The following is a 67,227-nucleotide window of genomic DNA, read 5'->3' as shown; positions in this document are numbered from 1 at the left end:
AATTCTGGTCCCTGTAGAAAGGCATTTCCTACGGGCCCCTCCCTGCATCCACAGCTATTCAAACCAGCATCTTTTTGGGCCCTCCTCACATGAGGGCCTTGATACTCAGTCTCCTTTTATCCCCCAGTCCGACGCCCCTGGGTATGATTCAGAAACAGCCCTGCAGTTACATCATGAGGTTCAGAAATCAGTTAGAGTTTTGTCTTAAATACCATCAAATCTCTATCTGACTCTTCCACATGTGTTGAGATTTTGATGTAACACACTGCCATTTTTCAAGTATTTTGCTGCTCTCTACTGGGCGAAAAAATTCAACTGAAACTAAGGAGGCAGCTCTTTGGATAAAAATGCAGAGAAGAAAAAAAAATCATGTATTGTATAACAGGATAATAAATACAGACCTACACATGTCTTTTTGTAACTATTGAGTCCAAAAAAAGATTCTTGATTCTCCAGCAATAATTAAAATCCGAGAAAAAAATAGGCGCTGCACCAATACCAACAAAAAAATGCAGAGACACCTGACCAGTTGAAAAAGCATCTCCAACGCTTATAGGTTTATTCAGTCTTTAGAGTACAACATGACCTACATTTTCCATAGAAGCTACAGTTCTTGCCTCCCACTGGCAAACCAGTGTGATAATCAGCCTGTGACTGTGATGTACCACTGCATGATGTAGCCTACAATGCATGCATAAATAAGGAAGAAGAAAGCCAACAAATGGCTCCGGGAGCTTTTGTTTTACCTGCCGTTTGACAAAGCTGGATGTTGTGTCAGAAGATGTGCTGCCATCTGAGCGTTTGAAGCGGCTCTTGCGTTTAGGCAACTTCCTGGGCAGCTGCGATGAAAGAGACACACAAGGGGGAAAGAATAAGGAAAAATACATAAAAAGATAGCATGATAACAGCTTGCATTATGCTGATTTGAAATGCTTTTCTTGTAATATTAACAAAATAAAAGCCTACATTTTGGAGGACACTGTGTGAAATCAGCTGTTGCTTTGCCAAAATAACATATAATTCAGGACCAGATTAATCTAGCTGCACAGAGGGGACCGGTTTTTCCCAGGCCTCTGGTGACACAAACCATTAATAAGACAGCGTGGATGTTGCAGTGAGAGTGTTGACAGGCCCTGTAGATTTAGGCTACAGGTGAGTCAGAGTCATGGTCTGCCTGTACCTTTACACCAATACATTAAAGCATACAGGCTATTCATGTTACTGATATGTGCTGGCTTCCTATATTAGTGTGAATACATTTATTGAAATAAATAATAATAATAAAAAATTAAAAGGCCTGATCAGACTTAACCATCAAATGTATCAACATGTAGCCCAAGGATATTTTATCCTGTGTGTGTTTATGTGTGAGAGCCATAATAACCATATGCGAGCCTACTTGATGATCGTACCCACTGGCTTTTCACCGATCAAGCATCAATCTGCAGTTTCAGTGAAGGCGGAGGTAAAACAAATAAATAAATATATTTCAAAAAGTAGCTCGCTGCCAAATCGCGACGCATCAATTTCAACAACAAGTAGCAAGACATTAGCTTAACATTCCCCCCACCCGCACTTCACTCGTTAGATGTGTAAATAAAAGAGTAAAACGTGTGGTGGATTTACCTGAAAATAGTGCGATTGAGATCCTGTTTCCACAGCAGACAGTGGGTCTACGGGCGATTTGGACATTTTGAGTTGCACCATCTATTGAGAGCGCAGGGAGGCGGGATGCACACAGACATGGGTTACTGGAGGAAACAAGGGACACAAAATACATCTAAGGAACGGGAAAATATGGAGATGGGGAAAAAAGCATCCGAGATCAGCTGGTATAAAAAGGTAGCTAGGGTAAAAAAAAAAACACAATGTGTGTTATAATCTACATCGGGGGGTTAAAATGTAAAAGGAGCAGGAAAAATGCCGGAGCTAAAATAAACCATTTGACTGGAGCGTCATCGCTCGAACAACCGTACAGGTCCGTACTATGTGTGTGTGTCTGCCGGGGGTGTCAAGGTTGGCTTAGCTGGCACAAAAATCATTTAAGAGGGGACAGGTATTCAATTTTAATCTTTGTTTTTCTTTTTAGATACGTGTTGGTCCATATAATCACCGTGTTCCATGTCATTTGTGTGTAATATGTGTTTGTTACAGTTAAATATGTATGGGATCTTCAAAGAGTGGATATTGGAATTTATAATACAGGAGATATTTTTTTGGTAACACAGTACACTTGAACAATAGGCCTAATCATTAAAACAATTTTCTTTTGACATTTAAGAGGGGTGGAAGGAAAGGTATTAAGATATTTTATGTATATTTATGTTAAAGTAGCAATACCACAGTCACATTATAAAGATACTCCCTTACAAATTGCCTACAAGTCCTGCGTATAATCAGGAACATATACTTAAAGTATTAAAAGTAAAAGTACTGCTGTAATGCAGAACAATACCACCTGTGACAATTGTAGGCTAGTTGGTTGAGATGGAGCAATTATTTGTGACTTTTGTAACTTTTGAATAGGTCTGCAACATGGTCTGCAACTACGATTATTTACATTATTGGACTAATCTTTTGATGATTTTCTAGTTCACAAGTTATCATAGCCCAAAATGTAAGAAATCTTGCTTCATTAAAAGTAGGCTACATACATTCAAAAAGTAAAAAAAATTAATACATATATTATTGGATTATAATTAGTGATGCATTAATGTGTGCATCACTAATATTGCAGAAAGTAAAGATGGAGTTAGTTTAAGCTCTTAAAAATACTGCTGGGGTAGCTTATAATATATAATACTTAATCGTAACTTAGTTGATTTAAGTTTTGTACGGTCTGAATGAGTAGAACTATAAAGTAAAATAAAATGAATTTACTCAAGTGAAGTATCTACCAATTGTAGCCTACACTTGGGAATGTAGTAGCTTGTCCATAATAAAGACTTAAATATTTAAGGAAAAAACAGCACATACTGCTAGAAAGTAATTACACTGATAAGGTTGTAAATAGTCAGTAACAGGTGCAAAAAAACTACCAGGAGAGTGAGCTGATCTGCACAAACCTCCACCTTGGTCCTGAGAGGCCTAATCAGACATTTGTGACAACACCTGTGTGAGCTAAAGCTAGGAACTAGCAAGCTGCTAAAGAAACAGACCCATGTATTTTCTCAGGTGTTTTTGGAGTTGAAAGGATTGTGAATTTTAGACTTCACTAACGTTACATTCATCAGGTGCCTAGAAACATGATGGGAATGTTGCTCTAGCTGGGTCTACGGTTGGCTATAATAACGTTATAGGCAGTTCGCTGTGTGCTGACCATAGACTGTTAATATTCATTTTAAAGTTAGTTGTGCTGACGCGTTAGCATAGGCCTACCAACTTTTAAGGTAAACGTAATTTTATTTTTTGGATAATTTTTGGGCATTTTAGCCTAATCCGTTCTAATAGACGAGAAAGGGGGAGAGAAAGGGGGAAGACATGCAGCAATTGACCGCAGGTTGGACTTGAACCCTGAGTAACCCAGGTGCCCAAGGCTAACGTAAATATGCCAGGAAGGTGTCTCTGACACTTCTAGTGGTCAAACGTGTTAGGTTCATTCAGCTTTATCCTAAGGCAGTGATATTATAGCAGTTAGGCTGTGGAACGTTATAAATTGAAAAATACAACTCCCAACTCCAAAATAGACTCGTACACTTACTTGTTTGTTAGCTAGCAAACACTAGCAGCCGTAACGTTAACTTACCTAGCTAGCTAGCCAATTGGTCAGGAAATAGCTCCAGTGGGTAAGCTTACTAACATGAACTGTTCTTCAAACTAATTTACAAGGTTTTCCATTTCTACACCTAAAAATACATATATAAATTAGCTAGAGTTGTCGTTGTTGCTGTTGCTGCTGTAGCTAGTTTTGACAATGCTAAAGTTAGCTATCCCTCCACTGTTACAGTATTGATACTACGCCAACATTGCTATGCTAAGCTATATGGATTAACGTTACACATTACAGACCTTTTGGACAATGTTAATAATCAGTGTGTTAAAGAGAGTATTACGCTTGTTGTGTAGGGTCAGCTGTTAATATTTACCCAGTGGTGGAAGAAGTATCAATACAACATTGTCGAAACATTGTTTCAACTAAGTCATGCATTAAAAATAAGTCTTAACTTACTTACTTTTCAAGTAAAAAGTATTAGCATCAAAATTTCCTTAAAGTAACAAAATTGAAGGAATGAATCTGTAAACTAACTCGAGTTATTAAATGTGGAGTTAAAAAATACAATATTTGCCACTAAATTGTAGTGGAGTAGAAGTATAAATTGTGCTTAAGTACAGTACTTGAGTAAGTGTACTTAGTTACATTCCACCACTGAATTTACCCTTCCTCAAAACCTGCAAGCATGTTGTCTATAGGTAAACCTGAAACTTTAAGACGGACTACAGTAGTACATTATCCGATTGCCTTTCACAATATGTTTTAAAGATTTATTATATTATTTTTTGTCATTTTTGCTTTATTGGACAGATAAAGAGTGTAGTGGCACACTGGAAATGGGAGAAAGGGGCATGACATGCAGCACAGCTCGGATTTGGTTCTGTTGGTCCAGCACCATCCACTTTTTCATCTCTACCGCTTTATAGTCTTGTGAGCCTCAATTACTCAACAAATTGGAGATGTGGCCAACGATTCAGAGGTCTCGAACCAGGTTACCTTTGTGCTAGTCTCACATTGCCACAACCCTTCTGGGCAGCGTCAAGACACGGATGCAGTAGGCTTGCTAAATAGATAGCGGAGATAGCAGAAAGAGAGGGACATCCAGGGTGTGAGAGACGCGCCGATGTCAGGCTATATCGCAGCAATGTACATTGAGTCAGACTACCTTTGTGCCATCTTCATGAGCAACCTCACCTGTTGCTTCAGCATCTGGGCAGACCCCCGAAAGGACCTGCCTCCAGTTCCCAAATTGTTTTTCATGAGCAGTCCAGCCTGTGTCACCGGTCCCCTGGCCCTCTCAAGCAGACTGGTTATTCACCTTTGACCTGCCTCACAGGTTGTGAAATTCCTTATTGCTAATGTTGACCACCCTGCCTTCTGCTGATGATCAACTGATTACTATTATCTATTTTTGTCCATTGTAACCTTTTCACTGTTTTCTGTTAATTTCTGTTTTTTTAACACATTTTTTAACTCCCCCATCCCTTGTCACCTTCTGTAAACATGCTGACTTTTCTTATAAACCAGATTCTGTAATAAGCCTGGTTAAATTTAACAAATTTACTGCAGTTATTATTATAATCATTATGATTATTTGTAGTAGTAGTAGGATTTGTATTATTTTAGACTTTTAATATTTAGATTTTTACAAAAAATTGAATTAAGTTAATCACTGATCTGGCTAGAGAAATGGGCAAAACTAAGCAACTGAGCCCACTAGGCTTGAGGCACATGTCATCTTTTGAGACCTTAAATGTAACACTCTGGGGCCATTTTACATATTGAGTGTCTACGCTGTTGTTACTTATATACTTAAGTAAAGGATCTGAGTACTTAGTTTACTGCTGTTGTATGCCAGCTTAACAAGGTAAAGTATGAAGGTGTCAGCTGACTTTTCCCTCCTCCACATGACTTTTTTTCTTTCTAGGACAATGCTGGTGATGTTTGACCGGCGCGGGCTCGCTGCAGACACGGCTTCACCTCTAGAGGGAGTGCTGATCAAAAGTGGGAATGAGAGTGGTGTGACTGAGCAACAGCGCGCCTGGGCTGAGGGAGGTGAGCTGCGTCAATTTACCCAAAGTAAAATAGCATGACACCGGAGCCAAGGGGAATGTTATTTCAAACTAAAAGCCGAAACATGATGGCTAATTTGGAGAGCACCACCACAAACAACAAAACATGGTCGATGCAATTGTTTGAGTACATGCTGAGGGAAAGCCCTGCTGTAACACGAAAATATTAAGATTTTGAAATGATATGGCTGTGTGGAGTAGACCTGCACACTTTTATTTCTTATCAGAATCAGCTTTATTGGAAATTGTCTCAGAATGATACTAAAACAATAAATAGAAACAGACATATAGCGAGGGGCGCCTGGTTAGCTCACCAGTCCTTGTTGCAGCAGCCGTGGGTTCGGCACTTTGCTGCATGTCATCTCCAGTTCTCTTTCACTTTTCTGAATTAATCTGTCCTATCAATAAAGGCAATACAAGTAAAAAAAGTATCTTTAATCTTTGGTCAAGAGGTTGTGTGGCTCAGGCTCCCGTTGTTTGACATCCTCCTGGATCCAATTAATTTTCATATTCAGTATGTTCAAAGCGTATGCATCATTTTGTCCAATGGATTGTCTATATTGTATATTGTTTTTCCTTATCCAAATCGAGGGTCGTATGCTGTACAGATTGTAAAAACTCCTGAGGCAAATTTCCGATATTGGGCTATGAATTTAACCTTGACTTGTACTTGATCTCGACTTTTGTCAAACACTTGATTTTATGCATTCTGGTTCATTTTTCTCAAACTAAAGACTCCTTTGTCCCTCATGCCATCAGACTATACAACTCCTCACTCGGGGAGAGGAGGAAATAGGGCAGAGAGGACAAAACATACATACACACACACATACATACATACATACATACATACATACACTTACACACCTGGACTTACATTAATACTTGGTCATTTTAACACCTGACCCCTTTGACTGATAATTTATGGTTAATGTCTTTTTATGGCCAAAGGTTCTTATTATTGTTATTGTTATTGTTATTATTATTATTGTTATTATTATTATTATTATTATTATTATTATTATTATTATTATTATTATTAATACTGTTATTATTGTCTTTATACTGTCTTCTATACTGTATTCTTGCTAAAATGGATGCTGTAAATTTCAATTTCCTTGCAGGAGTCATCCCAAAAGGATCAATACAGAGAAGTCTAGTCTCTAAGTCTTTTCTGCATCAATTTATGGTGCAAATCTCGTTATTTATATAAAGAAAATTATACTAGTTGTACTTTTGGGAGGGGGGCAGACATAGAAGTATTGATCTTTTCTTTATGTGATTTCTTTAAGTGATTGCTTGTTGGGCTGCAAATAGCCCACTTCCGACACATCTGCTCGTTAGAAAGATTTTAATTTGAAAAGCAATAACCGGAAGTGTGATGTTCGTATTTCCCCCGTGTTGACAGTGGTGCTTGGAGCCGAGAGGGTCAGGGGGAGGAGAGGAAAGGGAGTGGAGCGAGAAGACGACAGGAGGAGATCCACCACAGGGTGACCAATTTAACCGGACCATCCTTGGACAGCTAACGGTAGGCTATGGTCCTCCACCCTGACCGCTCCGACCGAGAACCACGCCGACTCGGATCAACGTCTGCGGTCCTGTCGGGGAATAGAAAAAGAAGATGAACACGGTGAGTCCGTCTTTCTGACTGCAACTGCTGCTGCACACTGCAGGCCGACATATAATATAATATATGTTCTCCTGTCACACTAATGTCTCAGACGCTGTTGCAATGAACCGTAGACGCATCTGCCACTCTGTCAACCCTGTCTGTCGGAGTGAATGACATAGCTGGCAACAGTTGCTGTAAGGCCTCTGCCTCACGCTGGTGCTGGTGGCATAGGATACACGGCCAGTACGTGTTTTCCACTTGCGGCCAATTACAACATATCTTTTTGGGGGTGGCATCATTATGTTTCTTATTACAACTGACAGTCCTGAGGGGGGGTAATTGGCTACATTAGGAGACCGCAATTTGCATGATGCTCATGATGATTTGCATCACCCGCAGATAATCTGTCATAACATCACTTTAAACTTAAACATCTCCATGTGATTACCGCTATACGAACCCACTGTCTTTGTAAATGATGGGGTTTAGAGCATTTATTCACCGCTAGCCCTCCATCTATTGATGCAGAGGAATGTGCAGCAGCAGCAACGTGTTTATTTCTGTTTATTTACCCAAGACTCATGTTTGTCAATACACGTAAACTGCGAGCTTTGGTTTGCTGCAGGCTGAAGGACATTTGCACAAAATAGGTTACATCACTGACATAGGCGTGTTTGTGTCTTAATTTGTACTATCGAAATCAACGGAATGGTTTTATGGTCCCCGCTATGGTTGTCACATAGGCCATGGTATTATGTAACAAGAAGCCTGCGCTGTTTGAATGCGGGCCCTTACACACGGCCCGCCTGTGCATTTATACACCGGATCGCAAACATATCATCCGCAAGCTGAAATGAAATGAAAAAATGGCCATACAGCGCGTTGCATACCTATTTTCTAATCTGTATCATCTGGATGACAACTGAGCCACAGAGAGAGATTGATGCAAACACAGCTTCGGACTTGTCTAACATCAAACCCACTATGAATTACTTTATGTCCGCTGTCTGTGGCTGTAACGCCAGTTATAGCGGCTGTCCGGTTGAAAATGTCCCCTATGAATAGTAACCTCCGCCTTCCCTTCTCCGCTTCCCCTCCCTTCTCCCAACGCTAGTGGGGGAAACTGGAGAGTAGGCTACAGCCAAGCACCATGCAGACACACACACACACACACACACACACACACTAAGCGAGCGGCAACACCGCGACGATTGCAAATGGGTACAAGCTGGTCGACCTTGTGCAGGGGAGTCAGGGACAAGGAGAAAGAGGGGAAGTGTGTGTGTGTGTGTGCGCGCGGGGGGCGGTACGGCTTGGACTGATATGTGCCAGAGAAGGCGCATGCAGGCAAGATATGGCGAGGAAATGCTATTTTTGCTTCAACAGAAGCGGCTGCAGCGGCTGCGTTGCGTCTGTGTCTGCACTTTGTGGAGCTCAGGGTGTGTGGAGGCCTGGTAAGATCAGCTGGTAGCAGTTGCTCAGGCATATGTGGATGATTAATTCAATCAGGACGCAAAAGACCACACCACGTTACTATTATTAAATTAACTACTATTATAAAAATGCTGAATGGTCGTTATAGTAGCCTACTATTGGTGACATAAATGCGACCAGGTCACCCTACACCTTTTCCTTTGGATATAAAAAAGTAAGTCCTTATACCTACAGGGGACTATTTTAAGGGGTATGGTAATGGTATAAAACATACCATTGGACATAAACTTTCATGCATTGATGGTACACTTAAAAAAAAAAACTAAACTAAGTCAAACAACGTCTACAATATCAAACTGACAGGAATGTCCAGCAGACTTTTTTAGGAAAAGTTTAATTAAAGATTATGATAAAATGGAGAGTAGAATTTAAAACGCTATTCATTCACATGCTGTTACCACTCTCTGTCCTTCTTTTGTGCTCATAGGGCATCTTTACACACAGATTTCATCCAGCAACAATACAATTACACGGATCTCTGTGATATTCAATTCAATTCAATTCAATTTTATTTATAGTATCAATTCATAACAAGAGTTATCTCAAGACACTATACAGATAGACCACACTCCAGAATTTACAAGGACCCAACAGTTCTAGTAGTTTCCTCCAGATCAAGCAACAGTGCGACAGTGGCATATGGCAACATATAGATGTTATATAATGCTAAAAGGGAAGGAATTAGATTTTCTAGTAATTTTTACAACAACTTTTAGTTTAACCCTGCAGGCCTACAGATCCTGTCATGCTGTGTTTCCCATGACTGTCTTGATATTTGTCTTGACAGTGTTCTGTTGTCTAGTGGCATTTATCTGTATTTATTACTGGTCCTTTATCACTGATTGTGATAATAAACAGAGCTTGAAGGAGTCACTCTTTATCTTCAGCCCAGCTGACTCCAAAATGTCATTAAAAGGGCCTACCCATGTGAAGCGATTCCTTCCTAGTGAACACAGTGAATCTGACTGCAGTAGACGTCAAAGTAATGCATGAAAGTTCTGCTAATTCAGTAGAGTTTAGTTCCGGTGTTAGAGAGTTAAGGGGCCGCCTAGAAACTACAACACAGAAACGAGATAAAACAAAAATATGTAGGCTATCAATTAAATGATTAAATAAGCTATTGTCTCCAAACGTGCTGTATACCTCAATTATAACTTGTCTCCTGCTAGTTGTACTACAGCACTTACTTTTAAAAAAAAGAAGCAAATGCTAATATGAAAATATGTTTGTATCTCTTTTTGGTTTGCAGATGGTCCAAAATCACTCCTTGCAGTATCAACACTCGATCTTAACAGAGCTGAATTAACACAACTTTAATGCATTTGTGTGTTCAATTGAAAGAAATCACTTCACTTTGGTAGGCACTTGTAATGACACATTAAACATGTTTAGAGGCTAAAAACAAGTTTAAAAGTTGCCCTGTTGGGTGCTAATGTTAGCAGGAGGATAACACAGTGTAGACAGCACCCTTTGTTTTTTGTTTTTCTCTCCACTGACAGTACTCCAAATTTACAAACAATAGAGCTATGTGTTGGAATTGACTGGAATTCTCCTTTAAAGAAACCCAAGCTATTTTGGGCCATATCCTCCCCCATAGTTTTGGAAGTAGCTTGTTCTTCTTCTATTAATCTGTCTGTCGTTATAAGATGAAATCTCAAGTGTGTCCGGTTGTCCAGGAAATGGGAGTTTTGTACATTTAGTGGACAATGATGCATTTTAATTCCTGTCAGATTTGGGATAGCAGATCTATGTCAACAAGCCATTTTGATGTGTCAGGCCTGTTGTGAAAAATCTATTTTAATGTGTCTCACACCTGTAGGGATTAATGATAGACTGCACAAGACATCCACATTACTATCATGATCTGACGTTTCTCACCTTAAACATCTGCTTCTGCCCACGTTTGAGCCATGACACCATTCCAGATCTATTTGTGCATTTGCTTTTAAACAGTCTACTGTATGTGTTTTATTTTTCCTCTAGACCCAGCAGAAGCGGTGGAGATAGACCTGGCCGCAGAGAGTGGTCTTCTACCTAACCTTGGTCTCTGTTCACTGACCCTGGCCAAGACATTTGAAGCATTGTGAAGCAACTGGTACGCCTTTTGACCCCATCTAGTTAGGCCACCCTGTGGCCCTGCAGTGTGGCCTCTACAAACCCCTCCTCACTACTTCAAAATTGTGTCCACGGGGATAAATGAGTGAACCGGCTGCAAGGGAAAGGGCTGGGACATGTACCAGAACCCCAACAGGTAAATTAATAACACCTGCAAGTAGTCAAAGGAGGACATGTTCCTCTCAAGTTTTATAGCTGTTATATGTCTTTCGTCTGATGCTCTACTAAACATTCTTCTCTCTGCTCACACAGAATGTCCTGGTTCAGTGGTTTCCTAGTTGCAAGAGTGGATGACCGCAAGACTGCGTGGGGGGAGCGCAATGGCAAGAAGTCCAAACGGAAAGGAGGCTCATCTCTCTGCAACCCACGTTACATGAGCTGTCTGCGGGACCCAGATGCTATGGAGCCCCCCTCTGGAGCACCCCTCCATCAGCACCACCGCGGAGGGGTGACTGGTGCCCTGGGAGGCGGGGGCAACTTTGGCGTCCGTTGTGGATGGCAGGAGGACCACTACGGCAAAAGAGGAGGGGCTCCCGGGGAAGGGGTGGGGCTGAAATCTGTCAACTTGGGCTTTGAAGATGGTGCGTTGAAAGAGAGGAAAGGGGGATGTAACGGAGGAAGCGGTGACATGGGCGACGATGGTCCCAATGGGGCAGCAGGGGTGGTGACGGCTGCAGACTGCTGGCTCAGGGTAGTGCAAGTGTTCCAGTCAAAAAAATTCCAGTCCCGCAAACTGGAGCGCCTATACCAGCGTTACTTCTTCAGGCTGAACCAGAGCTCCTTGACCATGCTCATGGGGGTACTTGTGATCGTGTGCGGCATCATGCTGACCTTCCACTGTGTTCATGCCGCCCCTCACGTGGCTTATTCGTCAGCCCTCTCGGTCGCGATGGCACTCTTCATGGCCCTCATGATAGTGTGCAACCGCAATGGCTTCCACCAGGACTACATGTGGATGGTCAGTTATCTGGTGATTGGAGTCTTGCTGTCTGTACAGGTGTTTGGGGTGCTCATGGTGGCACCTAGGAGCGCCTCAGAAGGCATCTGGTGGTCCGTGTTTTTCATCTACATCATCTACACTCTGCTACCTGTGAGGATGAGAGCAGCAGTGCTAAGTGGAGCAGTGCTGTCCATCATACACGTGGTCACCACCTGGCAGATCAATCAGGAAGACAAGTTCCTCTGGAAACAGGTAAGAGAAGGTTGATGTCTGAATGTTTGACTGAAAGTTTGACTCTGGTTGACCTCAACTGACAGTAACAGTGAACAGGGTGGAAACGACAGTTCTGCAATCAGTTTTCCTTTTGGTTATGTTATGTATCTCTTGGACAGTATATATAAGCATTTTGTTTTATACTTTAAGTTAATGAATGAAGTTTAGTTTACTCTGATCAAGTTATATGTTTCACCTCCTAACTCACAGACCCTTTGGTGAGTCCATTATCTGCACAATTGCATCTTGTATAGCTAAGCGTTGTTCAAATGCAGATAACTTGAGGTGATGAGGTCCGGAGCAAACTGTAATAGTGGAAGCTTTTTGATTAGCTATAGCAACTAATCTTTCAACATAAAGCATGTTTTTGAGTTTTCATGAGTAAGAAGAGGCATGGACATGTTTAAATTCCCTGTGTCTAGCTAATAGTTGTCATTCATGGGATGAACAGGCTCTGTGTGTTTTGCAAATCTAGCTTATTGCAAATATACATGATAGAAAAAAGGTTCTCTCCATTTGGTCCATAGGATTCAGTCATTAAACATCAAGCAGACAAACTACATGAGCATTCATCTGTTGTCTTTGTGGCCACACGCTCTCCTTATAGCTTGATTTTGGACTCCGCCAACTCCTGAGGGAAATATATGGCTCTTTTGCTGTTAAATCCTTCACTGTGTTCATCTTGTCAGTCATATTTTAAGCAAAAATACTAAACACTGCTAACTGTAAGCTCCTCAGTTGTGCATGGTCAGACAAAACAAGTAATTCAAGACCTTATGTTGGATTTAATTAAATTATGTCGGGCATTTGTTATTACCATTTTCTGACATTTTACAGATCAAACGATTCTTAACACGAAACACGAAATTAATCAACAGATTTATATAATTGTTAGATGCAGGCCTAAAAAAATATTTCATCAAAATATGAAACTACTTTAAGTAAAAAATTGAAAACATTGAGGTTTCAGAAGTAATTAAATCAGAAAACTAGAAATCGTGATATAGTGATAAATATTACAGTATTCTGACTGAAGTGGACACACTGTTATGTCGCAATTTAAGACGAAATATGTCATGTTAAAATATCTCCTATGTCACAATGTTTATGCCACATGAACTGGCAACACAGCAGATGCAGAGTAAAGGTTGCTGTAGAGCTGCAAAGAGCAATCGATTAGGACTAGCTGTCAACTATTAAATCAATTGGCAGCTATCTTGATAATCGATAAATCAGTTTGAGTTTTATTTTATTAAAAAAAGGTAAAAAGTTGCTGATTCCAGCTCCTTAAATGTGATCATTTCTAGTCATTCACTCCTTTATGACAGTTAACTTTAAAATCTTTGAGTTGTGGACAAAACGGCACATTTGAGGAAGTCATCTTGGTCTTTGGAAAACACTGATCAACATTTTTGACCATCTTCTGACATTTTATAGACCTACAACAACTAATCGATTGATCGAGAAAATAATCAAAATTAAAGTGACGTAACCGTCATTTGCAGCCCTAGCTTGCTATACTGTGTTTTCATCACCTTGTTTTATTTGTGTATTTACATGGATCCTGCAACTTTTAGGTCTTTTGCACAGTGTGTTGTTTGTGCGTTTATGCCAAAGACCTGGGGTCTTGCTGAAGGTCGGCTGGCTGAATTAACCGCCCCGGCTCGAAGGCTGTTTGTGTGTACAAGTGTGTGCCGTTGTGTGACAGTGGGAGAATGCCATGATATAAAGCAGTATCACTCAGGTCTCTGTGCTCTCACACAGGGGACGCATTGTACTTTTCTCCAAGGGTGGGGTGATATGGATGAGGCAGACTGATGGTGGGGGGAAAGACAGCTATATAGCCATAGCGGTTTCACAACTGCCATCTCTCTAGGGGAAAGTTATGAAAACATAATAGAAAAGCCATTACATGAAAACAACAGGGGGATATGGGACTTAATGATGAATCACTGATTGTCACTGTAAAGTTTTAATCCATAAATGTAAGGTTCAGTAACATATCCTCTCACATGTTAGCCGGACTAAAACAACCCAAACAAGTGACTTAAAGACATATCACTTTGTTATAGTATTGTCATCTTTATTATAAATTAAGGACAGAAGTGCAGGACTAGGTTAGGCATTCGTGGGAACTCAGTAACTGCTGTGTGCTCTGTAACATCATGCATGATATACCATAGTATAATCCATCACAGGCTCCAACGTCGTTTGCCCTCATTAACTGAATGAATGCCATGACATAGCTGCGGCCCTGCAATGCTGCTTATTCCTAAGGTCGCCTGTGTACTCTATGTGACACAGTAAAACAATGTCATCAATCACTGCTTCACGGTTGTGTGCAAGTATTTCCTCTTTTTCCAATAACTCATTAACCTCACAGATAATGATGAAGTTGTGTATGAGGACTTATGTAAATACAGATCCTCTTTTATGTCTTTTCGTTGCCAACTTCTGTTTGCTGGCACTGCAGATTTAAACGGGGAATTGAGAAGAAATCTATGCCATTTCTCCTCTATCATGAGTGCAAGTTGATTTCTGAAAAAGTAGGAGTCACTTCTTAATCTATCATCCGTGCAGTGAATGAATGTTGTCCCATTTGTATATCCGACTGTAGTTTCATGACTCAAGGGGATTGCCGAGTGAAATCAGTGACCAGCAATGTGTGGTTTTTAAATGCCCCTTCCCAGAATCATGTATTTTCCTATTTATTTTAAACACATATATATATTAAATAAATATATATGACTTTGAAATACATCATAAAATAAATAAATGAGGCAATAAATAATTCAATAAATGTTAATATTAATTTACAATTTAATTAATTAAATATAATATATTAAAAGGTTTAACTTTTATTTATTTCATGGTACTTTTATTTCATAAGTCCACGTTTATTTCGAGAGACTTTTCACACATTTCCACATATATTTATATCCCTGAACTTTTATTTCCCTCTCCATTTCCGTTCTGATGTGCAAATCAGGGTATGTGGCTATCTCTCTCATTCAGAACAGAGCTGTGGGCAGAAATTGCTGACAACGTGAGAGTGCGGCCATAATGGAAGACATCGGTGGGCTTCAAGATAGCATGCTATCATTAGCAGATCAAATTGATCAACATGATTTAATAAAGGGCCGGGCGGTATGGAGTACGTCAAATATCACATTATTTTTGAGCAAATACCTCAATATTGACTATTGGTGCTTTCACAAAATATTTACACAATAGAATTTTTGATAAATAATCATCAGTAAAGTGGATATAATGACTAAGTGGGTAAAAGTAAATAATACTTACAGTTTGAAAAGTTCAGAAAATGACATAACTTTACTGTAATTCAGACTTTAAAACCAGGAAAAGACAACACGATATTACGATCTAAAAAATCTAAACTAATAACTAGAGTCAATATAATTTTGATATAGTATCTTTGTTTCCAATCCTTCATTTTGATTGTTGCTTATGTAGTAGGGCTGCACAATTATTCAAATTTTAATCCCAAACACAATTTTTGTTTCCTACGATCAAATTTGCGAAATCAAGCAATATTTTAAATCTGTCATTCCGTTCATAGAATGCTCTGGTTTTCTTTGCAAAGCCAATCTACCGCTCTGTAATCCACTGTCTGATCATGAGCACGTCAGAGTTGTTCCCTGCACCGTGCAGCTTAGTTTCTAGATGGAGACAGTCACAGAGGACAGAGTAACGTGAGGAAAATTCCACAACAGATAGCAGTCGGTTATACGTTGATCACAAGGTTTACCAGTAAACGCAATATTTTGTCCCGTCTGTGTTGTTTTTTAGACAACAGCACTGACCAGTGCTAGTTAGTGTCTGTTAGCTCACAGGGCTCTAGGGTGCTAGTTAGTGTCTGTTAGCTCACAGGGCTCTAGGATGCTAGTTAGTGTCTGTTAGCTCACAGGGCTCTAGGATGCTAGTTAGTGTCTGTTAGCTCACAGGGCTCTAGGATGCTAGTTAGTGTCTGTTAGCTCACAGGGCTCTAGGGTGCTAGTTAGTGTCTGTTAGCTCACAGGGCTCTAGGGTGCTAGTTAGTGTCTGTTAGCTCACAGGGCTCTAGGGTGCTAGTTAGTGTCTGTTAGCTCTATGGTTTAATTTCGCGTTTCATGACCCATTTCTTCTGTAAAGCCGTGCCTGTGTTTGGATCTCTCCTCTTACTGTCCACCTAGCCCCGCCCCCATTCACTCACACATGGCTCCCTAGCAACACGAAAAGACACAGTTGAGACAGCGCCGGTCCACACTGCTGTCATTTGTCCACTGTTTTAATTGCTATTTACACAGCTGTTTGCTGTTAAGCATAAGAGGCAAACCTGGTAACTCTGTTATTGCTGCGGCCACAGCGAAAAACACGGAAGAAATTATTGAATGCCACTAACTTCAGTTTGAGTATTAGCGTGTGAGACGGAGCCTGACGGACCTGGGCGAGAGATGTGACCCATGGCCAGAATATCATAGTTCATGACGATACAGACATTTCGTACATGTGTACACGACATGCGTAACTCTGCTGACCTGCCATTCCACCCGTGCCGGACCCATTCACCATCCCGCGTGCTGGACCCATTCATAATGAGTCAGCCATCACTGTGTGAGTAGCAGACGTCCATTGCACTCCCCCTCTCTCCCTCCCTTTTAATCAGTTATTATAGAAAACAAGTGAAGGAGCTTTTTCAGAGAAACTTTTATTTTTTAAATATCCTAGGCTATTTATTGAAGGTAATTTTAATTTACATTTATCGAAGCTGTATTTTATGTAACTTATTTTGAAGTTATATGTTTCACATACAACTTCAAAATAAGGGGAATTTAGCACAATATGGATGTGTAAGCAGTTATAAATAGCCTATGTTATAATAAAATTTGTTTTGGTTAAAATCAACAAATACACGTGATAATTGATCGTGATCTCAATACTGATCAAAATAATCGTGATTATCATTTTGGCCATAATCATGCACTCCTATTATGTAGTCCTAAATATTTAATCTTGCACAGAAAAGATACAAGATTCATAACCAAGTTCTCAGGAGGTATAAAGATTAAAAATACTTTCGTGTGATCTAGTTTTTTTGTGAACAATTGGGTTCTCATTGTTTTGTAACATAGCATTCAATTGATATAGTGTGTATTTACTTTGTAACCAAATTGTTTTAAATTCTGTTCAAAACATTACAACTTGCTTGAGGAGTGAAGCCATATCCACTTACTGCGTGACATTTTGACAGGAAAGCTGCACTATGAAAGGTAATCTATTAAATTACATTGTCAGGGACTCCCAGGTTGCAGTCCTAAACAAGTGCTCCAAATCAGAGACAAGTAAGACAATCAGTCTTTACAGAATGACATAACAGGACATTTATTAATTTATTACCATACAGTCTTTCAAAACACTAAAGAAAGTACAAACTTAATTCAAGACATCCACAAAGAATGTAGTAGTCAAAATACCATTATCATATTTCTTTGGCCAAAATATACCATAGTGAATAAATAGATATAAAATAAATATATCAAAAAATTTTGAATTTGATTTGTACAAGAAAAATGGGCATTAGTATGAGGAATTGATTCGTTTTCAGGGTTGTTGTACTGTTTTTATTCATATTGTGTAAGACCAGAGTAATCTGAGGCTCTAACAAACGTCTCGATGGTGTGTGCCGGCTAAATGAGAAGTATTTCATGTTCATCTCTTAAATATATGGCCCGTTAATCCCTTCAAAACTTTCCAAACACATGCAGTCCATCTGGATGTTTCCTGTATTGCTCTTGGGGTTGTTTGGGATGTGTTTTTTTACACCTGCTTACGGTAGAATTGAAGTGTGTCTGTTCTCAGCTTCACTTTGAGCATCTTATTGTACACGCTCACACCATGAACTACAGTATATTTGAATCTTGTTATACACAGATCTGTTTTCAGAACAAACAATCAATCTACCAAAGCTCGAACGTTGTGGGAACAAGTGGTTTTGTAAGGGAGACGTCCTGTTACATGTGAGTTTCACTCTGCTGTAACTGCTCACGTTTCTTTGTGTCTGTGACTTCTTAACTAAAATCAATTAGCCATAGCAGAACGGATCATACACTTTAGCATGTCCCACCCATCAATAGACACACACACACACACACACACACACACACACACACACACACACACACACACACACACACACACACACACATACACACACCCTCCAATGTTTTGTTATGGTTGTCACCTTCCTTTCTAGTCTCTGTTGAATGTTTGTCAGAATTGCTGCTGTTTGTGTTTCTTTGGGGAAGCAACATCACAAAACTATTGTCCTGCCTGTATGTGTGGGTGCCTATTTGGGGTGGCAGTAGCTCAGTCCATAGGGAGTTGGGTTGGGAACCGGAGGGTCACTGGTTCAAATCCCCGTATGGACCCAAAAAGTTGGGAGCGTGGATTGGTGGCTGGAGAGATGCCAGTTCACCTCCTGGGCACTGCCAGGTGCTCTTGAGCAAGGCACCGTACCCCCCGACCGCTCAGGGCGCTGGTTCAGCTGGCAGCCCACTCACTCTGACATCTCTCCATGTATAGTGCATGTATAGGTCCTGAGCATGTGTGTCTATTTCAGGCCTGTGTGTGAGTACTAACAAAAAGTGTGTACACAGAGTGTAGTGCAGTAATTTCCCCATTGGGGACTAATAAACAAATTATCTATCTATTATCTTATCTTATTTGAGTGTGAACACTGACATAAATAGTGCCTGCTTCTATCCAGGATTAAATCAGAAAAATGCACCGGTAAAGCCCAATCACATTTTATACACGCCACTCTGCTTACATTGTTATTTTCATTTTGTCATTGAAACTCCTCAATATTGTACATTCGTCACCCCGGCATTATTTGCTTTTTGGTCCCCGGCAATCTCTTGAATTGTTGTTTGGATGTTGCTAACACAAATGCTGTGAGAGGTCAAAGACCAAGTCCTAAAAATACACAGCCTTTAGCGTTTCTGCTAACTGTTGCGTCACATGGAACAGTCTTATCAGAGCCTGCGTCATAGCAGCAGGCATGTCACTCTAACCCCCTTTTCTCTGCATACACATGGGCCAGCATTTACACATACACTGAAGGCTGATACTGTATATTCATAGATACTAATTGTGTATTAATAAAGCCTAGGAGAATGCATTTTGGAATAGATCTTTGACCACTGCAGATTTGGAGGGTTAAGAGGGTTAAGGGTTAAGGTTAAAAGCTCATTAAATACCACAGAGGGCGAATCAAGTGCCTAGTCAATATGTTTCACAGGTCTCTTTGTCAAGCTCCCACTAAGTGTTTTTATTCAGTAAATAAGATAAGGGACTATAGTTAAAATAATAATGTGCTACTACGTGTAGTAATGTGCTTATCCACTTTGTTCTCACGTCAAACTTTCCAAATGGCTGTTTACTCAATTTTGAAATTTCCAGGATGTTAAACAGAGAGAAGAAACAACAACATTTTAATCAGAGCAAATCTCACACCCTATCGGCTGTTCACAGTTTAACATCAGCTCCCGGTGCCTGAATGACCTTGTACTTGGATCCCATTAAAGGGAGTGTCAGCGTGTGGCAATCACCTGTGCAAAGGTGCAGCTATAGAACAAGACACCCAGTATAAGTGAAGGAGGAGGCAGCAAGGCGGTGTGATCGGAGGAGAATCCGATATTCTCCCCACGCAGTCCTGTTCACAGCCTCCTTGATAAATAATTTGTGTGTTTAACGCGGCAGCAGCATTTTAACAAGGATACCTGTCACATGTACACTTTGCTCACAACCAGGATGGTTGCTGACCAATGGGATCACACACACACACACGCACACAAACACACAAACACACACCACAAGGCTCCACAGAGGTTGCAGTGTATCAAAATGTAAGCATTAATACTCCTGAATGTGATATGATCCCACATTGCGTAATTGTTTCTCCATATAAATACATTTCACTTGTTTGTATTTACGTGTATGAGGATTACACGGGTACAGATTTAATCTGTAGACCAATGAGAGCACTGGAAAATGAGTAATTAGTTTACCATCACTTCTGAGAATGATGGGGAATAAACAGCATTGCTAAGTGTCTCCCTCAGTGCTTGTATTCAGTTGGTCCAGTCGTTGCCATGGAAACAACTACGACTCAAGCAGCAAGCAGACCCAGTTCAGCCTGCTGGTGTACAGTTTGGTAACCGTTGCTTCAAGTAAAAATCAGGTCAGAATTGATTTCTGCTCTTCACTTTCTCCTTAGAATCTGAAAGCTGGCCGACCTTGATGACGGAGGGTTCCGAGCTTTATATACACGCTACTGTTTGGCTGCTTCTATAGATGCTTGGATAGATTTGCGCTTTGTCCCCCCCCCCCCGCTGTCAAAATGAGACAGTCCATAATTTAACATGCCAATGACAGAGGAGTAGTCATATGTGTAGAGGTGGGGGGAGTTGAGAGGGAAGGATACACAGGATGTTGTTTGCCAGTTGTGTGGTTCAGGGAAGCTTATCTCTGGTCAGCTGGCGATGACTGTGCATGTCACTAGCTTCTATTCAGGATGTGTTTTTAGGCCTCGATACACACTTTTTAAAGAAAGCTCTCTGGCTTGAATGGTTCTGTTTGTTATAAGTTTCTTTTTCTGGCACACATAATTGTTTTTATTGCTAATTACAACCCCTTTACAGTTTTGTCATGGTGACATAACTCCTCTAAGAGTTTTTTTGGTTTCATTTTTTTTTGACACCTAGCAGGTGTCCAATGCGTTTCCAGAAAAAACTTCTTAAAAACCCTTCTTTTTTTGAGCAGATTTTTTTGTTCTTTAATAAAAACACTTTTGCAACTCCACCGCCAAAATACTTAATAGTCACACTCTCTCCATAGAAGTCACACCCGCCTGGTTGCCAGCAGAACTGTGTGGTGTGTAGTTTTCCAGTGTTAGGACCCCCAGCATGTCCCCGTCCATGTTTACAGAAACAGGACAAGGAGTCTAAACATGGCCAATGAAATTCAAATAACTGGATTTATATTACATGCAATTGTTACAGACATGGCTGTCTAAGACAGAGGAAGAAATGCAGTAAAGCCAACAAGTTGAACTATTTATGGAAATCTTTGGGTCATCAGTTATACTTTTATGTTGATAGAAACATGTATTTCTTGACAAATGCAAGTGATGACAGGGGGAGTTCCAATGGCAGTATAATCAGTGGATTTTTTTAGGTAATAAAATATATTGTGACTGGCTTTCTGAATTAATTACTCTTTGGGGAACATTTGTACCATTTACTGTTTTAAAGGAGCATAGATATAATATCAGCTACCCACATCCTGCTCTTTTGTGATTTATCTTATGCATCCATCCCATACTTAAATACAGAAAATACACTACTTCCTTACCAGATTGCCCAATTAAACTGCATCCAGTATATGAGTTGACAAGAAAAAATCCAGATCTAGTACCTTTTTACTGTTGGAACCTCTGTATAAATTATTCCTGAATATTACTAACTATGTGGGACTACTAACATCTAACACTGTGGGATCTAACAATCCCACAATGCAAAGTCTCAATTTACCGCTCAGTAAAGAGTAAACATCAATAGAACAAACAAATCATACAGATTGAACTATTGAGTATTTATTACAGAAAATCGTGAATGAGGGGCGGATTTTGGACACAGATCTGAGCAATGTAATGAAAGGTTTTCATGTTAACCTTCTTCTTTTGTTGTTTTATCAGAACTAAATAAAAACAGGTGTGTGGAGTGGATCTGTCACAATCTTTCAATGTGACATATATTGATATATTTGTGATATTTACAGGTCAAGTCAACATTTTTCTTGTACAGAAAAAGATTCACTGCAATGGAAACTAATAAAAGGTGAAATTGAAGAACTAAAGAACTACTAAATAATAAAAAAAAAGATTCCACTTTGTGTCCTCCCACATCACAGTGTTTCAGTTTTGTTTAAATGACACTGCTTCATGTCAGTCCCAATGATGACAGATTTAAGAAACTAAGAATAGCTTTAAATAGATTGGTGTTGTCCTGAAAATGATTTCCTGAGAAAGGAAAAAACTCTTCCCTGCTGTTCATCACAAATTGCAGAAATAACAACACTGTACAGATGATTGTGCTCCAAAATATATTTTTATCTGTAGCTTAAAAGAGTCTTTTTTTTTAAAAGTTTTACCACTGTAAAACATGTTTAATTTTAGTGCGTCTCAGTTAGCTGCAGCTGGGCGACGCTCACCTCCAGGCAGTGTGTAGACCACCCGGCAGAGTGAGCAGGCGGGGCTTGACTCTTTATCTGTTGATGTGGTTCTGGTCATTTCAGATAAGGGCAGTGCGAGCTGTGTGTAGACATGAGGTTCAGGCTGACTACACAAACCCAGCAGCTGCCTGGCACCACATACACACGCACACACTCTTTGACAAAGGCTAAAAGTGACAGTCAGAGCGCTAGTCAGAGTGGGAGGAAGTTGGGGAAAAAATTTAAATGAAAGAATATGGAAATAAATAATCAATGCTCTCAAGGAAAGATAACGTGCAACCTACGGGGGAGACTCTTGTGTTTTGTCATGAGTAAAGCATCGTCATTATGTTTGGGGTGCTGGAGTGGGTTTTACAGAGCCTGATCTAACACAGATGTTGTAAAGAGTTCCAGACACTCCTCAAAGGTCGATGAGCTCTGACTTGCACTCTTGTTGGCCCTGTTTCAACAACAATATCCCATCAGTCATTGCTCCCTCAGGGAAAAGGTCTTGTAAATCAGCATCTTGTTCTCCACACAGTTGTCTGGACAATTATTTTCTCCAGTAGTCCAAGATGGCTCCATACCATTTGAGGTAAAAGCAGTGCTGAAAGGATTAGTCAATTTAATTGTCAGAACAGCAATTGTCCAATCATATTTTAGCAACTACAACTCGGCACTGCAGGACCCGTGATTGGCCAAAGTCTCCCAATATGGGCTAGATTTTCTAAGGCCTGAAAACAGCCAAGAGGATGTATAGAAGTCTAGTTTTCCCTCAAACCACTTGAATTACAATATGATGAAAGGTTATTGTTTCTTTTTGCCAAATGACGCTAAAACAATACTGTCTACCCAAGCTTTACTGGCTTGAAATGAGAAGCCAGTTTTGTCTACCTTTGTCTTGAATCAAAAAGAGTTTTGATGGTTAATCTTTCATCGTTGTCATTGTAATCTACACATTTGCTGTCCAAAAGCAAAAAGATTAACAAGGGTAGCAATGAACACTGAATTGATTTGTTGGAATTTGGGCTCTCTTAACTTGGACATTTTAACTGTATATGGGACCTTTAAAATATTATAATTTATGTGTTGCTTGTGAAAACAATTAATTGTAAAGGACCAAACCAGAGTCTGTACGTACTGAGAATACAACATGTTCGAACTGTGATATGTCGGCGTAAACAACATGTAAGACAAAGTCATTAGGCCGCCCCCCTCCTCCTCCCTAGCTGGTCCCCACACTGCACCCTCCCTGAACCTGGCTGGGTGAATGCAGGTCTTTGGAGGGAGGCTGTGGAATGTGGTTGATAGTTGCTAAGTGAAAAGCTGTGCTGCCATCTCTGATCATTCACAGTCTCCGTGGGTGTGAGCCTGAGAAAGACGCACAGAGAATGAGAGAGAGACAGAGACTTTAACAACATTGAGTTATATACTGTATAAAATCATCACATCTCCATCTTCCACGCATAAGAGGTCTATAATGACTTATATATATATATATTATATATATATAATGGCTTCAAAGTGAGCTCTCTAACAGGAACATTTATTCAGGAAAGTGAACATAATACCTGAATAAACATTATAGCAAAGCTTGCTTTTGCATATCAACAACTTCTAAACTGACTGACTGCATATTGATTGCATTTTTATTTCATTTCATTTTTAAGCCTCTGAACTTTTGATTCTGTCAACTGATGTGTAAGGGGCCTGCAGTACAATAGTAATACTAGGCGTCTGGGGGGAAATGTTAGGATCTTCTCTGACCTGCTAATGTTGTGCATTTGTATGTGTGCACACACCTACACACACACTTTTTTGTGGTCAGTGCTGGGTGGGGGGATTGAGGGAATAAAATAGGGGTCAGGTCAGTTACCTTTGTGTGAACACTCCAATAATAAAAAGAGATACTTAGCTGACATTCTAGGAAGGACTGTGCACTATCCGTAAACCTCAGCCAGTTGATTAAGATAGTGTGGTTGGCTTGTTAGTGCTGACTATTAGTCACATCCTACTGTCTGTTTTGGAGAGGGTTCTTTAATTGAATTACTTCATAGCACAGATAGACTATATTTATGTTAGCACTTTAACCTGCAATAGGTTTTTTTTTTTTTACCACTTGGGGGCAGCAGAAACAAAGTTGACAATACAACATTGACATAGAATCAACTTTGTTGATTTGGTGTTAGCAAACAATTACTTAGTTATACATCCAGCAGTTACTGAGCAACATTAGAATTCATGATAGGAGTCATGTTTCTGAGATTTAAGTCCAATATTCACTCTTTTTAGCTCTGTTTTTTGTCTTAACTCCCGTGAAAAATGTCAGGCTCTTTAGTTGCTCAGTGCTTCCCTGTGTTCACCAGGTAGTCTCTAGCTTTGTCCGTCACTGAAAACAGCTGGTTGCTACGGCTGAAAAACATTATGCTATGAGAGCAGTGTGAATAAACTAAAACAGTGAGCATGTGGGCCAAAAACCAAAACAATAGGCTAAAAGATGCTATAAACCTCTGTAGAGCTGAGGGAAGCTGCAGAGTTTGGTGAGTTCTGTAGGTTTATTGCTGTGGCCCCTTTCACAAACAAGTAGCCTGTACTATGTTGATATAACGATATTGATTTTAGCTGCTTTAAAGAATCAAATTCAGGTGCATTACAGTTGTGTCCATCTTGTAGGATGCTGTTAAATGTCCCGTTTTGACACGTCCACTTGGCTTGCTCTCTCCTCAAGTCTGAAAAGGGGCCTGCTTGCCTTAAAAGTCAATGTTTATGGACTAACTGTCATGACCAGAGGCTTCCTGCTAAAGTAAATGGCTGCTGTGCTAAATCCATCATAAAGGAGGAGAAAAGTTATAAATAAAGTTTGTGAATTATCCATCAGCGCACCTCTCATCCTCGATCTGCTCCTCCAACTCTGAGACGGTCACTTCAAAGAGGCTTCATTAGGTGTAGAGCGGTGGTGAGTGTTGTGTTTGGATGTGGAGGAAAGGTGTAGTGTTGCTGCTGAGGCATCACCAATGATGGGCAGGTGGATATCATCACTGCATTAGCAATCCACTACGTCTGTTCAGACTGAAATATCTTAACTATTGGGTGGATTGCCCAGAAATCTTGTACAGAGGATGAATCTTTATGACTTTGGTAATCCCTGCCTTTTTTTCTAGCTCCACTATGAGGTTGACGTGGTTATGAATATTGACTGGATCGCTGTTACATTTTGTACAAACCACCATCTCGCCCTCAGGATATTGCATTAACTTTGGTAATCCCCCAACTTTTCCTCAAGCACCATCATATGTTGGTTCATGACCAAATAGAATCTGCTAAACTTGTTTTGTGGTAACTGCCAAGTGTTAGCATGCTAACAAACTAAACTAAGATGATGAACAAGATGAACATACTTGCAATATTATTATTATGATTATGATTATTATTGTTATTATTTTTCACAGTCATTTATTCAGCAATGGATCCATAGAGCAATGTTGATCATTTATTGATTAAGCCTGCATATCCTCTCTAAGCTGTTTGCTTTTTGTTTAAAAATACACTTTAATCTATGTTGTGTACACTGATGTTTTGCCTGTCCTGTCTAGATCAGAACAGCTCTTACATAATGCCATTTTGATATCCCGGGATTAGGCAACAGTTCTCTCCACAAACTGGCTGGCTCTTTCCATCATATCAGCCCTTAGGGAAATGACAACTGCTTTATGGCAAAAAACAAACAAACTATGTAGTGTTCCAGTGATGTGATGTTCAATTCCTGGTTTATTTCAGTGTCCAACAACTGAACGTAACCCTTTTAGTAAGCTATAATCATATTGGTAACTCAGTCATGAACTCTACCTGACAGGAAGTGCGCAATGCAGATCATAATGATTAGTGGTATGATTATAATGGTACTGGACCAAACCAGCACAGGAGAGGCTGGGCAGGATATGGTAATATGTGATGAGTTTAGATAAATGAGTGTGTTGTTGAGCACAGAGGAGCAGGTGCACTGGCCCTGCACCGGGAGCGTGGCGGCGTGTACAGGTAGAAGGTAAACGCTGCCAAGCAGAGCTACTAAAGAAGTGGAGTGCTGTTGCGTAAACACAGGACCTCAATGTGTGCTCTGTAAACCCACTAGCCCTTGCCCTCTTGAGAAAAGCAAGCAATTAGTTTGAGTCTGTGAGCTCAGACGCAGGGAGTGTGATACGCACGTTGAGTGAATCTCAACAGACAAATACTTACAGTAGCTGCAACTCATTGCATTTGGAAATTAAACACACAGTGAAGTATTGACTACACAGACATAAAGACTGACAGGAGGCATTCACCTGCAAACACATGGTTTCACTTTTGTCCTGTGGCTGTTTTTGCTTGATCTTTGAGAGTAATGCAAACAGAGCTGTGCGCTCTGAGCCATCTGCCTAATGTCACCATGGCCCATATCTGTCCTGCCCCCCCTCTCTCTCCCTCTTTCCAGATCTTACTAACTCATACTCTTCTTACTCTTGTGGACCTTGCATTGTCTTTTTCCTTCCTCATCGGGCTTCTTTTGACTTCTTTCCTTCTGACCACCAACATATGTCAGTCTATCATTTTATCTGTTGTCTTTCATGCTGCTGGTCTGTTTTTTACCCTCCCCCCCCTTGCCTTGTTTGTTTGCTTTCTTTTTCAACTCATCTATCCATTACCCGTCTGTTTCTATTCTTATGTCTGTGATACTCTGGAAACTATGTCACCCTGGGTCACCTTTATCCTCTATTGCTATTTTCATTATTAGGGCCCGAGCGGCGACAGTGGCGAAGGCCCTATTGAAACTGAAGGAATTATTTTACCGGCAAATGAATTGCCTTTTTGAGGGGCTTAACATACTCAACAACTCACCAAAATTGGCGGTCGCATATAATCCTGGTGAAAATGTACGTATTTTAAGGGTTTCACGAATAGGCACACACAAGTAGCTCACTAGCGACCCCTACAAATCCCCAAAGCAGTACTAGGTGGTGCTATACGTTAATGAACTCCTCCTAGAGATTTCACTTGATGGACATTTAATTTGGTCTGTAATATCTCAACACATTAAAGGTGAAAAGTTATTAAAAGAAAAACATTTTTTTCAAACGGTGTGGGCGTGGTGTGGTGGCAATTTTTAACATTTATTGATGAACAAAGAAGTTGTTGTCACTTTAGTGTACACTATCATATCTGCCCAAAATTTCTTATGTTTGACAAGGGTCCAGGCCTGAGGACACCTACAGGTGAAAATTGACTTTTGGTCATAGAGCCCCCCCGTTGGCAACAAGAAATCAGCCTTATATGACAAACGTTATCCAATTTACGTAAAACTTGTGTGTTGTACATACTGAGCCGTCCATGCGCCTCTTTTGAACCATTTAAGGTAGAGTCTTGTGTAAGGTATCATTGAACTCAGCAGAGAGTTTCTTTTTGATTGGTGATGGTTTAAACCGCCCTGTATGCTGTTGCCACGCCCCTTTAATAACTTCTGACCCGTTTGAGCAAGGTTGGGCTGGGTGTGGCCACGACCAACTGCCACTTTGCTCGTTTAAAAGCCATGATGTCTCTCTCTCATGGGCGGGCCAAATTCCTTAGGTGGGCAAAACAGAGAAGGGGGAGGTAACAAGGGAAAGTGTCCAGATCGGCCCATCTGAGCTTTAATTTATTCAAAGTAGAGCAGGATACCCAGGGCTCAGGTTTACACATTTTGCCATTTCTAGCCACTGAGGGACCATAGGCAGGTCGGGGGAACTCATATTATTGTTAAAATGATATAAAGTGAATCTTCATGCCATGGGACCTTTAAAGCTAGATGTGCGTAGTTTCTGTCGCCCCCATGGGAAATTCCAAGTAATGACAACAACACTATCCACATGACGCAAGCCTTTGGTGGTTGGAGTACCACCCCCACCCCTCCCACACCAGTTTCTATTAGCTCAAAGAGGAAGGGTGGATTCAAAATCATGATTGACTCTTCAGAAGAGGTAATTATCTTGTAGTTTTTATGTCCTCTTTGTCTCCAAAATTGACCGTTAACGGTTGCCCTTTCTCAGCGATGGCGTAAAACGCATCACTCAACGTGCAAAGTCAAACTGAGAAATACAGAGAGAGTTTAAATGAGCTGGGCTTCAAATTAGACCTGAACCCCATTTCTTTGCTTCTTATTAGTGTTTGATACAAGCTGTATCATGTCTGGGCTTCCTTCTGGTGCACACTTACTCAATTTAATTATTGACTATTGTTCAATAGATTATTAACAAATAGATTAGTTGGGGGCAAAGTTAAATTTAACTGGTGTGTTTGAAAGAGTAATTAATATTTCATATTTATAGTAGGGATCAACCGATATGATTTTTATAGTGCAGATGCCGATAGTGATTGTTTTCTGTTTTTTTTTCCATCAGCCTTAGACGATGAGCAATAAGGGCTGCCGATATTTGGAGCAGATACTGCTTTTCTCCCTCAATTTATATCATAAAACTGTAAACCCTGACACACTGAATTTGTTTTTCGGAATCTGCTCTGCCATTTCTTTAAAGATTGTAAACAAAAACACAGATCAGTGTCACTTCTGCAATCATCTTACATTCATATCACCCAAATGATGTGTGCAATGCACATCATATGGATGGGTGTACTGCATATGGTTAACTGCAAGGGTAAAAGGCTTTCATCAAGATCTACAACTCAGCCTGGATGATGCCTTGTTTGCTGACATATCATAAGACAGATACAATCAGTTCATCACAAAATGACCTTTGTCAACACATTTAAATAATTTAAGAAAACAATAAACCTGAAAAGTAGGTGCTTGATTTGTAATTTAAGACTGCCATGGTGCTAGCGGTGGGGGGGGCAGTGCACGGTCTGTACATGAACTGCTGCGTCTCTGGCAACACAGAGCTGCCTGTGGATGCCTGTCTGTAACTAAAACACGCAGCAGCCACGTATCGACCAATGCCGATACACGTAAAAACGCATATATCGGCCCAATATATCAGCTGGAAAATAAAGTCGTCTATCACTAATTTATAGAAAGCTTTGACACAAATATTTGGACAAACGCGTTTCTGTTTTCATGTTATTAACCCGGCTGAATATATATCTTGTGCATCCATTGTCTTGTAATCCTGTTGACGTGGTTTGAAGGCCTTTAGAGTGTGCAATAACAACAACAATGATTGTGTATGTTTGTTACGTGTCACACTGTATGAGATTAGTCTAATCAAATCTTGGTAGAAGTCTGTGTCAGACTGTACGATAAACAATTGAGTTCTGTCAGACAACGTTGTGGTGAATTGTAGCGCAACCATTGCATGCAGACATTATATAGAAAGAGAGCTGAGGCACATTATCAGCTCACATTATCCATCTGAAAACAATAAATAAAGTTTGGCCAAAATGCCACAAGCTCTGTTCTTTTATGTTGCATTTTGATTGGTTGGTTGGTAGTTGTGGATTATAGCAGCAGTCACATTGTGAGAAAATCGGTCGTTGGTGGACATGTCTCACAATGTGATCCAGGACTAGACTTGGACTGACGACCAAAGATTTTACCACGTTTCTCTCACAGTTATCAACTTTAGTCTCATCCTGAAATCACACCGTGTGAAGGGTTCTTAATGTATGTAGTTTGTCTCAAGTCTCTTGAGAGAGACAGTAAACAAATGTTTGAGGAAAGAGGTAGATGGGAATAAAGCTGTCTTGTTTATGTTATGTTAAGCTCTTCTGGTAAAGTCAAGCACTTGAAATGTACTGTCTCTGTCAGCATCACTGTTGCTCTCACTGTCAATGAAACCAGTCAACCACACAATTTTAATAGGATATAAGATTAAACCCACAGATAAATAAACATCCTTTTTTAAACTATTTAAAAGTGTACATCCTGGGAACCTTTCTCTCTCAATAAAGACTAAGGTTTCTGATTCATGAAACCTTTTTTCCCCAGAAGCACTAAAAACAACACTAGTACAATGAAAAATTAATTTATACCTGCTTATGTTTATGCTTAAATGCTTTATTCACTTCCTTTGTCCTTCTTCCCTCCTCTCTCGTCTCTCCAGGTGAGCGCTAATGTCCTGATCTTCCTGTGCACTAACATAATTGGTATCTGTACCCACTACCCCGCTGAGGTTTCCCAGAGACAAGCTTTCCAGGAGACCCGAGGATACATCCAGGCCAGACTACACCTGCAGAGGGAGAATCAACAACAGGTAGGCCTGCACACAAATGCTGTACACATTTGTTTGTATGTATATATTTACCACATTGGCCAGAATATAACACCTTTTCCAACACTTGTTTTTGGAAAAAATGGTCTCAACCTTGAATTCCTTTCACTCGTAAAAAAAAACTTGAAATACTTACTACTAAAATATACTACTAAAACAGAATGTGAATCTCAGATTTTTCAAATATGTTTTCAAGTAATGCAAATACTTCACAATTGTTGCCTATGCAATAACCCAGCTTAATTTGCACATTTAAATTAGAATGTATTCAGATGTTGCTGCTTGAGTATTGTGTAAAATTATGTTCTGTATATTGTATGTACAGGAAACATTGTGGCTTTATGTTTTTGTTTTGTTGTCCTTTTGTTTATTTTTACATGTTTTTTTTTATTGTGTAATCCTGACTGCACCAAATTTTCCCATCTGGAATAATAAAGTGACTGAAATGAACACGAGTCTCATATTCAGGCTGTCGGCAGAAGTTACGGCCAGTTAGCTTTTTGTCTGTTTCTGCTCTTTGTCTTTACATGCAGTGATATATTTTTAGCTATTTGGGCAATGAGTCCTCCCCTCGTCGGTTTCTGTAGTAAAGATATCAGGCATTTTCTTCCTGGAAGCAAAACATGAGCACAAGCTGTCAAAACCTCTCGTAGGTTGAACTGGATCAACTTTAAAAGACGATATAAAAGGACTTGAATTAACTAGCTAGTTTAACAACATTAAGGCTAAAAGCAACCTATATTGCAACACACTCTGTAGAAGCCTCAGTTACACCAGTACTATCTCCCTTTGAAAAGAATATCTGACGTTGTGAAAAGTATATGTCTCAGTATCAGTCACTTTTCCAAACATTGTTTCCAGAACAAATATTGTTTTGTATTTGTAGATATGTTCTCCAGATATCAAAATTCAGATTATCCACCCCGTACCAAGTGCTGCTCCTTTTATTGCCCAAATTTAAAGTGCCCATATCATTCAAAAAAACACTTTTTGGGGTGTTATTTTGTGTCTCTGGTACTTCCACACTGTACCTCTCTCTACTGTTGGATGCCAAATAAAGACACAAAAATCTACCCAAAAATACTTAAAAACGTGGACAGGAAATAACACAATCAAAAAGCACTGTGCACTCAGAAATGGAGGCTACAGCCTAAGTAACAGAATTAATTATTCTTAAAGTTTTATTGTTAACATATCCTATGAAATTACCAAATCTACACTACCGGTCAAACGTTTGGGGTCACTCACAAATTTCCATCGGACTCCATTATAGACAGAATCCCAGCTGAGATCCGTTGCCTTGTTTTTTTTAACCAGGGCAGCAGTTTCCAGATTACATTATGTGCTTACATAATTGAAAAAGGGTTGTTTAATGTTTTCTTAGTTAGTATAACCCTTAGTATATTTAAAATAATATCAGATTAGTAAACAAAATGTGCCTTTGGAACATTGGATGAATGGTTGCTGATAATGGGAAATGTAGATATTGCATTAAAGATCAGCCACCCACCCAGATCAGCTGGTATCCTGTCTACGGTATAATGGAGTGAAATAGAAATTTGTAAGTGAACCCAAACATTTGACCGGTAGTGTATGTGTTTGCGTTCTCAATACTTTTTGACTTCCCATCCCCGTTTGTTCCTCTAAAGCCCATTCATTCCTGCAGAAAAAGTAAATGTTTGAAAATTGGTCACATTGTTTTTTTTTATCCTTTCATGGGATTTGCTGACAATAGTAGAAATAAAGAATATAACCTGACTTAACCTTTCTCTTCTGCCTAAAACCAAACCTCCTTCTAATTCATACTAATCAGTCCATGTTGCACATACTGACAACTATGTTGTGAATGATACAATCTGCAAAATCTTTTTGTGTATTTTTTTTTTCCAGGAACGTCTGTTGCTTTCAGTGTTGCCAAGGCACGTTGCCATGGAGATGAAGGCTGACATCAATGCCAAGAAGGAAAACATGATGTTCCATAAAATCTATATCCAGAAACACGACAATGTCAGGTCAGCCGGGACACTTGGCTTCAGTGCTTTATTTCATGTTTTACCCATGAATTCAAATTTCACTTACTATCAACCTTGTTTACTGTCATCACACTTGTAATATTAGTGAAAGATACCCCTATAGTACATGATGTATATGCTATGTATCATATGTCATCTTTAAAATATATGATAATACATGTTAAGATGTGTCGCCCATAAAATGAAACACAAAACATACATTTTTTGGTAAACACACACCAACACACACACACACACGCACACTCTCACAGTGTCATAAGAGGGTAGAGTGATTTGGCAGAGTGGAGGCTAATTAACACTAGTGAGGGAATACTTAATCACCAGAAGCCAAGATAAGATAATCCCCAAAGATGGAGAGCTTCAGCGCACATTCAATTACAGCACTGAGCAAACACACTGCACACAGTCCCTCTGTCCCTCACTCTCTCTCACACACACACACAGACACACACACACACACAAACACACACACAGACACAGACACACGCACACAAACACACACTGGCACTGATCTTCAGAAGACTTTAAGGCCAAACATTTCCGCCTCTCTCAAGGTCAGCACATACAGTAGTAACATACTACAACAAACTGTAGTACTGCTGCTGCTGTGTAGGTGATGAAAATATAATCATTTGCTAATCTTAAAATTTCATCACTGAACCCAATTGAGGATGCTTGATAGGTTTATTCAAAGAGTAAAAGGGGTTTTCTTCTGTCTTTCCACCTCTTTTATCTCGTCCACAGTATTCTGTTTGCAGACATCGAGGGTTTCACCAGCCTGGCCTCTCAATGCACGGCTCAGGAGCTAGTCATGACACTCAATGAACTCTTTGCCCGTTTTGACAAGCTGGCATCGGTAAGGATCCACAGTGTCCTTTCTCCTATGTCTGTTGTGTTTTCTTAAAGGAGTAGTTTGACATTCTAGGACATAGCTTTAGAGGGGCTGATAATCTGATTTTGTTACCAGATCCAGGTTAACTGTTTCCCCTCTCTTTCAGTCTTTATACTCAGCTAATCCTGGCTGTAAAGTAATAATATAATAAATAATAATACATTTCATTTGTAATGTAATGTTTATTTGTAATGTAATGTTTATTTGTTTTTATTTTACAGATATGACAGCTCCTAAAATGTCAAACTATTCCTTTTTTTTTTTTTCTTGGAATCCTTCAATTTATCAACCTGATTTTTTTCTTTTCATCTTTTTTTTCAGGAGAACCACTGTCTACGTATTAAAATTTTGGGTGATTGTTACTATTGTGTGTCTGGACTCCCTGAACCCCGGGCTGACCACGCCCACTGCTGTGTGGAGATGGGCGTCGACATGATAGAGGCAATCTCGTGAGTAGAAGTGGTGTTTGCATATGTTTGCATGTGTGTTTGGAGTTAGTTTGTTTGCTGTCTTTTGCTAAATGTCTTGTTGGAGACACTGATCATCTGGGCTGTGTGTCTGCAGGCTGGTGCGCGAGGTGACAGGGGTCAACGTAAACATGCGTGTTGGGATTCACAGTGGGCGCGTGCATTGTGGTGTGCTTGGTCTCAGGAAGTGGCAGTTTGACGTGTGGTCAAACGATGTCACGCTGGCCAACCACATGGAGGCGGGAGGCAAAGCAGGGTGAGGGAAATAAACACAGGTGCACACACACGTACACTTCGCACATTATAAAAAAAATCTCAATGTAGAATAGCTATCAACCCAACACTATTTACAGTGGTCAACAGATTTTTCTTTGATAAAAACGACCCATTAAGATTCTTTATAACCAATTAAGTGAAGGAGGTTCACTTAAAAAAATTGCATAATCTTTCTCAAGGTAACTAATTCATCGGTAAATATACAACATTTGAAGAACAGTTGTTTACTTTTGGTTATAATTCATGTAGGTCATTTCTCTGACCTATGTTATCTGGTAATTTCAGAGCTGCTATATATGTTCAGAAGTGGGTCTGGTATTTACCAGTTCTGCATATACCAATGAGGAAAGAAAGCACACGCTCATTTGCATACTCAAATATGTTAACGCACACATATGCAGGTTTTATATATAAATGTCTTGTCTATTTGTAGGCGGATTCACATCACTAAGGCCACCTTGCAGTATCTTAATGGAGACTATGAGGTGGAACCAGGTTTTGGAGGTGAGAGGAACGCGTATCTGAAGGACAACAGCATCGAGACCTTCCTGGTTCTTGGCTGCAGCCAGAAACGGGTCAGTGCACAAAAACGCAATGGTATAGGTTTATTACAGCATGCCGTTCAGGAAAAATATGCATTGGAATACATATATTACATACATTTATATTTTTAAACTTTAAAATGTTTTTTTCAAGTTTATCAGTTTAAGATAAGTTATCATTAACATTGAAATGTTTATTTCTTTTGATCTAATCCTTGTTTTTTACCCTTATTTTAAGTATTATTATTGCACATTAGCCTTCTAGCACATCCTATAGAGCAGGAGCCTTCAAAATGTTTTTAAGCCAAGGACCCCTTAACTGAAAGAGAGATGGAACAGGGACAGCCTGCATGCAAAACTGGGCCTGCAATAACGTGTAGAGCAGCCTAAAGCCTTTATACAGTACAGTATTAATTGCTTTATAGTGCACAAAACCGAATAATAATTTTAATATTAAACATACATGTGGCTCTTTGAATCCTTATGATGAATTGTATCTGTGGAGTATGTGACATATATATATATATATATATATATATATATATATATATATATATAATGTACTGTTAACAGAGGATTTCCCCAAGTGTAAAGTAATGTCTACACTTTTGCATGAGCAAATAAATCCAGTTGTTATGTTACTCTTCTAGTTGGATAACAATGTGCTTATTTGAGAGCCAACACCTAATGAACAGACACAAATAATTTTGTCCACATTACATTTTCAGTTGCATTCAATGTTCTCATACTTTAATTTCTTTAGTATCAAGTTTTCTTTGTCCTTAGACTTTCAGTCCATTTAAATTTGTCCAAAATAATTTCCCGAGCTGCATTTCATAGTTAACGAGGCTAACTGAACCCAAACTGATACATTGCCCTTAAGTAACTCAGCAGAGCCTAGAAGCCTCAAGCTGGTTGTGTTAACATAGACATATACAGCATATGTGCATGGGTGTTAAGCTGCAGGTAAACAGTGACAAGCGTATAATAACTTTAACATAAACAGCTGTGAAGGAGGCATAATCTTAACAGATGAGAGTGGACATATTTGTGAATAAAGTAATCTTTCTAGATCCTGAACTGACTGTACACTTTTCCTTGTGGGTGTAATGAATGAATAAAAAAAGAACTCTTCTAGTGTATTTAGTCACTTATATTGTCATTGACTGTGTTGTATGAGAACAGCTGGTCAAGCCTTCATGTTCTTCCCTCTGAGCAGAAGGAGGAGAAGGCGGTGATGGCTAAGATGCAGAGGACGAGAGCCAACTCTAATGAGGGGCTGATGCCACGCTGGGTCCCCGACAGAACCTTCTCCAGGACCAAAGACTCCAAAGTCTTCAGACAAATGGTAAGAATCAACACAAACACACACATTCATGGGAAGCCGGGCAGCAGCTTTTCTCTGAGATTCATATTTTGTGTCTGTTTTTTTTTCAGGGAATTGATGAGACCTCCAGTAAAGACAAGTGAGTACTGACTCACTTAATACATATGAAAATGCTGCGGGGCTTTACTGGATGTCATTAAGAACCTTTATCTTTTTGCAGCCGTTGTGTTCAGGAGACAATGAACCCGGAGGACGAGGTTGATGAATTTTTGGGGCGAGCCATTGACGCTCGCAGCATTGACCAGCTAAGAAAAGACCATGTTAAGAAGTTCTTGCTCACTTTCCAGACATCTAGCCTGGAGAAAAAGGTTCATCCTAAGACCCCTGATTGTCGTCTTGGCTTCTTCAACTTAAATATAATACATGTATGGAGGAGGGAGCTGGCTGCTGCTCGTATCTGACTCTGTTTTTCTTCTTCGGATGTTTCCTCTTGCAGTATTCCAAGAAGGTGGACGATCGTTTTGGAGGTTATGTTGCATGTACTCTACTAGTATTTTGCTTCATATCCTTCATACAGATTGTTATCTTTCCACAGTGAGTACTTCCAAAATTCATTTACTGTAGATCCTCCCGTATGTACTGTGTGTTTTCAGGGTTGCTTTCACACTAGTTTGGGTTGTTTGGTCCGAACTGAGTATAAAAAATATAGATTGATGCCTTTGTGTTCATACCGAGTTATTAAAAGTAAACCAAGAGCTGTAAGTCATTGAGATGCACAGGTGGCACATTGGACGGTTTTGGTGACCTTAACTCCATGTTACCTAATAAAATGCATTATGAGAAGTATTAGTCCAGACTGCAACAAGACCTTGTGTATGCGTATGTTCTCGTACAAACAGCACAAAAACTGAATCTTGTTCCATAATATTACAGGTGGCAGGATACTGGTTGGATGTGTCATGTTTTATTAATGAAATGCTTAAATACAGTTTATGACACTAGCTCAAAATACTGCACCTGTTTTAACTTTTTTTCACTTCCAGCAAATTTCACAAACATTTCACAATAAGCAGATGGATGAATATAAGAGAATAATACAAGTTCTAACACAGTCACACACAAAAGGGTTGGATTGACAGTGTTCATACCAAACAGATGTGAAAGCACTTTAAATGTTTCTCTATAACTGTGTTTAAGTGTTTTTCTATAACTATGTTAATGTATTCTCCCTTGCAGCACCCCAGTCATGCTGGGAATCTACATCAGTATTTTTGTCATACTCGCCAACATCCTTTTCATCTGTGCCATATATTCATGCATTAAGGTAACATTTTAAAATGCACAAACTGATATTTTGCTAATGTGTCATTCACTGCATATGTATAAATTTTTATTTTCCCCTATCCCCTCCTCTTGAAGCTCTTTCCAGCTGCAATGCAGACTGTTTCAAAGAAGATTGTCCAGTCGCGCACCAACAGCACCCTGGTTGGAGTATTTACAATTATCCTTGTCTTCATCTCTGCCTTTGTTAATATGGTATGATTACAGTCAGCATGTGCATACAGTACACAAACCATACATGTTGAAAATTATGCTCAATGCATGTGCGTGTATGCCCGGCCTCACTGCAGTTTGCCTGTGACACCAAGAGCTTGGCACAATGCGTAGCCGAGAAGCTGAACACGTCTGCAGCGCTGGTGACGCCCTGTTTGATCCGCACTTTGAATGTGTCCATTGACGGGGGTCTGGAGATCTGTCCCAGCAACGGCCCCTCCTGCCCTTTTCCTGAGGTGAGTTCATTGTTATGTCACCACTTCACTGTCTGTGTTCTCTACGCAACTGGTCAAACCATTTCAAAAATGAAAATGTCAAATTTGCATTTGCGTTTTTTTTCTGAGATCTGTTGTTGACAATACCTTTTTGTGATGGGGCTCTCCAGTATTTCAGCTACAGTGTGCTGCTGACGCTGCTAGCTTGCTCAGTGTTCCTGCAGATCAGCAGCATAGGGAAGTTGGCCCTCATGCTGCTCATCCAGCTCACCTTCCTGCTGCTGGTGGAGTGGCCACAAGTAGCACTTTTCGACAACGCAGACCTCTTTGTCACCTCCAATGCCATGTGAGTGGTACAGGTTGTAAATGCTAATGCAGAGGAGGGGGCATAGTTTGTTAAATGAAACAAAAGGGTTTTAGCATGCTTATATTCCCCAATATTGTTTTGATATCAATACCGAATGTATTGGCACCAATATCGAACATTTTGAAATAATACGATTGTGTTGTACCCATTTGGGCCATTCATTAAAACAGGTACGACTTGCAATACATAATTTAATTTTAGTTAAATGTCAGAGTTTTGTATATTTCATTATTGTTCTAATGGTCATTATTTTATTTTTTAGTGATTTAAATGAAACTAGCGCTCAATGGTAAGAATTTCCTTTTTGTTTAGAAACACTTTAAATCAATGAATACTTTACGGTTTATTTACACTGACCAGAATGCATTTTTGTGTTTGTATTTTTAGGTTCAGTTTCAATGAAACTACAAACCAGTGGTAAGATTACAGCACATTCAGTGTTACTTTTAACCATTTCAAAGTTTTTTTCCCATTAATGTCCCCATGTGTCTTTCACTTGGCAGTCCATTTGTTGTGACAAAAGTGTCTCTGAGGGTCATGACTCCAGTGATCCTCACAGTCTTTGTCCTGGCACTGTACCTGCATGCCCAGCAGGTTGAATCTACTGCACGCCTCGACTTCCTGTGGAAATTACAGGTATGTTCAGCGGCCACTAGAGGGTGTCATCTGACCACGTTAACTCCAAACAATCTCTTCACTTTTCTGCAAAAGCTGATTAAGATGATTGAGTTGTCTCACAGTTTATTAGTGTCTGATAATAAAACATCTGCTGTTTAGTTTCTACTTTGACCCTGCCAGACATTACATTACAGCATTCATAAAAGCTAAATATATCTAATAAATACCATTCACTCCCAGGCCACAGAGGAGAAGGAGGAGATGGAGGAACTGCAAGCCTACAATCGTCGCCTCCTCCATAATATTCTGCCTAAGGACGTAGCTGCTCACTTCTTGGCGCGTGAGCGGCGTAACGACGAGCTATACTACCAGTCCTGTGAGTGTGTGGCGGTCATGTTCGCCTCTATCAGCAATTTCTCTGAATTTTACGTGGAGCTGGAGGCCAACAACGAGGGAGTGGAGTGTCTCCGGCTGCTCAACGAGATCATTGCTGACTTTGATGAGGTAAAGTTGGTCGAGGCATATTTGTAAAGCTCAGTGTGTCCCTTTGACCTTTGCTTACAGGCAATGTTAAAAGTCGCACAAATGTAAACACTGTCTGTTCTCAGATCATCAGTGAAGAGAAGTATAGGCAGCTAGAGAAGATCAAGACCATTGGTTCCACCTACATGGCGGCCTCCGGTCTCAATGACTCCACTTACGACAAGGAGGGCCGTTCACACATTATTGCACTGGCCGACTACGCCATGAGACTGAGGGAGCAGATGAAGTACATCAATGAGCATTCCTTCAACAACTTCCAGATGAAGATAGGTAACTAAGCAGAAGTTACAGGGGCTGCCTGTTAAAAACAACAGCTTTTCTTTTCTAACATGTTAACAGTGGAAGCTTGTTGATGCGGTGGAATGTTTTTGTCTTTAATTCCCAGGTCTGAACATTGGACCAGTGGTAGCAGGGGTGATTGGTGCACGGAAGCCTCAATATGATATTTGGGGAAACACAGTCAATGTGGCCAGTCGTATGGACAGCACAGGTGTACCTGACTGCATACAGGTAGGTGTCATGTAACAACTTTTAAAATTCCGGTTTCTTCAACAATACTCATGAAAGATGTAACATTCAGTTGCCACTTTATTAGCTATACCTGTACATTGTATGGCAATTCAATACGGCAGCTCTGCCATAAGGTCAATCTTTATGAAGTTTGTATGTGACGTTTTTGTTGATGTCGGAAATCTGTCAATTCAGTTTATTTCAGCTTATTGCTGAGGTTTTAAGTTAAAAGAGGTTTATTATATTGAGAGAAGCCCAATATTACAAATGCTTTTGAATACAATACATTCCAGTACAACACCACCAGTTAATATGACCTCAGTTCTAAAACATATAATTTAATAAACACCTCTATAAAATTATCAACAAAAACTGAATGTTATAGGGATCATAAAAGTCAAGTCCAATTTTTTTTAGATAATATCACAAATTTGCCTCAAGAATGTATACAGAATGTAAACATATATGAAGAACATGGATCCGGGAAGATGTCATAAAAAACTATGTGTGTCATTGTGTTGCTGTTAATTTCTAAACCTTACAGCTGAGATCATTTACTCAACTAACCAGACAGCAAGCTGATTCCAAAAATACTGAGCAACCGGCAGCTGAGGATTAGAGCAGCTTTAAATGAAAATGTTTACTGTTATTATTTTGGAATTACTTTTCTACCCCAACAAACAACACAAACTGTAGTCTCATAAGAGCTGAAAAAAGTAACCTTCCACCTGCAAATCTTAAACGAAGATGAGGGAACTAAAAACTTTGAAATAATGTACAGTCTCTGGTTCAGTAAGACCGTGGATTCCTAATATTATCTACATTTTGAAAAAAACAAAGTGCTCCTCAATTTGATCAGTTGAGTATTTATACAGCCTTATATAAATCTCTCTTTTCTGTTCTGCTGTCAGGTGACTACAGACCTCTACCAGGTGCTTGCAAACAAAGGGTACGTGTTGGAGTACCGTGGGGTGGTCAAGGTCAAAGGGAAAGGCGAAATGACAACCTACTTCCTGAACGATGGCCCGCCCAACAGTTAGCAGCCGTGGCAGCAGCACGTTTGGATGTTCCCCTGAGTGAGGACTCACAGTGTGAGAGAATGGCTAAAGACTAGTGACGCCATCACTTGAATCCCAAGTAAGGAGGAAAAAAACTTCAAAAGGAAAGTGTTCTTGATGAAAGGAAATTTTCTCGTTTGACAGCCATTTTGGCTCACATACATGTTGAAGGACACATGTTTTTCTCATGTCTAGCCTCACTCTCTGGCTTCTTGAAAGATGCAAAGTCTGTTTATTTAAAACAACGCCTTTTAGCCTGTGTCAAAAGAAGATAAACGCTGTACATAAGGCTACTTTATATTTTGACTTTGTTTAGTTTTTTTCCAGTCATTTTTTTATTTCACATGAATTATGAACAGGTACTCATATTTAGTTTTGGAATTAATTATTTATTTTGATCTCGAAGTTTTGTGCAAAAGGTCCTTTATGAAAAAGTGTGAATACATACGTGCACAAATATCCAGTTTATTACACGTTAATAAGTGTGTATGTACATGCATATTTGTGTGTGTATGAATATATATGTATAAACTGAGGAGGAATATATTGACCAAAGACTAAAGTATTTACTAAAAGCAAGGCAAGACATGTTTGATATGTTCTCGCTAAATTCAGCAATGATCACTGCGTCTGTTTTTTAGACAGGAAGCCTGAACTTCTGTTTGGTCGACTGCTGGCAGCACAGACTGCTTAATTTTTTCCCATAAAATATGTACAATACATTTATTTTATCTGTCATTCAGGCAGCAAAGAGCTCATTACTTTAACTCTAAATTATGACGTTGCCCTCAAGCTCTAAAGAAAATGAGCTAAGACGACTAAGGATGTTATTTGAAGGCTATATCTGAAATCTATATTTTTAATCTGAGGACTAGAAGTAGCCCCAGCTGGGAATAGGATCCTCTTCATCCTTCATGTCATGTCAGATATGTTACTTAGAGCTTGAGCAGCCAGTGTGCAGCTGGTTTCAGCCTTTACAGTATATTGTCATCAACTGCTCCTTCCCTTTTAGAGAAGTCTTTGTTGGTGGAAAAGGAAATGAAGGAACTTGGATCCAGAGGCATCAGGGGGAAAGCTTTGGACGCAGTGGAACCACACAGCCTGATTCTTCTATGAAGGAGAAATAGATGAAGGAAAGAAATATATATTGATTTTGACTAAATACTGTGCTTTGTAATCCTGAAGGGGCATAACTATTTTCACTGTGAGGTTTTTATGATACAACAAAAACTGCTTTCTTGCCAAACATAACTGCTTTGAAGCATGTCTGATTGTGGTATCTTGTTTTCATTTCTGTTTGTTTTAACGTAGGGTATTTTGTATCACTTCTGTATCCATCATTTGTATATTCTTAATGTTATTATTATTATGATGATTCTGATTAATTATTATGCTTATTACGATGATTCCATTCCAATGAAAAGGATCAAAGACCAGCACGCTTTCTTGTAAAATGCCAGTTGTAAAGCTCAAGCTCACTGGTACCAACTGATCAACTGCAGCCAATGAATTCTGCTGTTCAATCCTAAAGTACAATACAGTATTTCAACTGGTGTGTGCAATAGGTGTGATCATGTATAGTACGTAATAACCATTAGCTGGTGTATGCTCACGTAAGCATAGCAGTAAACACACATATACAGATGATTCACTGTGCTTTTATTTTATTTATGCCACTACTGCAGTATTGTTAATCTCAGTCAGGCTTTAAGATGATCTCTCCCTCCCACACATTCACTTCTCAGCAGTAAAAAATGATGACATACCTGGTGTTACAATATGTGAAGAGAACAGAATGAATAAACTTAAACATTTTTCTTGTATTACCCCCCCCCTCCACTCAGTAGAAGTAATAGCTGAGTTTGATTGCCTTAAGTGAATATGAAAAAACAGATCATAGAATAACAACAGGAACAGTGCCTGGATGCTGATGTTTAGACAGAGAGAAAGGGATGAGGGCTTGTCGAGAATAATTTCCAGTAAACGTTCTCATCAACGCATTTAACTTGGTTTTACCACCTTCAACTTTTGTAAATGAGAGAATCAGTCTAATTTAGCTCTTCCGCCACACTCAACAATGCCAACCAACAGTTGATCATGTTTGTACCAAAGCCAGCTCACGCAGCCTTGTGCTATTGGTCCCCTCCTGTGCAATGATATTTGGCCTTGGTGCGTGTTGGGGGCACCAGAGAACAGTAATGTAATGGACATCACCAACTATCAAGTGAACTGTGACCAATGAAGAGTGATTCATATAAGCAAAAAGTTTATAGAATGGACATGAGTTTATAAAATGTGCACTGTATGTATTCTATTTCTATTGGCTGTCCATAGACTTGTGTTGATTGTTAACAGGTTGTTTTGGGGGGGAACAAGAGACGGGAGGAAGGTTATCCCCACACTACTGAAACAGTGTTTTGCTCAGGCCTGATGAATCCTTCAGCATTTGTTTTTGTTTTATTTGTATTTTCCCTGAGTTGGAGGAGTTGAAAGGAAAGTCTTTTTGCAAAGTTAATGGACAAGAAGAGTTGAGGACTATGACAAAGAGAAAAATAACATTTCCCCTTGACGAAAAAATCAATAAAAAAAAAATCAATGGCTGTTTTGCATGTTCAGATATTTACTAATGTTGTTGGATGTACTGCAATTCTAACTTACCTGTGGCTTGCAGGAACAGAGCTTTGTCTTACATTAACTTAATAGTTGTGGTAATGTCACTTTAGTTATGTTACAGTACTAGAAAGTGGTTTACTTACACCATCATACACATACTTATATCATATATAGATTCTTATACATTTTAAAAGCATCCACATATATTCTCTGTGTGCCGATTTTTAATTTTACATATTACTGACTATCCAATGAACATATAATTACCAGTAAACAATATCCCAGTTTTGGATGTGTTTAACAGCCCCATTATAACGCATATTAGACAACACAAGCCTGCAAACAAAGATACTCTCAAAGTTAGATGACAGTAATGGTAAGAACATAAAAAGAGATGCCTTGTTCCCCAGTGGCCATTTTTAGTGTGAAAAAGGAATACTTGAGGCTTTTTCAAAGTCACCACTTTGTTTGGACTTGTGGGAAGCTTGACCAGTGGCCACATGAATGGACCACCCATATAAGGACACTGTCACTAATGACAAGCACCAAACCAGTAGTCCAGTTGCGGAGCTGCAGGACCAGCAGTACCACTAATACACGCATGCCACTTTGCACCATCTAAAGGCTAGTTATGGTAAGAAACAGCCTTTGGTATTTTGACAGACTAATGTGCCCCTTTTGTGGTACTGCATTTAGTCCAACAAGTCATTTGGGGACTTTGGAGGGGTATGGGTAATTGTTTAAATCCAGCCTGAGAATGCCCTGACCTTCTTTGACTTCCTTTGTATCCCTGATGGCCTGAGAGAACAAGACTGTGTCCATCATGGTCCCTTCAAGATTCAATTCTTCTGCACTGGAATATCAGTGAAATATTTCTTCAGGAGGAATTTTTGCCGCTGAGTGGTCAAATGCTCCTGAACAGCTCAACACTTCTTGAACAACAACAACAATCTCCAAACTGTTGTGTCTCTCTATTTAAGACAAACCAGTGCATCTGCTATGCATCTGGTAAGACGTCTGTTTTGAAAACTTGCATGAAGACCACTATCTCCAAAATTCAGAAGTAGTTATTTTTGTTTCCTCTAGAGGGGAGTACAATCTCACGCTCCATCTGAACCACTCCAGTGGTGCCTTTGAACCTGCAGGTCTGGATCCTGCTTGATCTTGACTTATAAAATAAAAATGTGGTAGTTCGTACATTTTTATTGCTTGTTTAACACAGAAAAATTGCTCTAAATTACTTGCCAATAAGCAGCCTTAAATCTGTATATTTACACGTTCATTCTTCCTTTATAAAAGTCAGGAGCTAAAAGGGTTAAAGAAATATTGTTTTAGAGTGGTAGTTGGTTACTCATAGCTCGTGTAAAAATATAGCTTACATTAAAACTAGATTTTTGATTGAAAGAAAAACAAACAGTAGAAAAAGAATCCAAAAGAAGCATGAAAAATGTCCCAAAAAAGTGGCTCTGCTATTAATTTAATCTCCGGAATGCACATCAAAACTGATGCTGCTTTGCGTGCGTGCATGCATGCGTGTGTGTGTGCGTGCATGTGTATGTGTAACATAACTGAAGAAGAAAGGCTGTCAGAATAGGCTGAAGTCCGGGTCGGTCGCTGACATTTCTTTAACAAACCTGTGAAAGTAACAAGTGGATTAGATTTACAGAGATCTATTTTACTTCTTTTTTTTTAAATACCATATTAGATTTGGGGATGTTACCTACTTTGTCATCTCACTGTTCTTTCGGGGAAAGCGTTTGACTTGAGTCCACGGTTCAGGACTCCTGGACATCATCCATCCATACTGCTGGCTGTCCGTTAGAGGCACTACGTACAGCTGGTTAGGGGCTGAAGAAGAGAGGAGACAGACACTTTCACCAGGCAGGAATACAGCTGGGATATAGATCAAACACAGCCCATTGGACTCTTAATGTCTATTCTTTCTGTGTCTCCTCACCCCTTGGTGTTTGAACCCGTTTGACCATCTCTCTGTACCGCTCATGGCTCCCATGGTGTATGTCAGCGCTGTAGAGAAGAGGCTGGTGGTAAACGCTGCATGTGTCATTACATCGGAGGGTTCCCTGTTCTTCTTGATGAGATGGAGGCGGTCCTGCTCTGGTGTTTCTCTCACCCTCTGTAAAGAGATACGCTACTATAGTATAGACTGATCCATCATACAATTACTGGCTATTATGAAAGACACAAGATACTCAAGTTAAAGTTATGAAAGACACAAAATACTCAAGTTAAAGTTTAACTTGTATTTTTCCAAAGCTGTATTGCTTGAGATTTCATAAAAATGCTAATATATATAGCAGCAAACAATACAGCACCAAGCCCCCCCCCCTACATTATGCAGAATGTCCATTTTAGAGTCACATATATTACACTACTGGATTTTAATTAGTAATGCATTAATGTGTGTAGGCCTACATAACTTAAATGTGGCACGCGGTGGGGGGTAATTAGAAATACTTTACATACTACATAATTAACGTTTTACCCGGATTAAATTGTCATCCACGTGTTGTAAATTAAGGCCCTCCGGGGCAAAAAACAACAACTTGCTAGCTCATATAAGCAAACATTATCCTGCTCTGGACTACCGAGCTAGCCACCTGTTAACGGTAATGTTAGCGCTATATGTTGTTTGCTGTTCTTTGAATTTAAAAAAGTGTTCTTGTTAGCTAGCTAGCTATCAGCAAGCTAAAAGGTTTTGTTTCACTGTGGGTATAGCGACCGAACTTCAAGTTACTGTCCAGCTCCTCTTACCCCAGAACTGAGACGGTCCTCTGGGATTCACTATCATTTTATCCCCTATTGGGTTTTGATAACCCAGGTGTGTTAAACCGAAGAAGGCCATATGTGCGGCAAAGTTAGCCCGGAGCCGATAACAGAGCTTGCGAGCGAGAGACAGACGAGACAGACATACAGCCTGTAAATAAATCCCGACTTTTGGTTTAGGCGTAACCATGGCAGCAAGCCCCGCCCATCCGAATTGTCTCGTGGGGGAAACGTTGAACTATACTAGAAATAAAAAAAATAACAAACAAACATACTAATAAAACAATACTTTTTTCACTCTTAGGTAACAAAGGTCCCAGTTTGAGAATTGAATTTAAATGATTCAAATTGGAATTCCATAATACATTGTATAGTTGAACAGCTTAATCTTAGTTTATTTTGCACATTTATTGCCATTCGTCATGCTCAAAGTATCTTCAAATGATCTTCAAAAGGTAGCATCTCAAATGCATTTATATCCAGTTGAAAAGTATATGTAATGTAGATGTGTATAGAAATATGGATTGTTTCCAATAGGTAACTTCTACTGTATAACGTTAATAACATAACAGAGATTCTGTCAAATCAAGTCATTTTTAGATGGTGCCATGTCGTTGTGCATTCAGAAACAAAACAAAAGACAATTTCACATCTCCACAAAACTTCCACTGATGGTGACATACAGTACATATTATCAACACCGTATAGGACTACTTGTCTTTTAAATTGTCCCTCAATTGTTTTGTGCCTCTGTTTTCTCTTCAGTTGGCTGCTGGATCACCGGCCGTCTCTTCTGGACAAAGCTCCTTGGTAGGATCCAACACAGCAGGTGGAGGCATGTTCAGACACTTCACCTGAGCTCTGAACTCCTCCATCTCTTTCTGCTCCAGCTGCCTCCTCCTGCTGAACAGGTAAAAGTGCTGCCGCTTCCCAGACTCAACGTTCATGCGCATCAGCACACAGTCTTGACAGGATGTGTGGACAAAGTTTCCGGTGAGGTTGCTCTTATCTGTCCCATCATAGGTGAAGCTGCTGCCTTCCAGGGAGATGTTGTAGGAATGGTAGAGACACTGGTTATTTAAATGGATGCTTCTGGAATAGGAGATGTTAGTGTCGCTGGTGTTGCTGGAGAAGTTAATAGTGGCACTGTCTCTTTGTTTGAATCGTTGTAGGTACAGGTGATCGCTCAGAGCGCCTGCGACCATAGCCCATCTTCCCTCCAAGCGACCCAGATCCAGTTGATCGAAAGGCCGGACCAAGACTTCACAGGCCAGGGGAGCTGCAAGGCTCCCAGATACCAAACAGAGAAGAGTGATGGCACACACAGCACAAAACATTGTAATGTTTGTAGGCAGTCGCTGGCTCTCACACTGTTGTGTTTAACAGAGAATGTGGCTGGTAAAGAGATCGGGCTGCTTTTATACTTATCTATGAAAATCCCAGTTTCAAAATACAGAAAATACCAGAGAGCAGAGTCCTGTTTTCCCCCCTGTGGATTCTATGATTGTGAAATGGATGAATGTTTTGAGTACGGTTTGTCACTACTTTTGTTTGTAGAGTTTTACTAGTTGGCACTGTTGTGGGTACATTGTGAGATTCTGTCATATTAATATTTGTGAAGGAATACCAGAAGTAGCTGTGAGGTCAAGCTGTGCATTTTCTGAAGGTATTTTTATTAATCTTGTTGTGATCAATACACATCTGAGTCCCTGGAGGACTGACGTGTTAAGCAATAATAACTGCTTCAAACTCTATCAAATTATGACATATTTTCCCTTTGTCGGGTTAGATTTGTTTTTCTGATTTGAAATTAATCTGAGTTAGTCTGAGACTCTGATCTGGAAGTGAAGACTTCCCTTAATGAGAGCCAGCACACACACTATATGTATGTAGACTAACAAAACATATATACTGTTATATTGTACAATAAATGAAGGAGGTCAGGATGATTTTCTGTGTTCATATACTGAGTTGGATCAGAAACCTCCAGTTTGGCAACCCCTGACAATTCTATGGAAATATTTCAGAAACCTTGACAAAGTCTAAAGTCTAATTAAACCATGGATAAAAAAAAGTGCTTTATCTGAAATAGAAGTGAGTATATTTGATCATTTAGTGTGAACTAAATATTTGAATAAAGACACTGTGAAAATGTATTACATATCTAACAAACAAACATTAAAACACCTTGAACATACACAAAGACAGATAGAAGACAAGATCATTCCCTTCTTACAAGTTGGCTACACTGTGCTGCTCAGTGTACACGCATCTACAAAATACACATGGACATACGCATACTGTAAATATGGACATAAAGTACACACTTACAGTTCCATGCAAAATTTGACAATTTTTTGCCTTTATTGTTAATCAAATACAATCAATATAATGCTCTGTCTCTTTTACTTTATATGGATTTCAGTTCTGTGCATATTCAGGGTTTATACTCAAACAGTATTAAAATGTGCTTTGTACTTTGTTTAGCATACTAAAAGTTCTTGGTTTTTAAAGTCTGGAAATTCTGACCGTCTGGTCAACAGACCTCCTTGTAAGAGAGCTGCGAAAACGTGCTTATTTACACCTGTACTTTGTCTGCTGTGACATGTCAAAATGTCATGGATATTTCTTGAAAACTGACATTTTTCATTAAGCTAAAACTAAACGAGAAGACTGGTATGCTTATTCCTGGCTATCCTGTACTATCTGTTTCATTGTGACCCCTCACAAAGAGTGGTGTATTGAAAAGATTTGTACTTTCCCAGATTGAATTTTGTAAGAAAATTAAACGAAATTAAGATGAAGCCAATTCATCATGAGAAAAATACTTATTTTTTTTTTAATCACAATTTCCTTTTTTTGTTTACATCTGTGTATATATATATATATATTTTTTTTTAATGTTTTATATCAAACACATTAACATGAGAGGAAACTCTTAGGATGGTGTGTGGAGATAAGAAAATGGTCTTCACCTGTGTTTGTAATCAAGTGAATTTATTGGAGGATATGTTATTAAGAAAGACATTTTTTCATATTTATGTAAGAATTAAAGCTGTTTATTGTAGCTCCCTTAGATTTGCATAAAGGGGATGAACAGATTATGGCTCAACAAGCAGTTCATCTGTCTTTCTGTTAACATGAAACATAATACTGTTTGATAAAGATGCATTCACTGTTGTACTGCAGGAAGATTTTTATGATTATTCATGAAATCTTACATTCCTTTTTTTGCCATCTGCCCTAAAGCAGTAACAAACACTGTGTACAACATACAATTCATTGACACTGTGAGGAGATATCAAGTACCAAAGTCTCCTAAGCCTTCGGATCCTCTGTCTTCTTTTAAGTGTCTAAGCTGGGGCGGGACATGTCTGGAAAAAGCTCTATGGTACGATCCATAACAACAGGTGTTAGCATATTCAGACGCTGCACCTGAGCTCTGACCTCCTTCAACTTATTCTGGTCCACCACTGTGAACAGACACATCACCACTTCTACATGTTTCAGTGTTTCCATGACCACAAAAAACACCACACAGTCTGAACAAGACGCATTCAAGAAGGTCCCATTGATGGTAGACGTCAGCCCAGCCTGAGAGTAAAGGTTAGGGCCTTCTATTGAGATGTCCTGGGACACAGAGTGGCACTGGTCCCCATAACGATTGACTTGGGTGTATGTTGAGTTGTTGAAATCAATACGTATACTGTCGACTGGTATTAAAGGAGCTCCACCGATGTTCATACAACCATAGCCCATCTGCACTCAAAGTGACGAGGATCCACTTGATCCAAAGGCTTCACCAGGTCTTTACAGTCCAGAGGAGCTGAATGGCTCAAGGACATCAATCAAAATAGCGTGATGGCGCACACAACATACATGTCTTTGCTTGTAGAAATCATCCACCTGTACAGCGGCACAGCAGCGTGTCTCTGCAACTGGTGCCAGTATGGATTTTTGTCTGTTTTATTAGCTGCATCAAGTAAAAAATGGAGATTTCAGAACACTGAGAGCAGAGTCCAACTGTGTTCTCTGTGAGAGGGCAATTAGAATTCTTTGATTTATAGTTTTCTTACTTTTCACATGTAATTTTTAAGTTCACTGTAACTCAGATATTGTAAATAGAAAAAATTAAATAAAAAAGCTAATGTATCGAGAATGTGCCTACCTTAACTCACTTGCACTGTGGTTTTAAACCAAGTTTCATGGTGATGAATTGTTTGGGAAAGTTCCAGTTCAATTCCGGTCATTGTTTGTTTATTGGCATCCTCATGGAAAGGGCAATTTCTAGGAATTCTTTTTTTTTGTGTGGAATAATTCAGTAAATGTGGGATGTTACTATGACTTTGTCAACTCAACAGCCAAAACACTAGTATCATCTTTGCAACAGTACACACAATCTAAGTGTAATCGGAGGATTTATGAGAAATGCAGAATGTCTCATAGACATTAGTCTAAGTTTCATCTCTTCCACCCTTCAGGAGGACATTTACCACAACTAAAGCTGCCTGGATAGATGAATACCAGTTGTCTGAGGATAACTGCAGACTCCCACTCCCCTGACAGAGGGAATTACAAGTAAATAACCTTATGAAGTGAATGGTTAAACATTTTCCAGTGGGTTTGTTTTTGTATGAAGCAACAAATTCAATGTTTGAGGAACAGAAGCTGGAGGAACATCAAGCAATGTGTCAGTTTAACCATGAAACCATTAATCAATCATTTCAAAGCTGACAAACACTCTCAAGTCCACATGTTATTGTATAAAGTTAACACAGCCATGCACAGAGCTGTGTCAGGAGCTCTGGAACACTTCTTTCAAAAGTAATTCTGATAAAAATATCAAATGCATACTGTCAGGCATTTTAAAATAATTTCTCTTTTAAATCTGACAACATCCGACCAAATATTCAGTGGTACACACCGTGGTTTATAAAAAAGGCCATTTCATACCATCAATCTGTGTATTGTCAAACCTAAAACAGAGTGAAGAAAATCTTCAGGCCCTATACTTGGATTAAAAGTATCTCTTACAAAAATCCCAAATCCCAAATTAATTCAGTAATTCAATTAGAGCAATATCCTCTCTGAACCTTTCCAGATCTTTGGACATTGAATCTCATATTTAGATTATGACTATTACCCAATGAATTATACATGTAGGGACAACAGTTTAAAATATTACATCTTTAATATGTGGGTTTTATGATACTATGTAGATTAGCTGGCTCATCTGCTAACCAGGAAAATTAAATCAAACTCAAACAGTGTTTAAAAACAACAACAGATTTTGTTTGTGTATAGTGTGTGAAATAAATTTGAAGTAAGTAGTAGTTCTGGGTAGACTGGACATGAACGTACAGAGGTACAGAGAGGTCTCCTCTCTCTGGCTAGCCCTGGTCGGGCTGTTTGTCTCTGTGCAGGCAGCTGGTGCTGCTCTTGCTTGGGTGTTGGGGGCATCGGCCTGCAACAGAAGGGGCTCCTTCTCCTCCGGCCTTGCCTCTGTCCTCTGGATCCCCTGAGGATCGGCCAGGGGCACCTCCTGGAACTGGCCAGGCAGAGGGGCAGGGTCTTGGGCTTTAAATGCTGCCTCAGCTTCAGGCTCAGCCTCTAGCTCGAGGGTGAGAGTAGAAGGTTGCACCTTAGAGTAGACTGGCACTAAAACCACTGCAGTGCCCTCTAGAGCATTGGCTAGGGACTGCACCTGCACAGAGGTTGGGTCTTCCCATTGTCTGTGCTGTCCTTCACTTTTCGTCTCTCGATCTCCATTTTTGCCTGTCTCCACGCCACCCTGCACGGCTCCATCTCCAGTTGCTGGTGGTGCCTCCGCAATGTGTTCAGCGGCCTCACTCTTCTCTGATTGTGTGAAAGATTCTGGAGTGGCTTCTGTACTTCCTACCTCCTCCACAGCCTCCCCTCCATCTTGGCTTCCTTCTGGATTTGGCAGAGGGGTTTCCTCTAACGTAATGGTCTCCCGCTGATCTTCCTGTGGTGCACGATCTTTAAGTAAATCATCCCCTTCATCTGTGATGATCACACATTCTGCTCTCATTGCCACAGTCCCTTCGTCCTCCTCCCCATTCATGTAGACATTTTTAAGCCGACCAGGCTCTGCCTCAGAAACACCCAGGCTTAACTCCGGCTCCAATGTCATGCTCCAACTGGTCCGTTGGTGGTGGTAATGTTGTCATTGGGGTTTGCTTTTAAGTCTACTTTACCATTGGTAAGGACAACTGCGGTTTCATCCAGTTGTTCCCTTTGGGTTGTCTTTACTTTACCTTCAGTTGTTTTTTAAAACACATCAAATACAATTCACTTTGAGTAAAGGAGGGTATATCTTAGGAATTGCATTCATTAGAAAATGTAGCCCTGTTGATAGATTTAAATGATTTTGAGTGAATTTGCAATCAATCTGCCTCACTGTCATTTACACTGATCATTAGCTTTAATTGTAGGTGGTGTCGATACACCGTAACTTGATTGAAATTATGAGAATGAATTAAAATATGTCTCAATGTGCTCAATAGAGCTACTTTATGTATTGTAATGCAGTAAATAAAAGGTTCTGCCAGTGATGAATCTTAACGCAATAACACAGAAAAGTCACTCACCTCTGCTCTAATATAAAATGCAGAAGCTTATAAAGGGTAGCACTGTTTTAAATCCAGGCCATAAAGTGTCTATGACCAAAGGCTTCTATTTGTTACGGAGCAGAATGTGATAACTGAATATAAGTGGATATTTATTGTACTGTCATGAGCGGTCTAAAATTATAATTGCTAAATGATTTAAATATAAATGGATGGCTCAATTTCCTTAACAGAACTCTTTTGTCCACCTCAGCAGCTGTCCACGTACACTAAGAATGCAAGTTATGCACTTGAGTGCCTATTAGCATACATTTATATGCTCAATCTCATTCAGCATAGGTACATATTCCTCACAGCATGTATGAACTTTTTGTGAACTAATAAGTATGCCTGTGCCTTTCTTTCTTTAAAGTGCAAATTTTGTAAATGAGTTTATTCAATGCGTACAGACAGATTTTATGGTCTTTAAGGGGATGTGGTAAGATGGCTATTAGATAACAACTAAGGGGAAGAATGAAAAGGATAATTCAGGATATTTGTTATTTAATGTGTGCAGGATTCTCTTAAGGTTAATTGGGGTTTGCATTCCGCACATGAGCTTCATGAGAATATTGGGGCGTATGTCTGTGTGCATTTTATGACACGAGTCAACGCTATACCCACCCGATCCTATTGCATTGTTTTCTCTGTTCTGCACAACCATTTCTGATGAAGAAAAGAAAAAAAATTGTATTTATTGCAGGTAGCAGTGTTTTTCAGTCATACGTGCAGTATAGAAATCCTGAAGTTCTACAGGAAGGATTACTGAAGTTTCCCTGAAAATGACACAATTAAGTCTACTGTACCTTTCAATTATATATTCAAACTAAGATGTAACTGTATCATTAGATCTAAACTGAAAACAGAATTACAATGTGGCTTATTCAACGCACCTGTGCTTCTTTGGATAACTCATCTTGTCAGTATATCGATGCACAAGTGCAACATTAAAAGCTGATGCTCACAAATTTCTCTGTAGTGAAAGGTTCATCTGATCTTACTTACCTGCTCCAGCCTCAGCCACTTTCACTGCCTCCTGTTGGGTAAGAGGAACAGTGGAGGGATTGTAATTTAAGTTACCCAAATGGTGACATTGTTTGTGTTGTGTTGCCTAAACATCTAGTGTAATTTGAAGGGGAAAAAAATGCTAATACTGGCACATCCACATCACAGACGCTTTAGGGAAACAGACAAAATGCAGAATACTTTTCCTCAAGTCATTTTAATAAGTTTTTATCCTTAACTCTTAACAGCACAGACCGTACTTAAATAGTTGATGTGTCACTGTGAACTCTCAGATGGATAGTGATGAGTTTAGATGTAAAATGACCATGACATGCGGCTTGGTCACAAGGGGGAGTGATTGAGTTGAAAAGCCTGACCTTCCCTCTGAAAGGCTGACCCCTTTACACAGTATGGTGTAGCATCTTAACTACATCTCACATCACACACCACTAATCTCACCAGAAAGCATTAGGCAAACAAGGTAATAAAAAAAGCTATTAGCTGTCACACACTCTCAGTCTGCCCACTAAACCAAAGCTTTGCTAGCAGGGCCTGTTCAAAGTGATTTGAAGTATTTTCACACCAAGGATAAGGTCATACATTCTCCTCCATCGGAGGCTGGATCCTCTGTTTATGTCTCCTGTTGTTGTGAGCTAAACTCAAACAGACAAGACTACTAAACAGACCCTGTAGTGGACGGCAGGAAAAGAGGGACAACTCTTATGTTCTACAATGAAGACCTTTAGCGAGGTGAAGTAAACATAGTTGCGCTTGGCCTGAGTCAAAACAATAATTTCAGAGTGGATCTAGTGCTTAATTGTTTACGTAACACGCCTGCTTACATTCACAAAGTTCCTGCTTGTGTGTGTGTGTGTGTGTGTGTGTGTGCAAGTTCCCCACCGTTTGGCCATGCTTCATCTGTTACTTCAGCTTCACTTCCTCCTCTTCCAACTGCTGACTCTCTGACTGCAAGCTGAGATATATGCATACACAAAAACGTCAAATCTATACAAAAAAATGCCCTCTTAGTTTGTTTCAATGTGATGCTTAAATATGATTGTAGCCTTATTTTGGGATCTAAGTAACACTAGGCAGGTTTAAATTCCCCTAGAGGCGATGTGGCGGTGTGTGTGAAGAGTTTTCTGGGAAAGTGAAGCAGAGCTGCGGCCCTTTGCAATAGTAACACTGAGATCTTGGAGTGTAGACCTCAGGGACAACATTGTCCATTGCAATAAAGAAAAGACTAGCCCTGTCTGTGATAAGTGTGCAGGTAGGATCATCCTCTCACTCTCTGCCTGCGTTCAGTTGAGTAGTGGCGGAATTCAAATTCAGATTTGCCAAAGCATACATATTGACAACAACAAAAAATAAAAAAAAGGGAATAAACAAACACAGAGAGAGTAAAAGAGACAGGGAGAGAGAGTACTTGCCAATGTGCTTTCCATTATCCTGGGCGTCCCAAAGAGGGGAGCGGGGGCTCTTGGAGGTCGGGAACAAGGGCGCTCCTTCCATTAGCCACTGCTCCCTCAGAGACTTCCTCTGGAGTAAGAAGGTGGAGGTGAGGAAGTGTGGAGCTAGAACAGTGACAGTAACCTGTGATAATGAAACTACAAGTATTGGCATTGAAAATAAAAGTTGTCATTGAAACTACAAGTATTGGCACTGAATAATGTTCAGCTGAAGAAAAAAAATTACTTCAGTTTCAATGACAAATTTTATTTTCAATGCCACAAGTCACAGTCACTTTTCTAGCTCCATTTAATATAAAGATACACCATCAATACCAAGATATAAAATTGAATATGATAAATATCCGGCTCTTGATTATACCAGAATATCCGCCATTATGTTACCCTGCATGACATGCACTTGACTAAGATTTGTTTAATTTAAATTACTTTAATTTAATTTAATTTAATAAAACAATCTGTGAATCCAAAAACATCTTTAGTTATTATACTATTTTACCCCGGCACCATTTCCACCACTGGCTATATCTATAAGCTAATATCAAGCTGATAATATCAGGCCGATAATATCAGGCCACTATCCTTTACAGCTCAAGCTCTAGTTACAAATCAGAAACAAAGTATTACATTAAACAATCAAAAGTAAATTAGCATTAAGCAAACTAGAATGTTAGACCTAGACCTCTGCCCAGAGGTACATTTCAGCATTTTGTTCTCTGATGTGCAAAACATTTCTTTTTTAAACCTTTTACATAAGGGTTTGTAAAGAGAGATTTGTACAGCCTTAAAGCATGAAGACTACTAAGAAAAAGAGAGTTATCCTCTCAGCCATCTGACTGTAATAAATCAAACAGTGTACATTTGTTACAAATCTGACATCTGTTAACTTTCAGTTTGCTTCTGACAGTTGCTTGGAACAGATCTTTTGGCTTTGTCCTGGCCTCCCAACCACCAACGTTATCATAGTATTTCATAATGAGGCCAGGTCCACTCTGCTTAGGATGGTCGACAGTGTTTTGCACACGGCTCCTGCAACCCTGCTCACAGAGATCTTACTGGTGGATGATGCCAGCACGGATGGTGAGTGTCTTCATGGTGCTACACGCAAAGATGGATCCAAATCAATAGACAGATGTATTTCTCTTCATATTGTGCATCATTAAATTCTTAAAACCTCCTTAAATTCTTCCATTAATGCACAAAGTGTATATCAGTGGTGGTTGAATATGTAGCTAGATTTGTTTCTTTATTACATGCGAGAAAATAAATGATTTGAGAGGAAAAAAATCTTTGAGAGAAAAAGCATTTTATGAAAATAAATATTAATTTTTGAGACTAAAAAAGTTTAAATATAAATTTGTTTCTCACCAAAACTTTTTCTTCTATCTCTCAAAACCTAAGACTTTGCTCTCAATACAATTTCTTGCTCTAGCATTAGGATTTCTCTCTCAATGTGAAAATAATGTCATGGGCGAGGCCACGTTCCTATTGGCCAGTCGGGTAAGCACGGTCTTGTCTTGGGAGTCCATATGAATCATTACACCATTGTCAGCGGCATAGATGCGCTGCCTTAGTTGAGCGCAGAAGCTAGCGTTAGCTAACTAGCAGCCAGCCCGTTTCTAAATAAATACCTTTTAATTATCTTACCACTTTTTAACACTCAAACTTAAACACTGGTGGTGAGCCTTAGGTCCTGCAGCCACAGTGTTTTTCTCATGTGTCATGTCTTGTTTTACTTCATGCCTTGTCTTTGTGATTGTCTACACCGGAATGACATGTTTCACCTGTTCCTTGCCAGCCCTCGTGTCACCTGTCTCTCATTACCACTCTTTGTTGTTCTCTTATTTCAGTGTCTGATTGTCTGTGTTTGTTTCTGGCTGTCTGCATTCGTTCCTGGCTTTTAGTGTTTCTAGTGCAAACTCAAAATGTGACTGTGTTTTAACTCAAGAAGGTGACTGTTTTGTGACTGTATATATGGAAAATACCCTCTGGATTTGGTTAACTCGTATTAGCTTTGTCTGTCCTTTCGGTCATAAGGCATTTCTGCACAGGAGTTGCACTAGGATGGCATCTCTTTACAGCCATCAACAGGAGGAATCATCCCAATAATCAATAACTCTGGCTTTCATTTAAGCATTTGAGTATTCAGTTAAAGTATATGTCTTGTGATGTTTTCTATTTTTCTAATGGTTTACAACTCCAAAAGACCGAAATCAACAATGAGCCTCTTGCTACTGACGTATTGTATTTACTGTGTAGCTAAAGCCTGATTTTATTTCATCCCTCTGTGCTATAGAGCTCCACTGTTGTCTAAAACACTGGTAGACTGGGACACATGTTCTTTCATTTAAATACACACACACTGTTGTTTATTTTAAGTCAATTTCAAATACACTCCCTAGAGAACCAGATTAATCCACAGATGGAAAAAGTACCCAACAAATGTACTATTTACTCTTGTTTGAGTAAGGTTTGCTAAAAACTTCAGTGCCTAGCTGTAAGTTACTGAGACTGTACCTGTCCAATGATGGTGCACTTCTACACTGGCATCATTCAGTCCAAAGTTATAGGTTTCCCACAGTCCCCCTTGATGGTTATCTTTGACCAGAAAGTAGCCTTCTCTGCAAGGCCCAGTCTATATTAGACTGTACAAACCATCCCCTTCACTCTGAGTTCATAATACTCCCCTCAGTTCGCAGATTCAGGGTACCTTTGTTCAAGAGCAATAGTAAAAACTCCTTAGTCTCATGTGCAATAACTCTACTTAATTTGCACGTGTAACAGTAGTGTAGGCCTACATGTAGTAATTTTTTTTTTTTAGATTGCTCCATTGTTCATGTAGCCTACATAATGTGCACTATGTTTGCGCATGCGCAGATGATATCATGATGAATGCGGATTTACGACACTGCACAATCTGTTCCCATAGACAGTTAAAGAAAGTCTGTTTTCCTCCATCGGAAAGTTAAAGTTAGTTTAGCTAACAGCTAATTCGGCTAACCACTAGCTGAGATAGCTTGTAAAATACCCTCAAAAGTTAAAATAACCATTTAAATATGTAACAGCTGTTGCGTGAGTTCTATTTTACTTTTGCTCATTAAAAATACGATCACCCAATACTTGTCTTTATTATTACTGTAAAGTCTTAATTTAGCTGTAGCCTGCTTTACCCACTCTTTAGTTTGAGTAACGTTGTTTTGGCTGAATCAAGCTGTCAGCTAGCGGTTAGCCATAACAGCTGTTAGCTAAACCAACATTATTAGCTTTCCGGTGGAGGCTAACAGCAAACCGCTACTGCGGAACAGATTGTGCAGTGCCGTAAATTCTCGTACATAATGATTATCATCTGCGCGTGCGCGGACATATTGCACTTGCGCTGAACGGATCGTGCAGGAAGGACGGATCGTGTATCTACAGTGTGTATTACATACAGGAAACCTATTATGACCTTGTGTCTTTGTGTTGTTGCCTTGTCTATATATTTATATATTAGTCTGGACTGAAATAGATGTAAACTGCAACTTGACTAGTTGGCAGAAGTATTCATCTATACCCAGTGGTACAATTCTTGTTGTTCATGTTTTGTAAAAGGAAAAGAGTTAATTACAGTGTTATATATTTCAAAAAATAAAGCTGAAAAAATGTTCAATTGTTTCTCATTTTAACTAATTTCTTTCTTTGTTTCCTCATACTCAACATTGCTGGGAAGGCAACTACACTTCTGTGTGCGTGTGTGCGTGTGTGCGTGAGTGCGTGCGCGGCGGGAGTGTGTGCACGTGTGTGCTCGGAGGGTGTGTGTCTTCTTTAACTGTCTATGGGTGTGTACAGTTAAACCACGCCCACCGACAGAGTCGATGGCGTCACTTGCTTCGACAGTGATGGGAACTCGAGCGAGCGCTGGTATGTTTCTCCCAAACCAATAAAAACCTCTCGATTTCTTCTTTATCACTTAAACAGGGAAGTAGGCAGGACTCAAAAACGCGCACCACACTCTCCCTCGACTGTTATCAGCTGTGAGCGTGTGTAAAGCCCGTGCCCTGTCGTCGGGTTTGGTTCAGGGTTTTAACTGCCAAGTTATCATCTCGTTGTGTGAGTAGCAGTAGTTTAACTTCTGTAGCGCTAACGTAACCGTGTTTATTGTTGCATGTAAATTAGCTAGCTAGAAGTAAGCTAGGTGCTGTTTGCTAGCTGTACAGCGGCAGTTTAGGGATTTGTTGCCTGTCAAGTCATGTTGGCGCAACAGCGTTTGAAGGTAAGGGATGAAGACAGGGCGGTTTTGGTATTAGCACAGCATGCAGTTAAACAAGATGTGTAGCTCAGTTTAAAAAGCAGCACAATCTGAGCTGGTTTCGCTTGATGTTAATAGCTAGCTAACTATCCATGAGCAGAAATATGTCAACTCGTGTTCTCTTGATGTGTTAGCCGAAATGCATCCAGCTTTATCACGGTGTTCTGCAGTAACGCTTATCCCTTTTTAAATACGGGATTTGGAGGATTTGACTAATATCATTAGTTTGTTGTGTGACAGGCTAAGAATGGGGGTTGTATCTCACAATCACCACCAACAGATCTCAACGTGCTGAACCTCTGAGTGTTGTTTTTATGTCTGGAATGTGTTACATGAGTTTTTAAGTTTGTCTATTGCTAGCTTTTTAGAAATGCGTTTCAGATTTTTCAATGTCAACGCAGTCTGCAGGTCTTGGTATGGGTAAAATTAAGAAGTCTGTGGTGAAATAACTGAAAAAACTACTTCCTGATGAGTCACACGGAAATCTTAGTTTGTCCTCTCTCAAATATGTTGGTTCTTATCTTTGGAAGTTCGGTAATTGAGGAAGTAAAGGAACAGTGCCAGAACCAGACAATTTTGGTATTCTCTTAACGCATGACTAAAATGATAATTGCATATCAAAATTACTCGAAATTACATTTATTTTTTAAAATTACACTTAAATTGATAAAGGTACTTGCAGATTACAAGGCATTACAACATGTAAATCATACCATAGTGTTTCAACTTTTTCTTTTCACAAAATGAACCAAAACACTGACAACGGTCTTGGGCATATAATGAGAATACATGTAAAACAAAATGTAGCTCATACCCTTTTCAAACTAAATCAATTTTGAATAGAAATCAAACATTTTTACTAAGTTTGTTTCAAGCTCAAGATATTTGGTCAATGCTGATCTACAGAGGAAACCATAAAGTATACAAATTTACTTACTAATCAATCAGTTCTTTTTGTCACTTTTTTTTTTGTTGCTTTAGTATTATATTAGATGTATTAGGATTATGATGGAGAAAATAGCCACCTTCTGAGAATGTAATGTTGGCAATTGTCTTGTTTGTGTGTCCAGTAGTCCACAGCCAAAAGATATTACGTTTTCATATCAGTTTGCAGTAATTATATGAAGTTATTTAGGGTGCTTACAGTCCAGAACAAAAGTCCATTGACTTCACATATGAGGCGAGGACTCAAAAACGTTCTTTTCATATTTTTCTTTTTTACTAAATCATCGGCTGCATACTAATTCATACAAAATGCAGGCGTGGTACGTTCATGATAAGTAGGATGCATTCTGTATTTGTTGGTTGATGGTTTCTTTAACATGTCAAAAAACATTGTTACATTTGTATTTACTAGATTATATTTTTGTCTGCTTTTAGAGAAAATGAGCAACATCCCCCTCTCTCGCTCCGAGGTGTTTGGGGAGCTGAGGAAGGAGTTGCATGAAGATGTGGAGTTCCATCAGTCCGATGCTCATATCTTCATCATCATGGGGGCTTCGGTGAGAGCAAGGGAGGGCCGCCATAATCTAGACAGGGATTTTATAAGTAAAAGCTAATGATCTGGATGACACACAATTTACTCTGTAATTCAGAAAAGCTGTTAGGACCAGCCAGCATGTACCTTTGCTCTGTGTTGCTTTATTATTTTTGGCACATACAGAGTAGGCCACTTACACAATAATTGTTTGCCATAATGTCAAAGAAAGTGTGTTGAAATCTTTAGAAATACTGCAATAATTGCACATAATGTGAATAAGGAAATGTTGAAACTGATTTCACCCAAACTTATGCAAACAAGCACCGCAGAGTCATCCGAGCTTTCAAAAGCCTAAAATTGAGACACTAAAACCTCAAGGTTCCTCTCTGCTTATCATTTCAATATTGTGTATGTCCTCAGGCTCGGCATCATTATGAGACCTGAGTTTGGTCCTGTGACATAAATATTCTGTTAAAAAGCTTACTTTTCCTAGCCTAAACATTTCTTTCTTACCTTTTTGTCTTCATTTAATGGCTTAAATCAAACACACCCTAAATGCATCAGTTGTTATTTATTGTATCAACATAAACATTTATAAAAACAACTTTGCTTACATGAGATATAGTGGTAAAAACATTTTAAAATAAGGTATGCAAATTTTAAGCCATTTTTTAAACCGATATTCAGCTGCCTTAACAATCCATTAATCATTAAGGATTAATGAAATGAGTTGGACATTTTACTACTAGAAAACCGTTTTTCAACTACTGATATGATCTTTGTTTGACACAACATCAGAGTAGGCTACATTCAGAATAAAAACAAACAAACAAGTAAACTCAAATGAATGAATGATAAACTTTGAGCACAATGCTCTGTGGCAATGCCGAGCGGTCCACCGCTCCAGGGGTAGGGCTCCGCCTAGTTAGCCGCCACCGCTTCCCCTGTAGAAAAACAATGGAACAGCCAGCGCACAGCAGTTTAACATGGATCGTTTGTAGGTGGCTTAAGTAGTCTGACACAAAGCTCTCAGCCCGTGTTACTGTGAAACTGCTTCTGTTGAAGCTAGACCGCACAGCCACCACCAACAACAACAACAACTCTGTGGAATTTCCACAACTTTTTCCACAACGTTTTTTTTAGAGTTCATCAACAGAATGAGGCTCAGTGAGCAGAGTGTGGCATGCTGCTACTTTTTTCTTCCTCAGAGGGAAGGCGTCATCAAACACACCTGTAACTAAATCTCATTTTAAAAAAAGAGGGTCCACTTAGTGGGGCAACGGTATACTACAGCAAATTTACATCGTTTAATATATTTTTATCGATCCATAAAGAATAAGTAAACCAATCTCAACAATCCAACCAAGCAAAAAATAGTACAATGCAGTTTACAGTTTGAAAATCAATGTCACAGACTCAATTTGATTGTTACTAGAAAGATATTGGCGTTTAATGCACATGCCTAATCATAGTAAATTTCTTGTACTGCTAAAACAAACTCAATAATAAGTTGATCTATCTGAATGTGATAAGAAATGTCCTCTTTTCACTGTTTTACTATTTCCTCATACTGGTCAGGTGTCGAGTTCAGGAACTAAAACCAGTTTAGGCATTCTGAAATCTTTCTGGCCAGTTTCCTTATTTCTCAATATTCTTCTCCTTTTACCAGAACTTCAATCTATCTACATGTGTCTCTTTCTCCTTTTATTTGTTTCTAAGACATGCTTAACACTGTTGGAAATAAAGACACAATTTTACAGAAATTGCTTTTACTGCTCAAACTACTTTCTAAAGAACTTTTTTCTTCAAGTTTTTTGTTTCCATTACATGTGAAAAACATTTTTGTTCAGGTTTGTGAACATCTCATCAGACTGCAGTCATTTATTGGCTGTGTCTGCCTGTCTGTCGCACGTTTTGCTCTTGGGAGAATAGAGTGGCGCTGTTGTGGATTTTTGCAGTGTCACTGACAGTCAGCGTTTTTCTTTCAGTGTTGTACAGACAGGTCAGAGGAAGGGCTGAGCTATGTGCAATCTCCCTCTGGTTATTTGTTTTATAGATACGTGTGTTGCTCCAGCTGTTACAAAAGGCTGCACTGCAAGCATCTTTTTCATGTTTAATCACAAAGTGAATACATACAGTCACATACACTTTTACACCTTCACTAGCTGCTTATGTTGTAGGACATTTGTACATATATGTTCATATGCATAGCCAAGTTTTTAAGTTTGAAATTAAAGGCATATTTCTGTTCTGTTAATCTCATCATCGGTTATTATTTTAAATGCACCATCTTAAACAAAGAAGCAGGGTTAACATGAGTTGAATTCCCAGCTGAGCAATACCATCTTAAATGCAAATGTGGGTTTGTGATTTAGGCCAGCAGTAGGGTGTTATGGGAAAGTCTTTTTAATTAAATTGATTTCTGTTCTTGTCCTTGTATTGATTTGAAGTTTGCTTCAGGGGATCTCTGATGTCTGAGCATCTCCTGTCTGTCTGACACTGGCATACAAGCTCTTTTTTTCTAGTAGTAGCATTTTTCTAGTAGTAGTAGTAGTAGTAGTAGTAGTAGTAGTAGTTGTCGTGTAAAACTTGTCAACGACTACCAGAAGTTCAAATGGTTAGCTCTTATAGTCAAACCACTAAGCATTATTTCAGTTGGCACCAGGACAGTTCTTTTTGTCTTCACTGTCTGGGGTTTAGCACTTGCTTTCAGTGGCATTACTAAGGTTGCATAATTCTTAAACAGCTAAAGCAACCTGCTTACCTGTTGCCAGACGGTGTGACCTGTTAAAGACACTGCACTGTAACTTGATGATTGTGTTTGTGACCTACAATTTTAAGGTGAAATAGAGTGGCGCTCATCACCACCTATAGAGTGGTGTTCATCATATTTCTGATTTTTGTGTTTGCACCTGTAGGGAGATCTGGCAAAGAAGAAAATCTATCCAACACTATGGTGAGTTAACCTCTGACCCCAGTGAAGGCATCAGTAGCACATTGGGCTGGGCGATCTAGAGAAAATCAAATATCACGATATTCTTGACCAAATACCTAGATGTTGACATTGTGACAATATTATATGGTTGACTACTAGTGCTTTAACTAAACTTTTTGATTATTCACCTCCAGAAGTGATTAAATGACTTAGTGGGTAAAGGTTAATAGTAGAACAGTCTGATAAATTCAGAACATTACATCATATTACTGTAATGCAGCCTGTAAAACCCGGAAAAGACAACATATTCCATATTAAGATATTCCGATATCCAAAATCAAAGATGATATCTAGTTTCATATTGCAATATCGATATAACATCCATATTTTGCCCAGCCCTAGTAGCACAGCAGAGTCTGAGGAAGGATACCCAACTTTTGGGTCCTTGTAAATTCTGGAGTGTGGTCTAGACCTACTCTATCTGTAAAGTGTCTCAAGATAACTCTTGTTATGAATTGATACTATAAATAAATTTGAATTGAAAATTGAATTAATACTTCTAATCTGGACTGAAGTCTCTCTGTTCTCTCCCAGGTGGTTGTACAGAGATGGCCTCCTCCCTGAGCAGACGTATTTTGTGGGCTTTGCTCGCTCTGAATTGACAGTTGATGCCATTCGGGCTTCTTCCATGCCATACCTGAAGGTAAAAACTGAGCCTTTTGAGATGCAACTCCCACTTATCTGTATAAACAACCTTTCGAGGCAAGAACATAATGTGTGCAGGTCCATCTTCCATCTCCTCCGGTCCTCTTCTTTCCTCTGTTGGTTTAATCCTTAAAGCGATTAAGAACCTAAAGAGAATTATCACCTTAATCTGCAGTTCCACTTGGCTTTATAGTGAGTTTAAGCTTATTGTTCAGCTGGCCGACATGCAACTTTACTGTTTTGGTTCACTCTAACCGCCCTCACAGCATTGTTTTTGGCTTCAGCTGGCAACTGTTCTCAGTTGAAGACAAGGTCTAAAAACCTGCTAACAAGTTTGCCATGTCAATTTAAAAGACGACATGGCAGTGTTGTTTTACAGCTTGTTTCTGCTGCCCCCAAGTGGCTAAACCTGTGGAGTTATATAATCAATCAATTTATATTTTTAGAAGTACAACAAATCGGTCCTCAGGTCATGGTGAACCTGGATGAAACTATTTTTTCACACACATGACTGCATATTTTCAAAATCGTTATGAAATCCATTCATGTGTAAATGTTACTACCCTCTAACCCAGGTGACCGATAAAGAGACCGAGAGGTTGTCAGCCTTCTTCAGCAGGAACTCGTATATCAGTGGGAAATATGCAGATGAGAGTTCCTTCACCAAACTCAACACGCACATCCTGTCTCTGCCCGGGGGACCAGAGGCCAACCGTCTCTTCTACCTGGCGCTGCCACCTACCGTCTACAAAGATGTTACCAAGAACATCAAGCAATGCTGCATGAGCACAAAGTCGGTACACTTCTCTTACTAACTGCTGTTTTGTCACACTGTTAACTTGTTTGACTGATCTGAAATTCAACAGTGAGTGTTTGTCTTAAAACTCCAATGATGTCCCTTGTCGTACTAGCATGCCTTTCTTTGAAAATATGTACCAAAACCTTGCCCTTTTAATTCAAAGCTTCGCTGTTTTACTGAATTTTAGTGCATACAAAGAAATACAATATATTTTATAGATGATACAAGATATGCAGTCACCATAAGACTGCACTAGCACCTTGGTTCAGAGGTCTGCATTTGGGTGGCAGCAACATTACCATCATCACTGAAAGTTTTGGGTGCTTTCATAGATGCAGCCATACATTGGTGTTTCTATTATTGTGTCCACTCCATTTATACCGATGAGAATAGGCTGAACAACATCTCTGTATAATGCAATACAGTTGTACTGCAACCTACATCCTCGAGAATGATCATATGGTTAAATCAACACCTCTCTAAAATAGATTCCACAAATCCTGAACATTCTGAAGAGAAAAAGCTGTTTATTGGGTACATCTTGCTAAAATAGGATGTCTGATGCCTAAGAGAAAAAGTTTCCTTAGTTTCTTAAGTAGGTACAATGGAGGGAAAAAGTGATCCTGAACAGCTTCTAGCAACAGTGTTCTTTAGTTCCTTATTATTTGTTGTTTTGCCTTACATACTTTAAATTGAGTTTAAGTGGAAACCCAATTGTGTTCCACTAATGTGTTTTTGTGCTCTTGAGCAAATTATGTTTTTCCATGTATCCAGCTAATTTAATTGGCTCACCGTGCTGTACAAGCAGTGCAAATGTTCCACCCAAAACAAGTTCTTTCCCAAGACCATTTTGCAGTGCCTGCGTTGCTGTGTCTGGAGCGTAGCACCATCCAGGACGATTGTGATTGGTTAGAAGAAATGCACAACCCAGAGCATGTTTTTTTTCTCCTATTGTATGTACATGTGTTGTAGCCAGACCTTACTCCACAGTGCTGTGGAGATTGGTTTGGCACTGTGATACTATGAGAGAAATCAAAGTGGACAAAACTTGAAATGTTCTTCTTTTTTTGTGTGTGTGTGTGTGTGTGTGTGTATTATGTAGAGGCTGGAACAGGGTGATCGTAGAGAAGCCGTTTGGACATGACCTTCAGAGCTCTGAGGAGCTGTCCACTCACCTCTCCTCCCTCTTCACTGAAGAACAAATTTACCGTATAGATCACTATCTGGGCAAGGAAATGGTGCAGAACCTCATGGTGCTCAGGTGAGGAAACTATCTTCAGATCAGGGCCCTTTTTTATGTGCATTTATCTATCATGTGATGCCTCGTATAGATTATGAGAAGTAACGATTTTGTGATGCTCATTGCAGGTTTGGGAACCGAATCTTTGGCCCAA

General features: G+C 39.5%; 5 protein-coding genes across 8 annotated transcripts in view; 2 read left to right on the top strand and 3 right to left on the bottom strand.

Annotated features, from left to right (window-relative positions):
• LOC117947945 (voltage-dependent L-type calcium channel subunit beta-4-like) overlaps positions 1-1,975 on the bottom strand; it is a 20,931-nt gene extending 18,956 nt beyond the window's left edge. Inside the window, exons 1-2 of one of the 2 annotated variants that reach the window (XM_034877317.1) lie at positions 1,627-1,975; positions 747-839 (exon numbers count right to left, since the gene is read on the bottom strand). In XM_034877317.1, coding sequence (XP_034733208.1) covers positions 747-839; positions 1,627-1,707 — 174 coding nt within the window. In that variant the 5' untranslated portion in view covers positions 1,708-1,975. The remainder of the gene's footprint in view (positions 1-746; positions 840-1,626) is intronic. The other variant, XM_034877318.1, reaches the window with a different exon arrangement.
• Positions 1,976-7,163: 5,188 nt separating this feature from the next.
• LOC117947096 (adenylate cyclase type 6-like) lies at positions 7,164-41,787 on the top strand. 2 transcript variants are annotated; one of them, XM_034875691.1, is made up of 24 exons: positions 7,164-7,414; positions 10,874-11,141; positions 11,258-12,197; positions 30,557-30,706; positions 32,615-32,736; positions 33,502-33,613; positions 33,971-34,098; positions 34,214-34,372; positions 34,826-34,967; positions 36,154-36,282; positions 36,372-36,400; positions 36,482-36,629; positions 36,758-36,855; positions 37,498-37,585; positions 37,681-37,797; positions 37,893-38,051; positions 38,201-38,376; positions 38,660-38,686; positions 38,785-38,814; positions 38,901-39,033; positions 39,256-39,519; positions 39,624-39,828; positions 39,944-40,068; positions 40,980-41,787. In XM_034875691.1, exons 2-24 carry the CDS (start codon positions 11,122-11,124, stop codon positions 41,106-41,108), a joined length of 3,630 nt encoding a protein of 1,209 aa, XP_034731582.1. In that variant the 5' UTR covers positions 7,164-7,414; positions 10,874-11,121; the 3' UTR covers positions 41,109-41,787. The 2 variants fall into 2 exon arrangements, with proteins under 2 accessions (XP_034731582.1, XP_034731583.1); XM_034875692.1 differs by lacking the exon at positions 38,660-38,686.
• A 2,890-nt stretch (positions 41,788-44,677) lies between these two features.
• LOC117947097 (testis-expressed protein 49-like) lies at positions 44,678-46,753 on the bottom strand. The gene is made up of 4 exons (XM_034875693.1): positions 46,512-46,753; positions 45,697-45,873; positions 45,464-45,587; positions 44,678-45,373 (listed from the first exon to the last, which is right to left on the bottom strand). The coding sequence occupies exons 1-4, from the start codon at positions 46,711-46,713 to the stop codon at positions 45,325-45,327; spliced, it is 552 nt and encodes a 183-aa protein (XP_034731584.1). The 5' UTR covers positions 46,714-46,753; the 3' UTR covers positions 44,678-45,324.
• A 531-nt stretch (positions 46,754-47,284) lies between these two features.
• Positions 47,285-65,294, bottom strand: LOC117948160. The gene is made up of 4 exons (XM_034877675.1): positions 65,290-65,294; positions 51,885-52,684; positions 49,971-50,065; positions 47,285-47,893 (listed from the first exon to the last, which is right to left on the bottom strand). The coding sequence occupies exons 2-4, from the start codon at positions 52,675-52,677 to the stop codon at positions 47,285-47,287; spliced, it is 1,497 nt and encodes a 498-aa protein (XP_034733566.1). The 5' UTR covers positions 52,678-52,684; positions 65,290-65,294.
• The window catches only part of LOC117947291 (glucose-6-phosphate 1-dehydrogenase), a 10,513-nt gene continuing 2,736 nt past the window's right edge, over positions 59,451-67,227 (top strand). Inside the window, exons 1-7 of one of the 2 annotated variants that reach the window (XM_034876032.1) lie at positions 59,451-59,526; positions 61,295-61,416; positions 64,313-64,350; positions 64,924-65,032; positions 65,610-65,827; positions 66,936-67,094; positions 67,202-67,227. The exon at positions 67,202-67,227 is cut by the window's right edge and continues 100 nt beyond it. In XM_034876032.1, coding sequence (XP_034731923.1) covers positions 59,481-59,526; positions 61,295-61,416; positions 64,313-64,350; positions 64,924-65,032; positions 65,610-65,827; positions 66,936-67,094; positions 67,202-67,227 — 718 coding nt within the window. In that variant the 5' untranslated portion in view covers positions 59,451-59,480. Of the gene's footprint in view, positions 59,716-61,294; positions 61,417-64,312; positions 64,351-64,923; positions 65,033-65,609; positions 65,828-66,935; positions 67,095-67,201 lie in introns of both variants that reach the window. The other variant, XM_034876033.1, reaches the window with a different exon arrangement.

The sequence above is a fragment of the Etheostoma cragini genome, chromosome 7 (assembly GCF_013103735.1).
Source record: "Etheostoma cragini isolate CJK2018 chromosome 7, CSU_Ecrag_1.0, whole genome shotgun sequence".
Classification (NCBI taxonomy): domain Eukaryota; kingdom Metazoa; phylum Chordata; class Actinopteri; order Perciformes; family Percidae; genus Etheostoma; species Etheostoma cragini.
This window is presented reverse-complemented; position numbering and strand designations above follow the sequence as displayed.

Bases quoted from the DNA above. Each gene is read 5' to 3' on its own strand.
- LOC117947096 (XM_034875691.1), top strand. From the start codon at position 11,122: ATGTACCAGAACCCCAACAG. The intron at 11,142-11,257 runs GTAAATTAATAA...CTGCTCACACAG, and splicing joins ATGTACCAGAACCCCAACAG to AATGTCCTGGTTCAGTGGTT. The intron at 38,687-38,784 runs GTAAGAATTTCC...TTGTATTTTTAG, and splicing joins AATGAAACTAGCGCTCAATG to GTTCAGTTTCAATGAAACTA.
- LOC117947097 (XM_034875693.1), bottom strand. From the start codon at position 46,713: ATGGTTACGCCTAAACCAAAAGTCGGGATTTATTTACAGGCTGTATGT. The intron at 45,874-46,511 runs GTAAGAGGAGCT...ATCTCTTTACAG, and splicing joins AGGACCGTCTCAGTTCTGGG to AGGGTGAGAGAAACACCAGA. The intron at 45,374-45,463 runs GTAGGTAACATC...TTACTTTCACAG, and splicing joins AAGAACAGTGAGATGACAAA to GTTTGTTAAAGAAATGTCAG.
- LOC117948160 (XM_034877675.1), bottom strand. From the start codon at position 52,677: ATGACATTGGAGCCGGAGTTAAGCCTGGGTGTTTCTGAGGCAGAGCCT. The intron at 50,066-51,884 runs GTACGTTCATGT...CGTCTTGTTCAG, and splicing joins GGAGACCTCTCTGTACCTCT to ACTGTGTGGTGTTTTTTGTG. The intron at 47,894-49,970 runs GTCAGAGCTCAG...TAAACACAACAG, and splicing joins ACCAGAATAAGTTGAAGGAG to TGTGAGAGCCAGCGACTGCC.